A 72,089-nucleotide genomic window follows, 5' to 3' on the forward strand; every position below is an offset into this window, starting at 1 on the left:
CAAGGGGTATTTATAGGTAGTAAATGAATCAGAACAATAAAGGCATAGAATCCTACAATTAATATACAGATATATTAGACGATACTAATTGATCTAAATTGATTCTAATAATTCTCTAACAATCTTTACTGCCTCCACAATAGCTTCCCCTCCACCTTATAACAAAATCAGGGTTCCCGCCTGTAAAGCACCCATGGTAATTGGTATTGTATTTGTATCAATACTCAACCCAATTAAGTCATTTGTGCCATTGTGGTGGTTTCATCCCTGCAAAATATCTCATTAACAAAAAATCTCAGTCACCTCCTTAGCCGAAAAAGGATGAGAAAAGATAAAAAAATGACTGTACTTTGTCATCGTCCTATCCATCACTACCAAAATAGAATCCTTCTCTCCCACCTTTGGCATCCCTCTAATTTTGGGCGAAGTACTTCTCAGCGAAATTTGATACTACATCTTGATAATCTTAATCATAATAATATGTTTGAAATAATATTTAATAGGATTGAGATTTTGCAAAATCAATTTATGTATTTGGCTTTCTCTTTTGAGATCCAAATACATCATAACAAAACAATTATATTTTCTTTTCTTGATCATTATGAATTTGTTATGTTCTTTTATAATGTTTTTAATAACTAAAATAAAAATAATTAAATATAATTAAAATTGTCTATAAATTATTTTACATGACACTTACAGATACAACCAAATATAATTTAAACTATGACTAATTATTAGGATTTTTTATTTTTATAAATTAAATAAATATAATAATTACTAAAATAAATAATTTTAAAAATATTTACTGAAATACTTATCTCTTATCTCGTTTACAGTGTATGTATTTTACATATATCTCGTTTACACTTATATGTATTTTTTTAAAAAAATTTAAAAATAATAAAAAATATTAATAATATCAATAATCCAAACTTTTGGTATGCAATTAGTACATAAAAAGGTTGGTAAAAGAGATTAAAATAGATATGTTTGATCAATTTTAGTCTATTTTAAATGATAGGGATTAACACGTTTACTTAAAAACCATTAAACTACTTACTATTAACACGGTTACCTCTTTTCTAATTATCCACTATTTAAAAATTTAAAATATAATTTAAATACATGTAATTTATTTAATGACCCAATTAATACATGTCACTACTCTATTGATATATAATATGAAATCTTTTTTACTTAAATTATATTTCAAATCTATGCAACAAATATAATTTATATATACTCCCCTGCAAGAAAACAAAAGGAGTGAGTGAATATGGAAAAAAATAAATGTGGATAATAAATATTTTAATATTTTAATTTGTAAATTAGATATTGTATAGACTAATCATATTATATGTACATAGTAAATAAGCACCGGTATACATATTGAACAAAAAATACACAATAAAAATAAATTAAACAATACATATATTTATATACAAATATATAATAATTAATAAATATTTTGATAGCTAATTTTTATATACACATAATATTTTTATTATAAAAATTATTATTATATTATATATATTTTACTCCCATTATCAATATTTTTTTATCTTACTGAACGTCAGTTTCTTTTTCACTTTTTCAGTTTTACTCTCACTTCACCTTCAGAGAACATACATTGCTCTCTCTAAAGAAAGAAAAGAAACCGTAGCCTCCACTGTGCAATCGATCGCCTTCAACCCCTTTGTACATTGGCGAATTGCAAGCTTCGCACGTCATGGGTCGTCGTGCTTGTCGCTTGCTCCCTCTCCATCATATTCTGCTCATTACGTACCTACTTCTCAGAGTCTTATACTGAAAGTAATGGTTGTTTTCTTATTTTTTGTTCATTTGTTGTCAAATTCAGAGACGTCCCTCCCCTCCTTTACTTTGTATGATTTATTTTATAAATAATACTATACATCTAAGTCTTTTTATGAGTTCAATCAAATTAAACAGTAAAACTTGTAATAATGTTATTTATAACTGATTTTGTTATGTTAGACAAAATTAGTTGAATTTAGTTAACAAAAAGACTTAGATGTGTAGTATTATTCTTATTTTATTCATTTCAAGATCTTGCATGTAACACTTAGTTTGTTTTGTGTGCATAATCACTTAGTTGGGTATTTGGTTAAATTGAGAATAATTGTGCAAAACAATGACTAGGTGGAGGTTTTAGTTCTTGTTTTAATTGGTTGTTGTTTTAATTAATAAATTGCAGTACTTATTTTGTTGTTGGATTGTTGTATTAACTTGTTTTGTTATGTTCTTGATCTTATTAACTTGTTACTTTGATAAATTGTTGTTCTGGATAATATTCTTGACTTTGTAAATTGTGATGGTTATTTTAGTGTACTATGCTTGACATTTTGATAACTTGTTAATCTGATCAATTGTTTTTGTTGTAGTTTGTTGTTTTTTATTTTGATTTTATTATTGTTGTTTTTATCTTAGTTTATGTTGTTGATTTTAATTTATTGTTTTTATCATTTGATTGTTGTTAATTATGGTTCAAAAAACTAAATTGAACCAATTGGTTGAATCGGTCTAACCGAAAACTAACAACACAAACAGTTCGGTCCTCCACTTAAAATTGCTCCTCAACGTAGGGGTGGGAAAGCGGGCCGGCCCGTTCCAACCTGCCCCGCCCCGCCAATTAAAATGGGTTTAAAATGCTAGCTCGCCCTTCTTTATGGCGGATTGACGGGTTAGCCCGCTTGACTTTTTTTTTTAAAATAAAATTCATTAAAATTAACTAAAAAATAATAATTAAAAAATCAAATACAAATAAAAAATAGTCAAATTATAATATAATTTTTTTACTTTTTTTTTATTTTTAACTTCAATAAAATTGTTCAAAATAATATTTGTCAATAGAATCATTTTTATTTTAAAAAATAAGTCACATAATTTGAGTATATATACGAATTGTAAAATAAAATAAATAAAGTTAATAACTAAAAGAAGAATAGAAACAAAAAATGAAAAAAGTGTTTAAAAATTCTATAATTATTAATTTTATAATAGAAATCACTCTTTTATTTAATAAAAAAATAAAAATCTTCGCCCCAGCGGACCGGCCCGCCCCGCCCCGCCAATTTTGGCGGTGCGGGTTTTAATTCGATGGGCTCCGAAATCCAAATCCTAGCCCGACCGACCCGCCTTTTTAGCGGATCGGCCCGACGGACTCGACCCGTTTTGCCACCCCTAAACGAACCGAAAAAAATTGCTTAACCGGCCAAAAATCGACTTTTTGGACCGGACCAAAAATCGGTCGGTTTTCTTGATATGAAGCCAATTTGGTTAAATTAAAAAAAAAAAAGAAAAACCCCTAAACGGTCTGTGACAATTATCTCGAAAGACAACGAGACCCTCAACAAAAAAAATACCCTTTTCGATTTCTGATATTTATTTTTATGAGACTGATTAACTCATCTGTCAATATTTTCAATCGGTATTAATGGAATAAGCCTACATGACATGTTAAACGGTTTATTTATCTATTAAAAATCAACTAGAATTAACAAATTTTTTTTTATTAAGAATTTCGTTGTCTTTTAACTTTTAAGAAAAATTACTAAGACTGTTTAATTTTTATTTTTATTTTTCTATTATTTTTTTAAATACATTAACTAAATTTATTGTGTAAAATTTAAAAATATTAGTAATTTTTAAATTACTTTTATTTATAAAAATTAAATAAAAATATATTAGTAATTAAAGTATAAATATATTTTAAAGGTAACCAACCTCACCAAATTAAATATTAAAAGCCAGAGAAAATATTTTGTCTATTTGAAACCTGATAGTCCTTAAAAAAAAGAATAAGGCCAAGTTGGGTATTCACTCACCCACAAAAAACGCGTTGCTATCTGTGCTTCCTCCCCCTCTTTCGTTCCTCTCATTCATTCGTTGCATTCTTCAAAGAAAGAGAGAAAGAGTGAGCCACTGAAAACCCTAGCTAGCCTCCACCACCGCCGGACGGAGTGAGCCACTGCCGCCTTCCGTAGTTGTCCGAGGCTTCTCGCTTCTCAATTAGTCCCTGTTCGCTATCTTCTTTCTCGCTCAGCGTCCATCCTCCGTCGTCTTCGTCCTGCTCGCCGTCGCCTTGTTGCCGTCGTTTCGTCGCCGCCGTTTTATCGCGCTCAACCGATCTCCATCGTCCTGCTGTCCGTCGCGCGCAACCCCTCTTGAAGGTCAGTGACAGTGATCATATTCTTGGTTTTTCTTTTTATTCTCTGTTCTTTAATCATTTCAGGTAAGCATGGCAATTTCCTCCGACGGGGTGGGTATCCGCTGGAAATTACCCGTCGGGGGCGGATTTGGGGAGCAAAATCTCCCCGCTGAGGACCGGGACGGAGACCCGTATAACAAACGGACGGGGCGGGGGCGGGGGCGGGGGCGGGGGCGGGATCCGTATAATCCCGTTATAGGAAAAGACAAAAATGCCCTTCATATATATATATATATATATATATATATTAGTTTCTGAATCTCAGTAACCCTTGCCTCCTCCATTCTGCCTTTCTTTTCTTCACATGAAAGGGATGAAACCCTAACCTCTCTACTCTCCAGAAGTCCACCTCTCTTCTTCCAAATCTCACCGCCGGCCACCGCCCCCCAAAACCCCTTCACCGTCGCACTCTCCCGAAACCCCCTCAGCATTGTTGCTGTCTTCACGCATTAGAGACGTTGCAGCAGGTTTCGCGCCATCACCGTCTTCGTCGCAGTAGTCGCGTCACGTCGTCGCCGTTCTGTGAGCAGTAAGAGCGTCGCGCCGTCGCCGTTCAGTGAGTGTCATGCCGTCGCCGTTCAGTGAGCATCACCGCCTGTGTCATTCTTCTTCTTTGACGTTCAGTGAGCGGTGTTCTTCTTCGTCCCCTATGATTTCCATTTAACTTAAAAATTTGTTAATTTCTGTGATTTCTGTAAGATCTGTGATTCATGTGATTTTCTGTAATTTCTATGATTTCTATAAGATCTGTGATTCATGTGATTTTTTGTGATTTTCTGTAATTTCTGTGATTTATTTTGTAGCATTTGTTAATTTGATTTCTGTCATATCTGTGATTTTTTGCAATTTCTGTGATTATATCTTTGTTGCAAAATCAGAAGGTGCAATTTATTTGGATTTCTTTGCCAATTTCCTTAGCATCTTCATCTTTGTACTGGTGATAGCTTACCATTTTGTTATGGCTGATCCTAGGTTACTCTGTGGTTGTGATTTTCATGTTGTAAATTTAGCTATTTTTTTAATGGAAGTTAAGTTGATATAGAAAGGAATTTCATTTTGAGATGTGATGTGAGTTTACTGCTATATCTTATCAAAGACTTCATTGACACTAATGAATTTGCTAGATGAATATTTTGCTTAGAAACCCATTTTGAATGATTATTGATTACTGTGCTTGTTCCATTCTTAGCTGCTCACTGCTAGTACTCTGAATTCCGCTATATTGTTGTGCTTTTTGTGAACTTTGTTATTCAGTGAATGAATAGATGTCAATTAACTAGATGAATAGATGATCGATGATTATTTGTTATTGGTTTGGTTAATTCAATAATTTTTCTTTTCTTTTGTTACTATCTTAATGAGTTCAATAGTGATATAATGACTAATGAATGATAAATTAATATTTGATGAAATTAAAGATTATATTAGATTTTGGCTGATGTAGTGTTTTAATTTCGGAAGATATTTAAAGTTTATATTATATTATAATTATGTTTTAAGGTATTTATTTATAATTTATTTATTATATCATTACAACATAGTTTTTCTAGTTAGACCACGGGTGAACCAGTTGGACCAATGAACTAATAATTGATATTATCATTTGCTGTTAACTGAACTTTGTTATTGGCTAGATGATAGTATCAATCAATTTAATTCATTGTTCTTAAGTTGTGTGTGTCATTTGTGTAAGTGTGGATTAAATGATATTGAAATATGATTTGAGGTCTTATATGATATTTTTTTTTCTTTTTCTGTCTTTTGGTTCTTTCACTAATGACATAGGATTTTTTTAGTTTCATGTCCCTTTGGAGGAGTGTTCATCTGTGTTGGGAATGTGCGAATTTGACCCCTACTGAACCTTTTTTTTCTTAAGTGTCATGCACGCACTACTTGCTGCTGGGAAGTAAGAGTGTTGGAAAGATTCAAATGAGGACTTCTAAAATATATTTTCTGTAATCAAGCTGATTTACAATTAAAGTAGATTTTTAGCTAGAGATTCAGATAGAGTTGTTTATAAGTTATTGTTATCCAAAGAATGGAAGTAAGTTTACGAGATATTAGAGTTTTAATTTTTATATTTTTTAATATATTTTATTTTAAAGTAATATCTTTTACCATTTGTTTTTATTTATTTTCAGATTAATATTTGTCTGATATTTGTTATTGTATAACTCACGGTCTATTAATAATAGAGAACAATTGTTATGGGAAACGTGTTAATACATATGGAGAGTTGGTCTAGTATCTGGGTTGTTCAGATTTTAAAGACTTTGATAATTTTAATCATTAGAATATGGTATACTCGAGTGAAGGACAACTTGATGAGGATTCAAGCTACTATGCTGTATTGATCACCTGGTATGATAGAGAATAAAAAACGTTTAATTATTTGAATAGTTGGGGTGGGAGTTCGGTATAGATGATATTGCGACAATAGTATTTGGTGCAGTTGTTCACATATATGCACTATTATTTGAGTGGGTGTTGCCCTTAGTAAATTTCTATTTGGATCCCATCACCTGGATCTCCATATCTCCCAAATTGAAATTAAGTACACCTCTCACTTAAATAATAGTGCATATACATGAGCAACTGCACCAAATACTATCGTTGCAATTTCATTTTTGCCGAAGCTCCTACCCCATCTATTCAAATAATTAAACATTTCTTTTTTTATCGTACCCGGTGATCAATACAACATGGTAGGTTGGATTCTCGTCAGGTTGTGCTTCACCCGAGTATATACCAGATTCTCATGATCAAAATTATCAAAGTCTTTAAAATTCTAAGTAATCCAAATACTAGGCCAACTTTCCATATATATTGACACGTTCTCCATAACAATTGTTTTTTGTAATTAATGAACTGCGAGTCATATAGTAACAAATCTAATAGGCAAATATTAGACTAAAAATAAATAAAAGCAAATAGTAAAATATATTACTTTAAAATAAAATATATTAAAAAATATAAAAATTGGAATTGTAATACCTTGCAAATTTTTTTTGTTCTTTGAATGACAATAGTTTTATAGGCAACTCCTATCTGAATTTCTAGCTAAAAACCTACTACAACTATAAACAAGATTGATTACAGAAGAAGTATATTTTGGAAGCCCTTGTTTGAATCTTTCCATGTTTACTTACTTCAGCAGCAGGTGCGTGCTGCATGCATGTCACTAAAGATAAGAAATGATGCTACCAAAGATAAGAAGGGCCGTTAGAGTCATCATTGATTGGAACCCTTGCCGTCGCTGCCAAGACCATTACCGTCGCAGCAGAGGAGAGAGAAAAAAGAAAGAAGAATGAGTGAACGGTATGTGTACTAAAACAGCTAATTTCTTCTTTCCTTTCATTATTTGCCTTAGTTGATAGAATAAGCATTTCATCAGACCAAAAGTCACATCTTATTTCCATATGGAGAAGAAAAATAGAGAAGTTATGCAACGATAAAATATGCACCTATAATGTGGATCAGCATCACCAAGACTTGCATCTACTACCAAGACCGACCACAAAAGCCCCAGATGGAAAGCAACCACATAATGAACTAACATCCGATTACAACAACTGATGGTTAAACAAAATAACACAAGGTTTTGAACAAATGGACCAACCATTGAACCATTCAAACTACCATGTCAAAGATTCAGACGACTAACAGATTCATCCAAAGTTCTACCTAAATAACAGAATTGTAATAAAAAAAGAAAAATACAAACTCATCTAACTAAACCAAAATTTCAAATAACTAATCTCAAGCAATAGATCCAAAATCAAATAACAAAGCTATGACTAAGTTTATTATCAATATTATCAATAACATATAACATAAGCATAGATTAAGAAAAAATTAAAAAATGAACCTAATTTGATCAAGAATTTAATCAGCCATTTCATCAACAATGGGCAACTATAATACATTGATAGCCGAATTCACTTATAGGAGCAGCAACATTATCACTAATCAACAATAACACATTGATCAATGATAAAAATCAAAACATAAATAACGAAAAAAATGGGGAAATTGAAAACTGAAAATCAACAATGCTAAATTGATGACAGATTGTATCAAGAACAAATAAGAGCAGTGGGAGGGAGCTCGTGCAACGCTGCGATGAAGGGAGCAGAGGCAACGAGAGCGGTGGCGGAGGGAGCTCGGGCAACGGAAGCGATGATGGAGAGAACTCGTGCGACGCAGCGGCAGAGGAAGCCACAGAAAGAGGAGTGTGTTTTATTTGTGTGCAAGTTAATCGAGAGATCGTGAATGGAGCTCGAGATTGTGTCTAAGTTATGTTATTCAAATTTCAGACAGATTTACTAATTAGCGATGGATTTTTTGTCGGTAAAAAATCCAAAATCAAAATTTGAATTACTGACAGATCTTATAATTTGTCGGTAAATTTTTGGAAAAAGTTTTAATTTTTTACCGACAGAAAATCTATCGGAAATCCATCGGTATTTTCGACAGTAAAATTCCATCAGAAAAATGTGACAAATCGGTTGTTTTCTAGTAGTGAATTTGTGCCTTCATTTTGTTCCCCACGTATAACAATTTTTCAGTTCTTTTTATCGGTTGGATCAGAAGGAATCCCTACATAATGTGATACATGAGTAGTTACTCTAGAATCTAACCACCAGGTATTATTTGGTATTTCAACAAGATTTGGTATTTCAACAAGATTTGATTCGAAACTTATTGAAACATAATAAATACCTTTCTTTTCGAATTATTTCTTTCTTTTTGGACAATCTTTCTTTATATGTCCAATCTTGTTACAAAAAAAAAACATATCAACGCCTTCTTCTTTTGGACATTGCCGTCACGAACCTTTAGTGAAGCATGGTCCTTCATATCCTTTTTATCTGCCTTATCCTTACTGTAGATCCAGCTTGAAATGTGAAATGAAGAGTGATATTTCATTTTTTTTAATCTCCCTTCCTCTTGATTCAACATGACCTTAATCTCTTGAAAATTCTATTTTTTTAAGAGTGTTATAGTTCACTTGAAATTGGCCAAAATTCAGGAAGAAGCGAGTTCATGATAAACCAAACTAGAAAAGACGCGCTCACATCCATACCAATAGATTTCAACTTTGGTGGCAGATTAGACATTTGAATCACATGATCATGAATGGGTTGTGACTATTCAAATTTCTTAGTTGTCAATTCCGTCATAAGGTTGCTCGCAATGGACTTGTCAGGTATGTCCTATTGAGAATATTTCTTGACTTTAGCCATGAAATTCTTGGCATTATCTATCTTAGGCATGGATGGCTTAACATTTTCAGCCATTGTCATTCTCATCAAGTTCAAACACAGCCTATTTGACCGTTTCCAAGTCTCATAAAGAGACTTGTGTTCTTTGGAACTAGTCTTAGTAATCTCAGTAGGCTTCTAATCTATAACTAATACGAGGTCTAAATCCATAACACCCAATTGAAATTGAATTTGCTCAAAATCAATCAGCATAGTTATGTCCATTAAACTTGACAATTTCATTATCTGAGTCAAACAAATTCATAGAAGCTACAAATATAATACAGACTCGCACATCAACGCTTTGAATAATTAATATATCATTTAGATTAAACATTTAAAGTATAACAATGTTTTCCTTTGGGTGATACATTAATATACGAAGACACAATAATTAATTAAATTAATTCAATTTAATTTGCTTATCTTATATGCACTAACTAAAAATGTTTAATATCTTTAGATATTTAAATATTTTTAATATTGTATATACATATAAAATTATCAACAATCTTGCCAATTTACTGTAAGAACAATTAATTAATCTTTGGTTCTGATCTTTAAATGTGTTATAGCAACAAACCCAAAATATAATCATACATTATTAGATTTGAGTATTTGACCACTTTGGTGTTACATTTATTAGATTTATGCAAATTTTGAGCAAATTAATTTATGAATAATCATAAATTTCATAATCTTGTTCTGATACTACATGTTAAAATTTGTTTCTACAATCAATTCAGAAACTATTTCTACCAGTAATACAAGATCTTGAAATTTATAATTATTACATTATAAGAGCATAACTCAAAACATACTAGGATCCATATCAGAGTTTTCAGATGTTCTTCTCGACTTATGGTTGTTTTTCTATGTCAGAGTGGTTCTGATTCAGGAACTTGTGGGTTATGGACACACCATACTTCTACTGCTCCTAGTGATTTTTGTTACGGGCAAACCACGTTCTAATCAATTAAGCTATTTTGCAATTCCAATAAGTTCCTGATCCTGAGTGTTTTTTCCTTCTCTTCCTTCTACCTTTTCACTTCTTCATTAATGGCACAAAAAAAGATAACTGTTGTTGAGCAGAAATGTTTTTACTTCTCTTGTCACATATTTTTATAAACCGTAATTTCTATTTTTCTGTTTTGAAGAGAGAGGAGAGATATCTTTTATTTTATTATTTAAAAAATTTCACTAATTCTATTCTTTTACTGAGTAACAACCATTGTATTTATCTCACTATAATCAAAATTATTTTTGTTAATTGGATGGACTAATTATTATTTTAATAAAATAACTTACAAATTTTTCATCTTTTTCTGTTTTTCCTTGATGTTATGGAAAACATAATGTAGCTGGATTAACGTTAAGGAATTGTTTTTTTTTTTTTAATCTATGTTGTTTTCAGTTATCAAGTTTTGCTTTATGAACTGTGCCTCAAATTTTAATTAAAACATCTATTGTTTGGTTCTTTGGTATTATATACTAATCATCACTGGTTAAATCAATATTTGTGTCAATCCTTGGACATCATTTCATTGATATTTTGCAACCATTCTTTTCCTTATTAGTTATGATCATAATAGTTGAAATCGATTTGGTTAAATTTATTGTTAAGGTACGATATGTTGTCAATAAAGCACATGGCTTTTCTCATTCAACATAGATGGAAATTCTCATAAAAAGATAAATTTCCGATACAATATAAGAGCGTCCAATGAAAATGAAAATGAAAATTTTGATTCTTCTTATACATTTAAAACTTAAAATGTTTACATCTAAGTTTACAATGTATATAGTGCATTTTAATTGAGAATTTATCTTTATCATCCAACAGATACTAAAAGATGGCAGAAGGTGAGGATATTCAGCCTCTTGTGTGTGACAATGGAACTGGAATGGTTAAGGTACTCAATGGCACATGTTTCTTTCTTTTCTTGTTTTCATAGAATGACGCCCCGCGAGCTGTTTCTCCCAGCATTGTAGACTGCCCTCGTCACACTGGTGTGATGGTAGGAATGGACCAAAAAGATGCATATGTTGGAGATGAGGCACAATCTAAGAGAGGTATCTTGGCTCTCAAGTATCCAATTGAGCACGATATTGTAAGCAATTGGGATGCTATGGAGAAGATTTGGCATCACAAATTCTATAATGAGCTTCGAGTTGCCCCTGAAGAGCATCCAGTTTTGCTGACTAAGGCTCCTCTTAACCCGAAAGCTAATCGCGAGAAGATGACTCAAATCATGTTCGAGACCTTCAATGCCCCTGCCATCTATGTAGCCATTCAGGCTCAACCGGTAAGAAATTCACACAATTCTTTAAGGTAGTGTTAAAAACTGTGTCGAATAAATGCCATGTTTCTTGTTTTTTACAGGTATTGTGTCTGAGCCACACTGTCCCAATCTAGGAGGGTTATTCTCTACCACATGCCATCCTTAGGCTTGATCTCGCCGGTCGTAACTGAACGTGGTTACTCGTTTACCACCTCAGCAGAGCGAGAAATCGTGAGGGATGTGAAAGAGAAGCTGTCCTACATTGCCCTTGACTATGAGTAAGAGCTTCAGACGGCCAAGACCAGCTCCTCTGCGAAGAGCTATGAATTACCAGATGGACAGGTGATTACCATTGGCGACGAGTGTTTCAGATGTCCTGAGGTGCTTTTCCAACCATCCATGATAGGAATGGAAGCTGCAGGTATCCACGAGCCGACATACAACTCAATCATGAAGTGCGATGTTGATATTAGGAAAGACTTGTATGGAAACATTGTTCTATCAGGAGGAACAACTATGAGCAAGGAAATCTCTGCATTGGCTCCCAGCAGCATGAAGATCAAGCTGGTGGCTCCCTCTAAGAGAAAATATAGTGTCTGGATTGGTGGTTCTATCTTGGCATCCCTCAGCACTTTCCAGCAGGTTTGGTTTCATATTCTGTTACCTTATCAAATATTATAAAATTGCCTTAATACTAATAATACTAGTTTCTAATGCTGCAAAATTTGATGTTGTGTGCAGATGTGGATTGCAAAGGTGGTGGTTATGCTCATGTTGGGAGTCATGAGGCCAGGAGTTGTATTTTTCTTAACCAGAAATATTATCCAGTTATTATTTTCAGTATATGTTTTCTTAATTTTTATTTTTTGACTGGTCATTTTTAATTGAATTAGCTGGCATTGTTAAAAGTTAAAACTATGTCGTTGGTATGCAATGTTTATCATCTATTCTAAGATTGCTTACAAATAATCTATCAATGGCATTAGACCAAAAAAAGAGAGAAAAAAAGCATTACTGAATTCGACGGCAATAGTGTACAAGTAAAGCTTCACTTAAAATTCAGTATCACAATCAAGTACCTTAGCATATTTATAGAAAAATTCCTTTTTAAAACCAAAACTACTTATAAGTTATAATCACATCAAAGGCTACAAAGTCATATTAGAACTAGTATTATATTATCTTCTTCTCCAAGTTTTGGATTATTTTGTGGGAGCTTTGTTTCCTTGTTTTCATGAACTTGGTTGTCTCTTTCGTTTCCATCCAAAGCATTCGGTTTCTTTCCAAAGCTTGCAAAACCATATTCTTCATGTTGGTGATGATCATAGTTAGAATTACACCTCCCATAATAAATCTTTGAATTCAAGTCATTCATCTCTTCATCATTCACAGAGCTTCGTCTGTTAAGGTGGCGCGCTCTTGCTCTTTCTTCTTTGTAGAATTCCTTGCTTCTTAACATAACAAATAAGATAAGCAAGCCTCTGTAAGAAGCTAATGTAGCTATTGCATCTAGGAAAGTACAATCACATAACATCAAAATAATTTGGAAGCAGAGAAGATGAGAGAAAAGCAGTGAAAGCAAAGAGTTTCTACTTTCTACAATGTCTTCAAGAGATAACGAGTTTACAGCCATTGTTGAGCACAACATGTTGGAGGCTGTCTCTCAATTTAGAATGTGGTTGAATAACATGGACTTTTTGTAAAGTAACCAAGGACCATAGTTCTTGAGGAAGCTGCTTCAAATAGCAGTCTATGATCAAATGTTGTAGAAGCTTTTCTCCAAGGCTGGAATCGCTTTTCCCTTGATGGTAGTTGGAAGCTTTGCGAGGAATTTGGTGTTGCGTCTTTGGATTCGCCTGCTTGGTCGAATGTGATTAGGGATGAGAAGTGTGGAAAGGTTATAGGAGACGTTACACAAGTGTTTGTGAGCACCGCGGTTGCAATTTTTTTTCAATAGAACAATGGATGTTAAAACATCCATGAGATATTTGCTGGAATGACCAATCCAAAACACCAGGAACAAGATGCGACATGCGAGTGCCACTGCAGCCTTCTCCAGCGACAACAATAAAGGCAGCAATGGCAGAGCAGGTTGGCAAGCACTCTCTGAACTCTCTCTCCCTAATTGATGATTTTTTTTTTTTTCAAAAGAAAATCCGAATGTTTTTTATTGTTATTGTGGTTGAATTTTGAAGAATTTAATGTTGGATTTAAAAGAAAAAAAAAAAAGGGACATTTCAAAGGTGGTGGTGACCATGCAAAAGAAGCCAATAACGTGAAAATATTTCTATCATTCCAAAAGAGATTAGAACAGATTTTGATTTTAAGACTAAACCATAAAAACCAAAATCACACTTACTCCTTGTTTTAAATTAGACGAATAAGAAGTTTGTTTTACTTTAAGCAGTGTCTATTAGAAAGGAAAATTTGTATGGATTACTTCTTTATTGTGTAACAAGAAACAACAAACTTCACATTTTGACTCATTTATTATATCTAAAAAACAATATACTTTTATCCATGCCCCTCAAATAGATATATCCCATCTCGATCGAACTTACACAATCCTACTAGTTTCTTTAAAAAAGAGAAAATAGAAACATGAAGAATACATGTAGGAAAAAAAGACCAGAAACCAGAGAAGCCATCACCAAAATCCAAAGCCTCACAATTTCAAACAACCAACACAAGCATAATCCTGCATAAAATACTTAATACAAAGTATTTTTCAGATTGTTACCACCAAACATATGATTCCTAAACTTGAAAGAAAAACATCACATTAAGTATTCTCCAAAGTCATTATCCTAATATATCTTTCAGACTTTTCTAGGGACTAGGCATCCTGAGTATCTCCCCCTGTACATCCAATTCATTGTCCTAATTCATCCTACAATTTCAAGAATAAAAATTAGGCAACGAAATAAAAATCATAACAAGAGACACATAATTTACTAAATTTATGTGACATACATAACAATTGGCCCAGATAAGGTTAGAAAGAGCTTCTTAGTAACATTTTAGTGTCATTTTTGGAGAGTTCCAAAGAGATTGAGAAACAATAAATATAAAATTTAAAAGAACAGAAAAAGACAAACAATAAAAAGTAGTTGTTGCTTACCTTTGGTTGTCTCCATGGGGAGATTGATACATGCCACTAAAATGAATTGGATGAAGAAGATATCCATCATTATGAATAGCCTTTACTCTCTCTGCTTCTTTGTCCTTTAATTCTTTTTCTTTCTTCCAGAATTCATCAGAATTCTTCAGACCACAAATCTCACAGCTCTCTAACAAAAATCAAGTAAAAATTATTTAAATAATTTAAACAAAAGACAACCTCTCTCTTTCTCTCTCTCTCTCTCTCTCTCTCTATATATATATATATATATATATACATTCACATGAGAATACCTGAGTCATCAACAGAATCATTATAAAAGCCACAAAAAGGTACATGAATGCCTCCCTTCTGAAACATTTCATGAACCCGGGCATAGAAAACTTTGGGCTCAACTGACGGAGTGTTTTTAGGCACCGTCTCCCAAAAGAGGTGACGAAGAAAACCAAGGTGCATACCAAAGCACATTGTTCTGGTTTTACCCATACTAACCAAACTTGAAATCTTATACTCCTCTTCCTGAAAAAGCAAATATCAACAGAAATTTGTTTTTCAAATAAAAATAAATATACTTTGAGAAAATAAATAAGTTACTTAACCTCATTATCTATGCTTTTGTTGTAATGATCCATTGCTAATACATGATAAGGATGCGTCTGTTTTAACTCTAATTGAATCTCGGCTCTATAGTACAAAACAATTGCAGGAAAAGAAAGTATAAGAAAACAAATTGACTAATTAATATTAATGTATTTAAATAAAATAACTTGTCATGATGCACTCACTCCGTTGGCACACGTAAATTAGTAGGAGCTTTCAGCCTACGCGAGTAAAGGGGGGCATCTTTGTCATATAGTGAATTATTGATAACGGGGAGCTTCATAAGTTCCTCCATATTAATCCAACCATCAAAAGTCTTTCTGCTTTAAACAAAAGAGTATGAGATGTTCCCAACTAAACATAAAAACAAAAGTCCAAATTAAAAAGGGCTTACTCTGGTTTTGGATCCATGATAAAATTTTATGACTTGGAACCTGAAAACAATTACTACTTTAGAAAGTCTGAAAATATACAACAACCTTGCAATAAGATATACATTCATAATAACAAATTAAAACTTGAGAACTGATATTAATAAAAGCTTCAAACATTGCAATGAATCTAATGTAAACAAATAATTCAGGAATACATGGTTAATAGGTCAAAATAAACTCAAACTATATTTCTTTAAATATTCATCGAAAGATTTATAATACAACACATTTTTTTTTGTCTAGTACCAAAACCAAAGAAAGAAAATATAAATAATGTGATGTTTTCAAAAAAATTAACACCAAACCTTTAATTCTTTGGTAAACACAGATGCACAGGATCAATATATTTTATTATTGTTGTTGAAAAGCAAAATGACTAGGTCAACATAAATGGAACAAATCATAAACATAAAATAGTGCATCATATGTTCCAGTGTAAAAACATACTCTGTACCAGAGTGCCAACAGAATCCCCTTCTCCATGCTACATACTGAATTATCATAGAATTTCTAAATAGCAAATATCCCTTGCAAATAAAATACTACAACCTCTTCCAAACTTTTTCCATCCCATAGGATTAAGTGACTATTCCCAAACCCGCTCCCCATTATCTTGATCAATGTAGCATGAAAATAACATTCAGAATCACATGGATCAATTCATTTGATATATATCGATAAATTCATTTGCACAAACCACTAACTCCAACTATAACAAGGCGTTCTTTTTCCTCCCCTATCATTCGTGGATAGATTTTGCCAATAAATAGGCAACACAATTTGAGTATTTGACAACTACATCTTAGCAACACACCACAAGTATCATGAACCAAACCCTAGAAATGAAGTAACACAATAAAATCACAAAATAAAAAATTAGAATATACAGAATAACAATCTATAAAAATATACAGAACAATTAAAATACACAGATAACAATCAATCAAAATAATAATTAGGGTTTGAATAGAACAATAATTAATTTGAAATCAAATTGCAATCAATTAAAATAGCAATCTAATTAGGGTATAAACAGAACAATAATTAGGTTTAAATTTTAATTACTTCGAGGCGCAGCGACGATGGCGAGACGGAATCTGCTGGAGGCGACTATGGGAGAAGAGCGAGTCGAAAGCTTGGTTTGGTAAAATTTTTTAAAGAGATATTTGTGTTATTTAAAAGTTTAATTTTTTATTTTTGGTAAATAAAAAAGATCATAGTCTTATATTTGTAGTTTTTAAAAAATTTGGTACTTTTAAAAGTATCTGAGAATCTGAGATAGAATTTTTTAAAATTGATTTGTACTTTTTAAAATTTAAAAGTCTAATATAAATTCATGTTAACTAATTTTTAAATTTAATGCTTATATTTATATCTATTATAATATTTTTAAATTTTAAAAGCTATTCTACTAAATGTAATTGTTGTTACTTGTGTTTATTGAAAACTATTTTTAATTTAAATTATCAAACATAAATGCTACAATTTTTAAAAAGTTATCTTTTAAAAATTAGTTTTTATAAACTACTTTTGAAAAGTAAAAACTTTACTAAAGTAAGCCAAAGTAGAGACTGTGAGAAATGTGGAACGGGTGCTATTTAATTTAAGAGTACCTAGATCAGTTTTCAAATATTTTAAAAGCGGATATTTTAGTATTCAACAAAAATTAATACACAAATTAATTTTAAAATTTTATTCTGACAAATCAATTCTTAATTTATTTTTCAGTAAAATAATTACTCAAATTAGCCTCCAAAATTTTTTTTGTATAAATTTAACCATTATGTGTTTTAAAAATATTGGTTAAGTATATCATAAAAAAAGTTTTTAAACTTTTAATATATTCAATGCATTAAATTATATCAAAAACATTAAAATATTTTTTTTTATGATATACTTAACCAATACCCTTATAGCATAGCAAAACCTTTTTTTTTAGATTTTATTATTTTGTTTATTCTTATAATTTTATCGAATTTCAATTAAATCTCAATTTTTTTTTCAGTTAAATTTTTATATTAGATTAAATTTTATAATTAAATCCTTATTAAAAGTAAATATTAAAAAAATTTATAAAATTTAAATTTACTCGTACTCTCTGTCTAGGGGTAGATGTGAGTCAAGCCAGCTCATGAGTAGAACTCGACTTTTTAATAGCTCGATAAGCTAAACTCGTGAGCTGGTGAGCCGAGCTTGAGCTTGGAATTGAGCTCATAAATTAAATGAGCCGAACTCAGTTCGTTAACTCGTGAGCTGACTTGATTATATATATAATATTAAAAATATAGATTAAATGCATATAAGATATGCGTATTAATAATTATATATATATATATATATATATATATAATTTTACATATATATTAATATTAATGCTCTTAATTATTTAAAATTTTATAGTTATTTTTTATATATAATTTTAATATAAGACATAAATAAAAAATTTATAACTGATAGATAGACAATATATAAAATTTATCTTTTTTTTAATTTTTTAATATATATAAGTTATAATTTATTGATATAAAATTATAGATTATGTTCCTATTATTTGAGTCAACTCGTGAGCTTTCGTTGAGCTAAGCTTGAACTTATGAAATAGGCACGATTATTAATGAGTCGAGCCGTAAACCAAGCTTAATTTTCGTGAATCGAGTTTGAACTTGGTCTAACTCGACTCAACTCAACTCACTTTCAACCCTAACTCTGTCTCTAAAAAAGCAGAGAAACCATAGTAGTTTCTTTCTACTTCAAACAAATAGAAACTACACGTTACTCCCTATTTCTCTATTTTCTATGAACCTCAAACACCAATCTCCAAAACCACTTTCCTCTGTTCAATTTATTGTTCTGTTCTTGTATGATATATGCCTTTATCTTGGCTTGTGGATCAATGTCATTGTCGGTGAGATGATTGTTGTCATCATAATCGTTACAAGAACCATAATTGAAAGTACTTCATCTCCCAACACCTACACACATCATGAATTAAATCAATAATAATAATTAAGTTAAGAGAAAATTTGGTAAATTAACCGCTTCTTAAATACAGTGTCGACAACCTTTTCTCTCATAGCGACGGCCTTCTCTCTCATGCAGACCACTGCTTCGCTGCCGCTGCAATGCGCCACCATTCCTGCCGAACAGACTTTCGCATCGCTGCCTCCATGGTGCGCCATCGTTCTCTCTGAATTTCTTGCGCGAGTTGTGCGTGTGGTTCGTAAGCAGTGCACCACCGTTCTTGTCGTACAGACTGCCGTCTTGCCACTACCACATTGCATTGCGTAAAACACCATTCGCATCGCTGATGCAAGGACAAGAAACATCCATTCTATAATGAAAGAAACGTCTAATCTCATATGAAGCCGTCTACTAATTTTTTGAACCCCGAAACAGAGATGAAACATCCAGTAAATTGAAGAAGAAACATCCACTAACCTTTGGAGGATGGGACGTGGCTCAATGGCACGATGGAAGAGGAGGCGGAGGCAAGGCACGATGGAGGAGGAGGAAGAGATGCAGCGCCATGGCTTCATGGCGGAGACGGTCGAGACGCAATGCGACAGAAGAGGCAGACGGCGCGGCACGATGACGTGGTGGCAACGGAATGGAAGGTTGTGCAACGCGGCAGAGGAGGCATACGACTCGGTGTGATTTCTTGACCGTGGTGGACGGCATCCTCGCAGCGGAAGCAACATGACGCGATGGGCTAGTACATGGCAGCACTGGAGGAGGCGACGGCGGCACGAACATGGTCTGTGACAAAGGTTGATGGCGTGGATGATGGCATGCAGAGTAAGAGATTGAGGTGGCTGTATGTTGTTTTTGAAACTACGGTTAAAAGGAGTATAAATGGAAGCTTTTTTTTTTTTTTTTGCTTTGGGTCCAGTCTAACAGGAATTGGCAGGAGTTGGTTGTTAATTACCTAGCGGAATTAGTAAGTTAATAACATGCATCGTATAAATATACTTTTTTGTTCCCAGCCAACATTGAGCACAATAATTTCAATGAAGCCTTCAGTATTCCTAAGCAGACAAAAAATGACACCTTCCCTGACAGGTATTTGAAATAGGAGGGAAACAACAAGAGTGCCAAAGACCTTGCCAATACAAGTAAAGTGAATCATCGAGATCACAAATTTCCATCTAGCCGCTCCCTTGATCAAGGTGAGATTAGTCTTGAGGACCCTGATTGCAAAGAAGAGGTAGCAGAAAAACAGAAACAAAGTCCTCAAGCTTCTCAATGATAGCAGCAGCAAGTAGTCCATTTGAAATAAGCAAACCATAGACAAATGCACTAAACACAATATGTGTCCCAAGTGCATAAGTGATAAAAGCTGGGATCATGACACTAGTAAGTACAATGCATCTTTGTGTTTCGTTGAAGGGTTGTCTCTATGTGATTTTGTGTATCACCCTCCACCACCTCGCTCTTTCGCGACCTCCACCCCTTTCTTTCTCCCTGCAATGTAATCTCTCTTTCACAATCTTTCTCTCGTTCTATCCTTTTTTCTTCTATCGTTTTAGGTCTCCTATATCCGTGGCAGTAGTGGTGACAGAAAACAATCGGAGCTATAAAGACTTTGCACCTACCACTAGCAAGTCCATCCACGCTGCGCTCAAGAGTTTCTTCATCAGCATCATCGCCCTTCCTCTCTTTTTACTTCTCCCCTACATGGTACCGTCTTATTTTCTTTTTTCTTTCTTCTTCCTTCTCTTCTCATTCCTTCCGTGAATGTGAGAGAATATTTGTGTTCTTTTTTAATTTAGGAAAGAGTTATGATAGGTAACTAATGGCTTTTTTGAATAACATGAACAACAGGCTCTAAAATTTGTCTAATTCAAGTAAAATACACTATATTCATTTATTCACCTAAATCTTAATATTTGAATAACCATCCGCACATTTAATGAATTGAACATCCAATATATTTATTGTTTATATTGTTTAATATTTTCATTGTCTACCTATACTTTTTCAAAAAAAAATAAGAGGTGTTGTTCTTTAGATTTTTCTATTATATATATATTATATTCATTTTATTTAATAAAATATTTTGTTCACACTAATATTTTTGTTATAAATTTATAATAAAAATTTAATTATAAAATCTAATATTATATAAAAATTTAATTTAAAAAATATAAAAATTTAATTAAAAATTCAATAAAATTATAAAAACAATAACAGATAGAATAATTAAATATTTTTTTATTACTTAATTACAGTAGTCGATAAGGTAGGAGCAGGGACAACCACTTTAATTCTTTAAAGACTCAAACGTTGTCGTTTTCCATTGGCTCATTCTGAAATCTGAATCGGCGAAGCGTCCTATTCCTTATTGTTAATTTTCTTACTACTTACTATACTTGTTTTTGTCCATTTATAATCAATCTTCTACGCGCTTCTCTCCTCACGCTCTCTCCAAGCGCGTCCCCTTCACTCTTCTTCTGTATTCAATAATTAACACCATTCTTTAAGTACTTCCATAGTTCGATTCAGTATTTTCCTTTTCAAATTAACGTGTAGTTTTTCTATTTTATTCAATTTTATTTAAGAATCTTGCTAAAATGTGTTTTAAGTACCGATTTTAAGAATATTATTAAAAATTATTGATAAGATATTATTTTTTATATTTTCTAATATATTAAATATATACAAATTAGTTTTTATTATTATACTTGTTAGAAACAAGAGACTAAACTAGAAAAAGGATTTGTATATTATTGAGTGTGTTCAAGTTATTTATTCAAGTTGTCTAGAATAATATAATATAAAAGGGTATTTATAGGTACTAAGAGAATCGTAATAATAAAGACGTAATCTCCTATAATAAATATTCAGATATACTAAATAATACTAATTGATCCTATTCGGTAGGTCGGTTACCGGACGTTTCGGGTTGAAATCCTCGGAGATGGTAGGGGCTCGTCAGGTCGTGGACTACCGGCCAAGGGTGTGCGAGGTCCCGAGTACTTCGTGAAAAAAGGGGGTGCCACCTGCAAAGACACTCCGACGCTCTTGTAGTAATGTGCAGGCGAAAAGGAGCGATGTGATATGTTACGTACCTTGGGGGAAGAGTAAATCTTCCCCTTATATACTGTCAGTGGTGGGCCCAATGAGGGTGGGCCCACGTTATTGGGGACGTTATCTCACAGCCATGCGTGAACTGTCCGGGACACGTGTCCGGGTTGGTCGCGGGGCGCGTGTCCGGGTTGGATGGCGCTCGGGTCGGGCCGAACCGTAGGGGGTTTGGGCCAGGCCGTAACAGTGCCCCCACGCGCCAATGATAGTCGTGGGAGCTATCAGCAGCGTGTTGCTTCTCGCTTCGTTCATACTCGTTAGGTCGGCCGCTCGTGGAAGGGACATGCCTCTGCGCGCATGTCTCTTGGTTGCTGAAGTAACCGTTCAACGCTTCGTTCTTTGCGCTGAGCATTAAATGCTCATAATGGGGTGCAAAAACCCTGCGTGTAAGTACTATTTTGCCCCTAAGTCTTTCGCGCTTCCTGGGTGGCAGTTTTAAATAGTTTACCTTCCACTTTTTCCTCATTTTGCGCTCTTGTTTCTTCCATTTCCTTGCTATCTCCTTCCTCTTCCCTTGGGAATTCTAGAGTGTTGTTGCGATTTTCTTCGAACATCTTTCTCTCGTTCTTCCAGCTTCAACGAATTCAGGTAATCCTCTGCCTCCTCTCTTTTCTGCTCTGTTTATTGTGTGTTTGTTGTATCTGCTTAGTGTCCTTGCTGTTTTGTTTGGAATTTGTTGTTATGTGGCCTTTCGATGCTAGGTAGATATGTTAGGGGAGGGGTACCATTCCAGGGTAGGTTTTTAGGTGACTTGTGGGATAGATGTAGCTTTGGCCATGCTTGATCTTAACTGTTGAGTAGGGTAAACATGGTTTCTGGGTTTTATCCGGGCTCCCGACCTCATAGACTAATGGAGCGGTACCCCCACTATAGGTATGCCTCGCGTCGTCGCCTGGACTTCTACCTCTGGCGCAAACTACGACCCTACGCATGGGTGACCTCAGACGTAAAGGACTCGCCTAACCAGATGGATCTGGAAGAGTTGACGGAGTTCCGGCAAGCCGAGTACTTATGTGGGGGGACAAACGAGGAGACCAACTACGAGACCTTCGTTCTTGCCCCCGACGAGCGGTTGTACGAGATCAACCTCCGTTCTCCCCGGGTCGCTGACTGGATCTGGTTTTACAAGGCCATGTTCACCCAGGTCGGCGTTCGCCTACCCTTCTCTGACTTTCAGATGTCGCTCCTCAACCGGATATCCGTGTCGCCGTCGCAGCTCCATCCGAACAGCTGGGCTTCTATCCGCTGTTTTGAGCTGGTTTGTGAATATCTCAAGCTGCCGGCGTCAGTGGATGTCTTCCTCTTTTTCTTCAATCTCACCAACCCCTCCAAACAAGGGAAGGCGAGAAAAGGTTTCCTTTCTTTCCGGTCTGCCCAAGGTCGGAGGATATTTGGTCTGTTTGAGGACTCTTACCATGGGTTCAAAGATAAATTCTTCAAAGTTCGCCCTGCTAAAGGTCGCCATCCCTTTTGGTTATCGTTAGAGGGGGAGCGCCTCATCCCAACTTATTGGAGTTTTGGGGCGGGGTCTAATTCTTTTATTAAGGTGACGTATAAAGGGATGTCCCCTGTAGATAAGAAAATAGCGGATGTGTTGTTTGCCCTTTTTGGAAAGAACTCCGTGAACCCTCATCTCCTCATGGGTGAACGGGAGGCCGCCAGGAGCTATATCCGTGAGTCGTTTTGTTTTGTGCTTGTACTGTTTGTCATTGCTTGTTTTACTTGATCTGACGACTGATGTGTTTGTCTATTTGCTGCAGTGGAGATGTCTGCCTCAGTAACGTGGCTTGAAATTTTGATGAAGACCTTCTTCGAGGACAGTAACGAAGAGAAGGCCGAAGAGGAGGATGCCGGGAAGTTGGGGGGCCCTTCCGAGGAGAAGGAGCATCAGGCTATGCCCTCTCCCCAGGATACCGGTATGTCGGAGAAGAACTCGGCAGGGGCGCAGGCTTCCCCCATTCCCGATGAGGTGGTCGTTGGTGGGCATTCGTCCTCTACCCATCAGGAAGATGATGACGTGGAACTTATCCACACCCCTAAGAAGCGGAGGGCGTCTGCCAGCCCGGAAGGGACTCTCACCATTATGGAAAGAAATTTTGATGCTACAAAGTTTATTGACTCCCAGCTGACCCCTGGGACGGAGGAGCATTTTCACGGAACCGACCTGGCTGGACAGGCGAGATGGATGTACCGGACTTTGCTCCGGGGGGCCGTGATAGCTCGAAAGGCTGAGTTCGAGTTGTCGGGAATGCAGGCTCTTCGGAGGAAACTCGAATCCTCAGGCAAGGCAAACAATGACTTCAAGGTGCAAGTCGAGCTGCTCCAGAGTCAGTTGTCCGAGATGGGGGAGAAGCTCAAAGCTTCTGAGGAGAAGGCATCATCTGCCGTGGAGAAATTGAAGGCTTCCGACGAGACGGTGGCCCGCTTAGCCGAGCGGGAGATGACCCTGGAGAGCCAGCTGAATGCCGCTCAGGGTCGGGTGGCGGTCTTGGAGAAGGAGCATGACCAAGCCGTTTCGTTGGCTAAAGCCGCTAAAGCCGAGGTCGATGAGCTCAGGAAGAAGCTTAAAGCGACCAAGGAGCAAGGGAAGAATGTGATCTCCATGACTGAGGACGCTCTGAAGGCCCAGGTGAAGATCATGGCTCCCGACTTCGACACATCGGCTATTGGGGTCTTCAAAATGATCCAGGACGGCAAGATTGTTGACATGCCTAGAAAGTGATCTCTTGTAACTTTGGTTTGGTGTGGATTTGTTGAACATTTCGTTGTGAGTTTATTACTTTTATGCTTAACTGGTCGCTTGGTCGACTTACCATTATTATTGTTTATCTTGCTTGGCGTTTAATTTTCGTTACCGTCTTTTCGGGGCGGGCTTATTGTTTGTGCCCGTTTTGCCATTTGCGTTGGTAATCCGATTAGAACTGTTGTGGTTTTATTTATGAAGCCGCTCGATATGGCTGTGGTTCCGTTGGCTTTCCGGGGTGATCAGTCCTGGGTTGCCGTTTACGAATACGATCTCGTGAGGTACACGTTGGAAGATAATAGATGGAAGAATTTGGACAAGTAAGAATTAGTCGTTAGCTAGACAAGTTTATGAACACAATAGGCATTTGATAAAAGTGAATAATTAGGAATTAACATTTGATCAAGGCGAAACTCTACCCAGCTTAATAGGCCGCTTGGTCGGTGAGCCCAAGTTACGAATAGAATCTCCTCAGGTTACCTGCATTCCATGTTCTCGGGATCTCCCTGCCGTCGAGTCTCTCCAGCTTGTAGGCGCCTTTACCGAGCACTTCTTTGATTCTGTAGGGACCTTCCCAATTTGTCGCCAGTTTTCCTTCTCCTGGGGTCGGTAAACCGACGTCGTTGCGTCATAGGACGAGGTCTCTTTCCCCAAAATCCCTCCTGAGGACTTTAGTGTTGTAGCGCAGAGCTATTCTTTGTTTTAATGCTGTTTCTGACAAGTGGGTCATCTCTCTGGTCTCTTCCACCAGGTCCTTTTCCATCGCTTCGTCTACTCCTGCGAGAAGTAACCGTGGACTCGGTTCTCCAATTTCCACGGGTATCACTGCGTCGACCCCATACGTTAGGCAGAAGGGGGTTTCCCCGGTGGAGCTTTGCTCGGTTGTCCGGTAGGACCAGAGGACCGAAGCGAGCTCGTCGGCCCATGCGCCTTTCTTGTTCTCTAAGCGTTTCTTGAGGCCTAGTAGGATGACTTTGTTTGCGGACTCCACTTGTCCGTTTGTCTGGGGATGTTCTACTGAGGAAAACTTTTGTTTTATGCCCAGGCCGGTGAGAAATTCCGTGAACTTCTTATCAGTGAACTGCGTCCCATTGTCCGAAATGACGACCTCCGGGATACCGAAATGGGTTATTACTTGTCTCCACATGAACTTCTTGCAATTGGATGAGGATAAGCTGGCTAGTGGTTCCGCCTCTATCCATTTGGTGTAGTAGTTGATGGCGACTATGAGATATTTAACTTGTCCTGGGCCAACTGGGAAAGGTCCTAGGAGGTCGACTCCCCATTGAGCGAAAGGTCGTGTAGACGTCAATAAACTCAGCTCGGAAGCCGGCGCTTTGTGGAAGTTGGCGTTTTCTTGACACTTTACGCATTTCTTGACAAATTCTTTGGAGTCTCTCATTATCGATGGCCAGTAATATCCAGCTCGGATGAGCTTCCTTGCTAGGGCTTTGCCCCCGATGTGGTGGCCGCAGCATCCCTCGTGGACTTCTCTAAGTACATAGTCCGTCTGGTCGGGATGTAAGCACTTCAATAGGGGTTGGCTGAGCCCCTTTCTGAACAGTTGCCCTTGTATGATTGCGTATATGGCTGCCTCCCTTCTCAACGTTTTGGTTGCTTTCTCATCGTCAGGTAACTTGCCGTGTTCCAGGAAGTTTGTGATGGGGTCCAACCAGGAGGGGCTTGACTCCGTCAAATGGAGGGCAACCGTTGGTTCCTTCACCATACCCTGGATGAGAGACCGGTTTCCCGTTCCTGGCTTCGTGCTCGCTAATTTGGACAGGAGGTCTGCCCGTGTGTTCCTTTCTCTTGGGACGTGTTGGACCGTGACCTCTTGGAACTGCCTTGTCAATTCTCTAACCTTTTCCAAATATTTTTGTAGGAGGGGGTCCCTGGCTTGATAGCTTCCGTTTACTTGCGAGGTGACGACTTGTGAGTCGCTGCATACTTCCAGACTTGTTGCCCCGACTTCCCGAGCTAGTGTTAGTCCACCTAAGAGGGCTTCATATTCCGCTTGATTGTTCGACACGGGGAATTCGAACTTGGTCGATTGCTCGTAAATGACTCCCGCCGGACTCTCTAAGATGACCCCGGCCCCCCCGGACGTTTGGTTGGAGGCACCGTCTATGTGGAGCCTCCACCGTGTGCCCGTTTCCTCGGGGGGATTACCCGTTACCTCCACCAAGAAATCTGCCATCGCCTGCTCCTTGATCGCATGTCGGGGCTCATATTGCAGGTCATATTGGGAGAGCTCGATGACCCAAGTCATCATCCTCCCAGCCAAATCAGGTTTTTGGAGTACTTGGCGAATTGCCTGGTCCGTCCTCACGACTACACGGTGTCCCTGGAAGTATTGCCTCAACCTTCGGGAGGAGGTCAGGAGTGTGAGCACCAGTTTTTCCAATTTGCTGTACCTCATCTCTGCTCCTTGTAGAGCCCTGCTCACGAAGTAAATCGGTTGCTGAGATTTCCCTTCTTCTCGTACGAGCACTGCTGCAAGCGCTTCCTCTGTTACTGCTAAGTAGAGGTAGAGTGGTTCTCCAGCCTTGGGTTTCCCGAGTACCAGGGGTGTCGCCAGGATTGCCTTGAAGTGGTTGAATGCTTCCTCACACGTTGGGGTCCATTCAAATGCTATCCCCTTTTTCATCAGGCTAAAGAAGGGTAAGGCTTTTGCTGTCGATGCGCCGAGGAAGCGGGATAATGTCGTCAGCCTTCCCGCCAAACGTTGGACGTCTTTGATACAACTTGGGCTCTTCATCTGAAGAATCGCTTGACACTTCTCTGGGTTGGCTTCTACTCCCCTTTGGGTGATCATGAATCCCAAGAACTTCCCGACCTCCATGGCAAAGGTGCATTTGAGCGGGTTGAGCCTCATGCCGTGTTGTCGGAGGGTCGCGAACACGCCCCCCAGGTCGCCTAGGAGATCGTCGGGCCGTGTGGTTTTCGCAAGGATGTCGTCCACGTAGACTTTTACTGTCTTGCCTATGAGCTCACTGAATATCTTGTTCATCAGTCTCTGGTATGTGGCGCCGGCATTTTTCAAACCAAATGGCATCACCTTGTAGCAATAGATCCCTCCTGTCGTTATGAACGCTGTTTTGTTCTCGTCGGGTCGGTGCATCGGTATCTGATTGTACCCGGAGTAGGCGTCCATGAAGCTCAGATAATGGTACCCCGCCGCCGCATCGACGAGTGCGTCAATGTTGGGGAGGGGGTAGCAGTCTTTAGGACATGCCTTGTTGGGTCGGAATAGTCTACACACATTCTCTACTTCCCGTTGTGCTTTTTTACCAAGACCACGTTCGACAGCCACATCGAGTAATCCAGCTCTCGGATGAACCCTGCTTCAAGGAGGCTAGCCGTCTGCCTGGCCACCTCTTCTGCCCTTTCCTGTGACATCTTCCTCCTCCTCTGGGCCACTGGTTTAGCTTCCGGCTTGACGGCCAGATGATGTGACATGAGTTGGGGATCTATCCCTGGCATGTCGGCTGGCGTCCACGCGAAGAGGTCGGCATTGGCTCTGATCATTTCTATCAAAGGTTCCTTTAATTCATGGGGGAGGTTTCTGTTTATGAACGTGAACCTCTCCTCCCCGTCACCGACCCTAAATTTTTCCAAGTCCCCCTCTGGCTCAGGCCTGGGCTTGTCATCTATTCTGGCATCCAGGTCGGCAAGGAAGACCCTGGATGCTTCTTTGGACTTTTTCCTGAGAGAAAGGCTGGCGTGGTCGCAAACGACCGCCGTTTCCAAGTCTCCTCTGATGGATCCTACGGATCCGTCATCAGTAACAAACTTCATTACGAGCAGCCTCGTACTAATCGCTGCCCCAAGGTCGTTGATAGTTTTTCTCCCCAGGATGATATTGTAAGCTGTGGAATCTCGTAAGACAACAAAATCGGCCATTACCGTCCTTCGCCTCTGTCCTTGTCCCAGGGAGGTCGGGAGTGAGATGATCCCATCTGGCTTGATGAAGTGGTCACCCAACCCTACCACACCGTGCTGGTGGGTCGCGAGATCGGCATCGCGCAGCCCCAAGGCATCAAAAACGTTGCGAAACATGATGTTCGAGTCCGCCCCTGTGTCTACCAGGATCCTTTTGACGAGGCCGGTTCCGACTCTGGCCATGATAACCATGGGGGACTCTCCGGTACCTCGTCGAACCATTGGTCCTCAGGGCCGAAGGAGATGGATGGGAGTCCCCGGGAACTTCTAGCGGACGAGGAGGAGACCGCCAGGATCTTGGCGTCTTTCTTCTGTGCCGATTTTGACCTCGGGGCGGAATTCCTTGCTGTTACTACATTCACCACCGTGAGACCGTGGTCGTCCCCCTCTGGTTCTTGACGTCGTCTTGTCGCCCGGGACCTGTCCTCGCCTTCGTGATCCCGATTCCGTCTCCTCGGCTCCCTTATGAGGTGGGAGAAGTCGGCAAGCTTTCCGTCCCTGATTGCTTGCTCCAGGGCGTCTTTCAGGTCGAAGCAGTCTTGGGTCTTGTGCCCGTATCCCTTGTGATATTCGCAGTAAAGGCTTTTGTTTCCCCCCGTCCTGTCCTTCAGATGACTAAACTAAAGAAAGGATTTGTATATTATTGAGTGTGTTCAAGTTGTCTATTCAAGTTGTCTAGAATGATACAATATGAAAGGGTATTTATAGGTACTAAGAGAATCGTAATAATAAAGACGTAATCTCCTATAATAAATATTCAGATATACTAAATAATACTAATTGATCCTAATTATATTCTAACAATACTGTTAAAATATAATTTTAAAATTTAAAATAATTAAATTCTTTATTTAATCATCTACGTATATACTAAAAATTAACAGTTTAACACCAAATCAGTGGCCTCTCACTTCCGCTTCTATGGTCTTGATCTGTCCTAAAACAACCTTTCCGACGGACTTCCGGCGACAGTCAACCAATTTCACCTTTTCACTTTCTATCTCGAGGAGAACCGTTTCTCTGGCTACATTCTTGGCGTCAACCTCCCAAACCTGCAAGACTTCAACCGTTCAACGTCTCCAGGAATCTGCTCTCCTGCGAGATACCGAAGTCGCTCTCGGCTTTCTCCCTGTATCCTTGTTCGGGTAAAACCCTTCTTTCTAGGGAGGCCCGATTCAAAACTGCACCTAACACTTTGTTTGAATGTTGCAAAAAAAAAAAAAATGAAAGAAAAAAAAATAAGAGGAAAGAAAATGGAAGAAAAAGTTGAGTTATTTGTATGTTATTTGGATGAATAGAAAATAGATGGAAAGAAAATAGAGAGAAAATTTTCTTTGTTTGGATGAAAAGAAAAGTGAGAAGAAAGAAAATCATAATAGTATAAAATTACGTTAATACCCTTATTATCAAATAAAGTATAAATATTTTTATTTATTCATGTTTTATTATATTTCATAAATATTATAAAATATTATAATTTTATATATTTAATTTAAATTATTTATCTAATATATATAATGTTTAAATATAAATTTTTATTATAATAATATATTAAAACTAAATTTATATTAACATTTATCAATAATAATTTAACTAAGGGTAGTATTGGAAATACAAAATTATAACACTTTTCTTCTTGTTTTCATGCTTGTGATGGGAAGAAATTTTTTTTAGTGGACCCACACAAAAATTTTCTTTCCTTCTTATTTTCTTTGATAACCAAACAAAGAAAAATATCATTTTCCATCCATTTTCTTTCCATTCATTTTCTTTCCGTTTATTTTCCATCAAACCAAACATAGTGTAAGTATTGGATGACCCTACAAAACCCGATCCGAGGGCGCCATTGCATCCCCAGTGGTGCCACGTGGCGGCGCCACAACAACAATGTCATCTTCTCCGAGTTCAATGCCAGCAAACAACGGTCAAGTGTTCATTTTTCCATTTTTCTCCTCTTTTAATTCCAGAAAAAATCTTTATTTTCGCCAAGGAGATGACAATCCATGTCTTCCTCTCTTTCTCCGCCGAAATTTGTGGCTTCCAAGATTCAACGTTTAATTCTACTACCAATTTCACGCTTCTTTTGCTCTTCAAGCTGCGACCATCATGAACTCTACTTCTGCGTTGCGTTTTTGCTTGTGGAATCATCATAAGGGAAAATTCACGAAACTGCAACCTGTACAAAAGATTGATGACTTAATTTGATGTGATTTTATTTGTTTTTGTTGTGTTGATGAATTTTCATTCTTAATACATTTGATTAGATTTTTTGAAATAGTTTTGGGATTTTTTATTTGATGCGGAAGAACAGATAGTATGAAGAAAAATTAATGACAAATGCAGCTTTGGGTAAATATGTAAATTCATATTTCATTAACGTTTTTTTTCTACTTAACGTTAATAGAGATTTAACTAGAAAAAATTAGATGGTACAAGGACTTAATTAAAAAAAAATAAAAATTTAATTAAAAATTTGATATAATTATAGAGATCGACAGAATAATTAAATCTATATTTTATTTAAAAAGATATTGATAGAGACATACGGAATATTTTTCTTTTTATAATTTAAAGATTCCTCATGTTCTTTTACCCCTTGGCATGGCACTTTTTGCTATAGATTTCTTGGTAAAAGTAACTTTCGAGTTAATAGAAAAGAAACAATATGAGTAAAAGCCTTGAGCTAATGGAGTTTATAATTAGTGATTTATGATTAGCTAATGAAATAAGTTAATGATCAAATTAGTCTTTAAAATTATTCTTATAGTTTAAATCAGTTTTTAAAGTTTTAATTTATTCAATTTAATTTTAAAATTAATATTCACCAATCATGTTAATCCTTCAACTATTTTATTAGGAATTAAGGCCGTGAAAGCAGCGCAAAAACCTAACAAAATGGATACAAAAATTTTTTTTACGTAGTTTAGCTTAAAATTTAATAGTCGATGTCACAGATAAAACAACAATCAAATATTTCACTATAAAATATAACAAAGATACATAATTGGTGATAATTCTACCTATTTCAAATATTTTTAATATCTCAAAATACTTATTAATATTAAAAATTTGAGATTATATTACACATTCAAATATTTTTTTCATCCAAATTTTATTTAAATAAGTCTAATATCAACAAAAATCACTCTCATTAAGTGATTTATCTTCTTCTCCTCTCTGCGCTTCTTTTTCTTTTTTTTTTTTCCTTTCAAATATATGCATACGTCATTTTCTTCTTCTTTCAAATTCATGTATACCTCATCCTCCTCCTCATTCTTTTTCGCGCATGCAAATTCTTCTTCTGTTACTCATTCTCTTCTTCTTCTCCTCTTTCGTTATCGTCATCACTAACAACACCAACATTTTGTTAAGGATTGTTTTTTCAATTGAATTGAATTGAATGGACGCAGGTATTATGAATCTGAATTGAATTGATAATCTCTAGATTGTAGATAGAGGTGTTTCGAATTTGATTTTATATAATGGATATGTTTCGTTCATTCAGTACTATATAATTGTTTTATCATGAGTACGTATTCGGTTCATTATGCAAAAATTTTTTGAATTTGATTTTATATAATGGATTATGTTTCGTTCATTCAATACTATACAATTATTTCATCGTGAATATGTGTTCGGTTCATTATGCAGAAAGCTGTTTGAATTTGATTTTATATAATGGATTATGTTTCATTCATTTAGTACTATACAATTATTTCACAGTACGTGTTCGATTCATTATGCAAAAAACTGTTTGAATTTGAATTTATATAAGGTTTAATTACTCTGATCTGTTGGTTCCTATAGTTTCACCAAATTTTTAATTAGATTCTTATACTTTTTTACCTTTCAATTAGATCCCTACATTGCTTTAATTTTGTAATTAAGTCATTCTTAGTATAAAAAATAGAGGAATGCTAGGGGCTAGTAATTTTGGTGTTTTGTAACCATCAATTGACCATCAATAGTGTTTTTAATGGTGTGAGATTACATCTAATGGTAGAAGATCACTCACTTTTGTTTTGATGGTTAAGTGTTGGCCAAAAAACACAAAAGTTGCTGGCCCCTAGACTTTTCCTTAAAAAATATTAGAGTTAACTGAATATTTCTTCGCAAATTAAATGTATTTATAATTAAAAACTTAATTAAATCTTTGATCGCATATACTTTGGTAAAAATATTATGTTAATTTTAACATTTTTAATATGAAAAGAACATAATTGCAAAATTAAAAGCAGTGTAAGGATTTAATTGAAAGGAAAAAAAGTATAGGGACCTAATTAAAAATTTGGTGAAACTATAGCGACTAATAGAGTAATTAAACATTTATATAATGGATAATGTTCTATTCATTTAGTACTATACAATTGTTTTACCATAATAACATGTTCGGTTCATTTCTGTTTTGCACAATTCAAAACTCTTTCTCCTCACCTTCTACTGTTTTTTCACCAGAGAGGAGAAGGAAAAGACAAAAAAATACAGCAAAAACAACAAAAGAATAATGATAAGGAGAAAACACGTAAAGAAAAATGAATGCGAAAAAGAAAGAGGAGAATGAGGAGGAAGAAGAACGCGAAGAAGAAAACGAAGAAGAAGAAGCTCCGTACGTAAACGAGCATGAGAAGAAGAAGAAGTGCGGAAAAAGAAGAAATTTAGAGAGAAGAGAAGAAGCCTGAGAAAAGAAAAAAACAAAAAAAACGTGTGACCTAAAATTATTTGAATAAATTTGAATGAGAAAATTGGTTGAATATAAAAAATATCTCTTAAAATAATTAATATATATAAACTCTATCTTCACAAATAACATCGTGTATATATTTATATATATATGAGAGAGAGAGATTTCTAACACGAAGACACTCCTAGTCTTGTGTTTTCGATGCCCTAATTAGAGCTTTAAAATGCCCTATAAATAGTAGAAGTAAATGCATATCAGCCACATAATTATTTAACAATTGTGGCATGCATTATTAAAGAGCTCCATTAGCTATGATGTTTTCGGTGAAGATAAATTAACAAATAGATAATAAAACAAAGTCAACATAACAAGTCTTCACTTGGCTTTTTTTTTTCTTTTTTTAAATTAGAACAAAATAATAATACTAAAAGTGAAAAAATACAAAATAAATTTTTAAAGTAGTTTTTAAGATTCATAGTTTTTATTATTTTAGTTTCACAAATTTAAAATTTATTATATTAGTCTATAAAATCTAATTTTAAGTATTATATTAATTATTAGACTCTTTCTAATATTAAATCGGCGAACAAAGTATTAAACATATTTTAGTTTATTACATAGACACAGAATTAAACAGTATGGTTTCATTGGGTATTTAAACAAGACAAAAACAAAAGGATAAAAAAGAGTTTATATGATATACAAATTATTTTATCTTTTTTTATTTTTTAAAATGAACTCGTTTTTATCTTACTTAAATACAAAAAAAAAAAAAGATTATTTAATCATATATCTAACATAGCAAATTAAAATCAGCCGAACACTCTATTCGTTGACTTAGTTTTAGACACTATATTGATTTTTTGATTTTTTTCGACACTAAATCAGTAAATAAAGTGTTCAGCTGATTCTAATATATTTTGTTAGACTCCAAATTTTGAATAAAATGTCACCAAAACTAAGATATTGAAGATCAATATAATAAATTTTAAATTAAAAAAAATTAAAATAATAAAAATTGTAACTCTCAAAAATCACCGTAGAAATTTAGTCATAATATGAGGTGATAATAATACTATGTAACATAACACAATTTGTTCTAGTAGTGTAACATGAATTATCTAATATTAAGAACCAAATAGAAACCTAAAGGTCATCTCTTCTCCCTGATGACCAAGTTGAAGGGAAGAGACTCGGTGAGCCTTTTTTAGAGAAAAAAAAAATTCATCTATAATTTAATAGTTTGCTCATATTAAAAATAAAAAGTTACTACAAAAAGAAAAAACAAAAAAAAAAAATTTAGTTTATATGAACTAATACTTTTTCTCTAAATTTTGAAAAAAAAATCTCTAATTTTTTAATTCATAGATAAATAAATTCATGTTTAATTAAAAGTACAAAAATATTTTTTTATTTTATAAGATGCGAAATATTTAAATTTTTCTGTTTAAAATATATAAAGACAAATAAATTTTTTAAAAAAATTTAAATATCTTATATTTTAGAATATAAAAAATGTTTTTTGTATTTTTAATTAATTAATAACTTATTTATCTTAAAATTAAAAAATGAGAAATTTAGTTATCATTTCCTCCTAAATATTTTTATATTGTGGTTTGGTTATATTCTATTTCTACCACATTAATCACTAACTCGTTATAAGTAACTTTCTTGTTTATTATTTAATTTAAACAAGAATTTTGATATGAATATTTATTAAAAATTAATTTTAATAAACAGACAATATATAATTTACAAAATTATTTAATTATATCTATTGTTTATTATTAACCATTAACGTAATAAAATAATTATTTTTACTAGTATGTGAGTACATAATTAAATTAAATTACCAATATATCAAAAATTCAAAATCAAATTCATATTTAACCTAAGAATATAAATCTTTTGTTTATTATTATAATTAAAGACTTTAGATTTTTTTTTAATAAACACCCAATCCAGTTTTTATCTATTTTTTTTCGAAGGATATGACAATTTTTGTCTAAAATAAAAAGGTATTTTGACCTCTAACCAAATTATTTTGGAAAAATACAACATTTTTATTAAAAAATTCGTTAAATAATAATATAAATTAATTTTATGAGAGATTTTATTTGTAATTTGTAGAATTTTAAATTTTTCACAAACTATTAATGAATTTATCTTTAAAAAATTTTTTGACTAGTAATAATTAAATGGAGAAAAATATTGCCGAAAATGATGTCATACGAAAAAAAATGAATTACAATACGAAAATCTTTTTAAAAGAAAAAATAGTGTCCACAAAAAATGAGAGAAGAAAATAGTGACGTTGATGATTGTTAATGTTAACAATAGTAAAAAAAATAATGATGATATCAAGATATGATTGTATAATTAAAATAATAAAAATAGAATTATAATGATGATAATAAGAACAATTCAATTAGATATCTTTTAAATTAGTCCTTTATTCAATTTTTTTTATTACATTAATTTAAAAAAATTAAAACAAACACATCAAAATAGATTTATCATTTTTTTTAATTTAAATACAAATTTACAAAAACAGATTAACTAAAATTTAAATTCAAATTTTAAATAAGAAAGATGGTAATAGTGGTAACCATAATTAGTCTTATTTAAAAAAAAAAAACTTTTTAAAGGTTTAAAACCCACAAATCATAAATAAAAGCTTTACGATACTAATTTTTGTTATACAATTTTTTTTAATTAAAATACAATATTAATCTAAAATAATTTTATTAGAAGTCAAAATATCTCTTTATTTTAGATAAAAATTGGCTTGTTTTTTAAAAAAATGGCAATTGAATGTCATATATATATATATATATTTTTTTTGACTAATTCAAAATTTCATTATTTCAATTTTCAAATTTCAAACCGAATCTTCTACGATTAAAAGAGAATTATTACCGTACCTTGTATGCAAATGAAAGGATTCGATCGAATTACCAAATGAATGAACTACTTTAAATAGCAGCAGTAAGACGTAAACATTTCTCTCAAACGCGCCACCACTGCGCGTAGGGGAAAGAAAACCCAATGCAGCCTCCTTTTAATCGCTCTTTCTCTTTCTCTCTCTAGACCTCGTCGAAAGCACCACCATGACCACATCTCCCTGAAAACAAAGAACACAACTTCACACACAAAAACCAACGTCACAAAATCCATATATAAACAGAAAGAAAAGAAATAACAGATAAGCATTAATCTAAGCACCAGATTGAAACGACTCGGTCGTAGTAGTTGTGGTTATGGGAGAGTTGACTCAGGCGGCGGAAGTGTTCTCGGCGGCGCCTCAGCACCGGACTCAGCAAGTGTGGAGAGCGCTGCTGAGCTGGCTGGCCTTCTTCTTTCAGATCTTCTTTCAGATTATCAGAACCCTCGGTCACTACCCTCTCCTCTCTCTCTCTTCTTCCAACAATAACAACACCACTTCCTTTAAGCCTCTTCCTTCTGTTGAGCTTCATGACCATGACGAACAAGAACAGCAACTTGCCTCAGCCGCACTTGATATCACTGCCGCCTCCGTTGATTACTCCCCTTCCGATCGCCTCCAAAGATTCACGGTATCTTCATCGAACTTCGATTTTTATTTTTTGTTATTGTTCATTTTTTGAATTTTGACTTTGTTCGTTAGGTTTCAACTCAATGATACGATGTCTACTCGTTTGCTGCATAAATAAGTGGAAACCGGATTTTTGAAGGAGTTAATTTCTGTTATGTAGAATAAACTGCTCGAAATGCTTGTTTTCCTTTGAGAATTTTAGGTTATTTGTTTATTTCAAAGTTTTGTTTTAAAGTTTGAGTAGTTTGTGAGGGTCTGAATCGATGGAGAACAAGTTAAGGTGTGATGATCTGAGGATAAATTTGTCTCTGAGGGAATATGGTTGAGAAAAATGGAAAGAAAGATAGCTTGAGTTGCACTTTGGTTGGTGCTGTTGGAATTGCAAGGGTTATTGGAATACTTGCTGGATGCAGATGATGACTTCTTAGCTGTGTGTATATTACATGAGTGATTCTGTGGTCAAAGTGCAGCAGAAAGAATATTTGTGCGTTTCATATGAATATCATGTGCTTTGACTTTTTGGTTTGTTGTTCAAGCTTGATGTGCTTGACTCCTTGTGGAAGGAGAATCTGATACCACACGCAAGAAGAGCATCCATGTTTAATGATTTCCCATTTTTCTCGGTTGCTGCTAAGATTACTTGCATTCTTTGTGTTCTTTTGCCTGTTGTCTGGTCTTTGCACTGTTTTCTGTCCCCTGCTTTCTAGTTTAGTTTTGAAACAAATATCTGGAAGTTCTGGTTTCAATTTACCACAGATAAGGTGATTGGCATGGTTGTGTTGAGTGTTGATTGCTGCAACATGTGAAATTGTCAGTTTCTGTCATCTTACAAGGGTTTTGGAAGCATCTGAGATGAGAAAACAAAATATGGAAGCTGTTTTTAGATGCCCTTTCTTGTTTGATGGCATTTCAGGCATGACTAGAGGAGCTAATTGTTTATCACTGACTATATGGGAAGGAGGTCACTTGTCCTACTACCATGTTCCCATTCATGCCCCACCAATAAAAATTGGAGGTGTCTATTTAAATTTTTCATTTATTATTAATTTGGTGATTTTCTATGTTTCTTTTTAACTAGTGTCCAATTTTTATTGATGGGGACATGAATGGAAACATGGTAGGGGGCCGGATGTAAGGTGTGGATGTCCTGGCTTCTGTTGCTTTGTCTTAGATTGAGTGAATGTTGTCACAACATATGAATTTTGCCTTGAAGCTAAAATTCTATCATGCTATGTATTATAGCAGAGGCATGTTACCCTTTGCATGTACTTGCAAATACCAAAATACTGGTAGAGAGCACATATATAGGACACTAATATGTGGTTGAAGTCCTAGAAATAACTTTCGAGTATGAGGTGCAGAGTTTTTTATTTTCAACATCTAATGAATAAATTTTATGTTTTGAATTCGTTAATAGAAGTGGAAAACAGGCCAGAAGGAAAGGTGTTACATATATAGGACACTAATCTTTCTGCTGTTCTCTCTTACTACTTCCTCCCCGCCCCCAAATTCTAATGGTCCAATTTTATGATAAACATTCTGTTATTGCACGTGCAATTGTAGGTAGTGCTCGACTTGGATGAAACATTGGTATGTGCATATGAAACATCAAGTTTGCCAGCTGCACTGCGTTCTCAAGCAATCGATGCTGGTTTGAATTGGTTTGAGCTGGAATGTGTATCATCAGACAAGGTATGGTCATTTTAGAACTTGTATCCCAATTGTTAATCCACAGCAAGAAAATATTAAATACTTGCTTGGGCATGTTGGATTTCAAGGAGGGAGAAGGGAAACCAAAAATCAATTGCGTTACAGTCTTCGAACGCCCTGGGTTAAAAGAATTTTTATGTCAACTTAGTGAATTTGCTGACTTGGTGCTGTTTACTGCTGGTCTTGAAGGTTTGCCCCAAAATATTAAGCTGCGCTCATTTATCTTATCTTTTTGGGAATCATTTTTAACCTTCTCAGGTCTATATGCCTTTAAATTTCACAGGTTATGCTAGACCTCTTGTTGACAAAATAGACTTGGAAAATCGGTTTAGTTTACGACTTTATCGGCCTTCAACAATTAGCACGTAAGTGCTCTGTCTTGTATCCAGGCACCTATATTTGATTTGTTATTATAATCCATTTAATCTTAATTTATGATGCTATAGTGTCAATGTTTTTTTTCTGGTTTGATCCTATGTGTTCATGTTCCATTCTGTCTTCTTTATAAGTTGGAGTGGAGATCACCGACTCTTGGCAATACTGATAAAACATCCTCGTGGTCACTGATATTTGGTGCACTCATATAATACCTTTTTTTTTTTCAATTTGATGAGTATAACTACATATGTTCTGTATAGTTAAATGGATAATGCTTTGGTGCCATTTATAGAAAAGCTTTATATAAATTTTATTCTCTTTTATTCACACATTTACTAGTGAATTAATGTTTTTGAAATTACTTTGACATCTATACTCTTTGTGTTAATATTTATGATGTTTACTTTGTTGACCAAAATATTTTCAAGTCTTTAGGATTGGTGATTTGTTTGGTATGTGTAATGTTGCCTATACCTATTTTTCAAAGCTGTAATGGATAAATATTTTTTTGCTTGGATAAAAATATGTATTGGATAAAGTTGTAAGGGCTGGCTTTTGAAATTGTTATCATTTTTAGTTTAGTGGGATTGTTATTACCATGAACTTAAGAGCTCTATTCAGACCCCTAGCTGACCCAACCACTGAATTATGCTCAGGAGTCTTGTCAACTTCACTTGATTTTATGAATTGTGGCTAAGTAAAATTGACTAGTATTTCAAGCTCTGTTGTCTGAACCTGATACTAATGTAACTTTATGCACTCTTCACTTGCATTTTTGTCAAGTCTCAACTCGTTTTCATACAGCACGGTAACATTCATCGTTAAATTTACTTCAGGGAATACCGGGAACATGTCAAGGATCTTACGTGCATATCAAAGGATCTAAGCCAGATTGTTATTGTAGACAACAATCCCTTCAGCTTTTTATTGCAACCAGTGAATGGTATTCCATGCATTCCATTTTCTGCAGGACAACCACATGACACACAGGTGCAAAGATCTTTGCTATTTAACATTAAAATTTAAAATCCTCAAAGCCAAAATATAATAACTTAAAAAATCTCCCATATCAAATTGTTATGATTTACTCACTATCCCATCTGCATTTGGCATGTTTATCAGCTACTAGATGTCATTCTTCCACTTCTAAAGCAACTTTCTGAGCAGACAGATGTAAGACCTTTGCTCTATGAGAAGTTCCACATGACTGATTGGTTCCAGAAGCAGGGGATTCCAGCTACCTGTTGGACTTTGTAGGACTATATTATTTACCATCAAGCTACTTTTTTCTCCTTTTGCCTCTTTCTTTTTTAATGTGAAATGCTTAGTTATATTGCTGGAAAAGCAGCCAGTCATTGGAAGTAATAGTATTTTTGTATAGCATCAATTTGTTTCTGGTGCATCCAGAGGTTTCAAATGCTGCTTCTTGAAAGTACACCATTTATGTATGTAGTAGATTGCTAAAATTCTAATTATTGTTTATAGGCTTGCAATTTGTTGGAAAAGTATCTCCTTATTCTCTTGTAAAATTATCCTATCAATAATTATTAGCCGTTCCCACTGATTTTGTTTAGTCAGGATCAAATGCTTTATTGAGTTTGACAATAGGAAATGCAAATTACTTGTACAAGAAGACACAGCATGTTACTTGTTAGTATTGAACTTTCTAAACTAATGATCTTTGATCAATCAGCATAAATAATTAAATATGATCCCTGCAGGTAATTTTAGGTTGGTAATTATTTTATTTTATCTTATTTGTGATTAACTAGCTTTGTAATATTAAGCTGCTCAAAATACTATGGCATAAATGGGAGATTTTATTTTATTTAGGGTACATTTTTGGTTGGGGCCATAAAAGGTGAAATTTTCGTAAATGAACACCAAGCATATTTTTACACATGAAATTTATTTTTATCCCCTACCAAACATACCCTAATTATTCTGTTAGTTCCTTAAATGTTGAAAGGTATGTGGCCCTTAAATTTTGACTACTCTAATTTGATTTCACACCGTACTTAGTTATGTACAAAAATATACCTAATCTTTTGAATAGATGCAACCCCAGAAAGTTTTCAAACTAGGACATTAAATATCAGTCACGTCATCTTCTAAGAGTTAAATTGTTCATATTTGAACGGATGAAGATGGAGAGATTGATGTATTAAAAAAGCTAATGGCAGAGTCAACTAGATTTAAATGTAACCTTTATACACTTATGAAGATGGTATTTGATCAGTACCACTAGGGAACCTAAATCTCAAGTCTACAAAATTTAATGCAAACATGTATATGGGTAGCATAAAATGATAGTTTTTGTAAGTTCTTTAACGTATGGAATAGTACTACAGGATATATATTTGATGGTAGTTACATAATTATCATTCATAGTACATTAATTTCTTTGGAGATATGAGATGCCCTCAAGTTCATTCAACCACAAATAGTTGATTCTCTGGCCTAACCATCTACATTAGAAAAGGATCAATCTGTAAATCTGCAAGCTGGGAGCACTTCTATGGATTTAGGCATGTAGCACCACCCCAGTGAAGGATAGGAATACAATTCTTCTCACCCTTTTGCATAATCCTAAATTTAATGTGAATAAACAATAAGAAATAGGATAATATTATTCATACACCAAGAATATTTTATACCTATATAAAATTACGGGTATTAATTTATTATATATTTAAATGATTTTTTAATTAGCAAAATAAAAAAATACAATAGTTCTTAAGAAAATATTAATGTCAAAATAGTATCTATTACAAAGGACATAGACATAACGAAGTTATACAAAATATAATTACTTGAAGGTGGAGATGAATGATAGAAACTATTTAATTAGGAACAATTTAAGAAATCTTGATTAGAAAAATAGTATAAACAAATAAATTTATAACCACACAACAGTTTGGATAATTAGAAGGCCTAATTTATGCTTCTATTTCATATCAAATAAACTCCAACATTCGATGTTATGGAAAGCAACTGGCAGAGGATCCCAAATGACTTAAGAGAATGAGCATATGCTTCATGATGATAAAGAAATAAAACATTGATTAATAATTTGGTTAGAAAACCAACATCATGTATTCATGTTACGTGTTTAGCTTGTCAAGAACAAAATTATAAAAAAAAAAGTAAAACTTGTTTCAAACTAGTTGCCAGCTTGGCCTGTCCCTAATAAAGCTCTATTCAGATTCCACTATATATAATATAGGAAGCATTTCAAGTGCACCAGGGACTACTGGTGCACCACCAGTTATTTTAACCGTTGATTTCAATTAATATATATTATATATTTTTTTTATAATTCAGATCAACGGTTAAAATAATTGGTGCACCGGTACTCCCGGTGCACTTGAAATGCTTCCTATAATATATCCCTATTTACATTGACAAAAAGGAGCTGAAACTACATGAATCCCTTTTCATTTTCATGGTTACACTTTCTACATAGTTCTTCTTCTTCTGGCATAAATTTTAGTATACAGAATGTCTTGTCTCCTTTGGACTTTACAAGCAACTTTTCATGTTCCTTACCATATCTTTTGTGTTTGGTACTTGAATATGACGATAAATAAAAATCTAAAAATAAATGTTAATTGGACATCAAATATGATCCAATAAAAATAATGAATATTAAAGTTTGAGTGTTAAAATGAGGATAACACCAAAAATTAAAAATAATAATAATATGTGTATTAACATTTAACATAGTACGATAATTTAGATGTTTGAAAAAAAAAGATATCATATTATTATTTATAAAACCATTGATCCCGCGTGATCTGTGTTTGGATTACATAATAATAATGCAGACATGTTATTGGCGAGGTAATAAACAAATGAAAAATTTTGCACACTAATTAATTATATGACTTGTAGATTAATATAGGTAGATTGCACTGAATTTGGATTGTAAAGTGTATATATATGTCAAACATGTTTTGCCTTTTACATTATTTAATTATTTTTTGTTTTGTGAATAACATATTGTCATAATTAATTAATTAATTAATTAATTAATTAATTAATTAATTTGTATTTGTCATTGTAGTAAGCTTTTCAAGTAGCCATGATTGTTGCACTTACAGCACATATACAATGTTTCCAGCACTTGAGAATTAATAATTAATCCTTATATATGCTTTTTTGACTGGTTTTTATTTTTGACCATTGTATCTTTTTTTTTTTTAATTTATTATTCTTATTTTTGTCCTCCTATTTTTCTTCCTTGTATTACAAAATAAATTGGTGAAAATGTAATATATTTATTAGTTATTTTTCCTTTTACTTTTGATATGTGTAGTGTTTGAGAACAACACACTAATATTTTATTCACACATCTTTGTGGCTGCATAGAATATTTCTTTAAGGCTGCATTTGTTTTTTGGATTGGAATTGGGACTGAGTGCCTGTGATTGAATATTATATTTGATGATTAAAGATTAAAATTAAAATTTTATTTTTGGACATAAAATTTTAATTTTTTTAATACTTCTAAAAAATAAAGACACATGGATTGTAATTTTTAGAGATAAAGATTGAAATTTTTATAATATTTTTTTTAAAAATACTCTCATTTAATTTTTTAAATTCTAAATCCACCCTTCAATTTTCATATTTATCTTAAACCAAATATAATATTGAAACATAACTCACTTTAATATATTTTATACTAAATAAAATACAGAAATTTAATTCAGTTTTTATTTCTCATTCTTTGTTTCTTAATTTTAGCCTTCTAAATGTAGTTTAAAGCATTAGAAGTGTCTAATAACTTTTAAAAATTTATAAAAGGATTAGAAGTGTCTAATAAAATACTAATATATATATATATATATATATATATATATATATATTTTAAATTTTAAAAACAATTTTTCCAAACAATAATTATTTTAGTTTATACTTATTAAAAATCACTTTTATTTTGATTTACTAAATGTAGTGGTCATAACTTCTAATTTTTTTAAAAAGACAATTTTAATAAACTACTTTTTAAAATAATACAAAAAAAATTATTTTAATGACAATAGCATTATTACTACTATTTCTTTTGTTGATTTACTTTTCCTAACAGTTACATATTCGCCATTGTTATTCTACTTTATATGATAAGTTATAGAATTTTGTGACCATTAAAAAGCTCTTTATTAATGATTATTATAATTATTACTAAATTTTTTAACAGTAAAATATAACACAATTAATGTTTAACTATTGGTAAATATATTAATAATTATTTTTATTATTACTAAAAGCAAAATATATTACCATTATTTTTTTAATGAAAATGAAAGTGAAGTTTTATTAAACTAAACCTTGAGGTAGCGTTTATTTTAAGGTAGTGGGATGAAGACTGGAATTCAGTATTATGTTTTTTAGCCTAAAAACTGGTACTAAAATTTTAGTATCTTGAAAAATATTAAAAAAAAAAAGAGTAAGTTTTACAATTCAGTGACTAGACAATATATCCATAATTCACGTGAGACCATATAAACATTATTTTCAAAATAACTCTAATTAGAAAATAGTAATTGATACTAATAAGTGAATTAATAAGAGAGTTTTTAGTACAGAAATCAAATCAAATAGTCCACACTTGGGCAGTTTTATCTCTAAGAGTAGCCCTTTTTTCTTGCGTGTCTAAACAGAATAACAATCTAACGTGTGGCCTACACGTTAGGCTAGCAACACCCTTGCTAGTTGAGACCTGAGTTAGTTGCATCTAAGTTAATGTCATGACCGTCATTAACTACGATTTTCTGATACGAGCCTCCCAAACCAATTCAAAACATATAATTTCAAATATAACATATTCTTGAATCTTTCAATATATCAAGTATCAAATCAAATCAAATCATACTTTCTTATCAAAATCCTTTTCAATCATATTTTCTCAATCATAAAGAATTTCAAACATATTTTACAATTTCAGAATGTATAAATGAGTACTAACAAATACTTCAATATTTTCAAAAAACATATTTAAATCGAATCAAATAGTTTAAAATAATGCAAAACTTCATTAAACATATATATGGTCTCATGTGAAATTTTTAAAGTGTAAGATTTATATAAAGTAAATTATTTAACTCTAATAAATCCATTATTTCAATCAAAATGAAATTCTTCAATTATAATTTCATAAATATATTTAAAAGCTCATAATAACATAACCAAAAGTAATTATAAACGCAAAAAATACTTACAACATGGTCCCAAGAGATTGAAGACTAATATTAAAAGACCATCAAGTTAGAGATTAGGGGTTGGAATCCAAGTAAAAGCGCTAAAGACAAGGTAGAGTTGATGATGTTTTGAGTAGCTTTGATAGTGGCGTCGGAGAGATCCAACAGCGGCTACGACAGCAAGTCAGCAACGTCTTCCACCTCCGCCATGCCTCCTTCCTCGTCTTTCTTTCTTTGTTTTTCCGCCGGTCATGGGTCCTCTCTCCTGCTCAAGTTCACGATCAAGCATTATCCTTTTCTTCAAACCTGGTGTCAACCTCATCAACAATGGCGACAGTAGTGACAACGATGACTTCCCTCACCTCCGTCGCATCCTGCCTCTCCTTCATTGTCCTCCTTTCTCTGTGTCTCTCCATCGAGCTCACTTAGTCCTCCTATCTAGCTCAACAGTAGTGACAATGGATTCCTCCAACGGTGGTGTCATCCTTTACTTTCTTTTCTCTCCGGCGAACACTCTCTCTGTCATATCTTCTTCGTCGCTATTAATATCGCCAACAAACTCCTTCTTCTCCTCGCCTAGGGATGGCAAAAGCCCCGACAAGGTGGGTATCTGCAGGGATTTACCTGTTGGAGGCAGATACGGTGACAATTTTGTATCTGCGGGGACGGGGTCCCGTATAATAAATAGAGTGGAAGCGGGGTGGGGGTAGAGGTTTCCACCCTATGGAGACCCGTTTAAACCCCATATAATTAAAAGACTAAAATACCCCTATATATATATATATGAGATTGTGAGAAATTCCTAGCCGTCACTCTCAAAATTCAAAATTCAGTCATTCAAACCCTCTCCTCTCAGCTTCTCACAAACGCACGGCCCAACACTCTCACCATTCACCACCACCGATCGCCACTACCACCTTCCACCCCCTCAGTCCCTCACCGCCACCTCCCACCTCCTCACTGCCACCTCTCACAGACTCTCAAGGCCACCGTCACGGCATCACCGCTCACTGCAGCAGGGAGTGCATCATCTTCAAATGTTTGCCGTCTTCGCGTTGGAGTGTGGAACGTCTTCTCGTCGTCACGTCTTCGCAGGTCTTTGTGTCTTCGCTAGTCTTCGCCTCCACGAGCCGTTGGGTAAGTCAATTCTATGAACTCTAAATTTTTTTTATTTACTTTGATTTTGAAGCATTTGTTATAATTTCTGTGAGTTAGGTTAATTATAATTTATATTTTTTATTTTGATTTCTATGATTTATGTGATTTTCTATGAATTCTGTGATTTATGTAATTTATGTGTTTATTTTATAATTTTTTATTCTGATTATAATTATGATTTATATTTGTTAATTTATATTTCTTTGTGATTTTTGTAATTTATTTGTTTTTGTGATGTCTGTGATTTAAATTTTTTATTTTCTGTGAATTATTCTGTGTATTGTTTTCTGTAATTTGATTTATGTAATTTATTGTGGATTGTTGTGTGTATGAGATTATAGTTTTATTGTTCTGTAATTTTATAGAATGTCTTCTTCTGATACATTGAGTAATACTCTTAAGAAAAGTACTCCATCGAAAGAACCTATAGCCACTAATATTCAAACTACTCAAGAGACTCCTCAATCTCAACCTCAAGAACCCCCAACCGATACGACAACTACCAATGAAGAAACAACAAACTCTATAAAATGGTGTTCGAAAGAGGAAGTTAACGTATGAAGTGTGAAATCACTTCAAGATTGTGAAAATTAAGGAAAAAATTAAAGACTGAATGCAATTATTGCAAATCAAAGCTACTTGGTGACCCAAAACAAGAAACTTCGCACTTGCGTGATTACTTCAAAATGTGCATGTTTTTCAACACTAGAGATATAAGACAATATATGATGAAGATAACTCCAACAACTAGTGGAGAAACATTTGTATGTGGTTGGTGCATATACATTTGACTAAGAAAATGCAAAGAAAGAGTTATCTATTATGGTTTGTCTTCACGAGTATCCGCTATCTATTGTGGACCACATTGGCTTTAGACGATTTTGCAATATTTTACAACCTCTCTTTAAGGTGACTACTTGCAATACTTTAAAAAGTGACATCTTAAAACTCTACAATGATGAGAGATTGGAGACAATGAATGTTCTTGAGAGGAATAAAAGTCGAATTACAATTACGATTGATATGTGGATAGCAAGCAACCAATACAAAGGTTATATGGCTATCATGGCCCATTATATTGATGATTCTTGAAAATTACAAAGCCGTCTTGTGAGATAATAATATTAAATATTTAATTTTGTTATTGCGATTTGTGAAATGTTTATAATTGGAATACTTCTAATATTCTTTTTATACTGAATTGTCATTGTAGGTTTATATATGTGTTGGCTCTCCATACGGTTAAGGTACTTTCAGAGATCTTCGTGAATTGTTTGATGAATTGAAATCTTGATAGAAAGGTATCCATTTTGACTGTTGATAATTGCAGTACTAATGATGTTGTGATTGAGAACATTTTGACTAAAATGTCACATAGAAACTTTATTTTGGGTGATAGATTGTTTCACATGCGATGTTGTGCGCATATATTAGATTTGATTGTCAAGGATGGGTTACAACTTAGTTCACATGCTAGAGAAAGGGTGAGGGATAGTATTCATTATTGGACTGTAACACCTAAGAAAGAAGAAAAATTTAAGGAAACATGTGTTCAACTTAAAATATCCTACACAAAAAATCTTTGTCTTGATTGCAAAATTAGGTAGAATTCAACTCTTTTTATGTTTGAAATTGTAATTATGTGTAGAGATGCATTTAAAAGATTGTCATTGCGTGAGTGTCAATATAAATTTTTGCCTAGTGATAAGAATTGGAATATGGCGTATGAAATTTTTTAAAGATTGAGGATATTTTTTTATGTGACTGAATTATTTTCTGAAATAACTTATCTTACATCAAATCTTTATTTTCTTAAAGTTTATCTGATTAAGTTGGCTTTGATGGAGTAGCAAAATTGTGGAAATGAGTAATTAAAATGATGGCTACTAGCATGATAGCTAAGTTTAAAAAGTATTGGGATGTGATTAACACAGTTATGGCTATTGAAACTCTTTTGGATCCTACATACAAGATGTATTTATTGAATTTTTTTCCGTAAAATATATGGTGAGACAGAGGTATGTGTTGTAATTGGTCAAGTGAAAAGGGTAGTGCAAGATTTAGTTTTATAGTATGCAACAAAGGGAAGAGAGAGAGAGACCAAGCTGCTCAATTAGAAATGCCGCCACCACCATCGATTTCTTCAACTTCAAAGGGGAGGAAGTTTAGTCATGAATCTTGGCAAGCTAACTTTGTTGTGCATGTAAGTGAGGAATCCGCATTTATTGATATAAAGAGCGAGTTGGATTATTATCTTAAAAAGAGACCACATCCACAAATTGAACATGATATTGATATCTTAAATTGGTTGAAATCAAATGGAGCGAAAATTTCTACTTTGCAAGCTATTGCTAGGAATTTTTTGGCAATTCCTATCTCTACAGTTGCCTCTGAGTCTTCATTTAGTATGGGTAGTCGATTTGTTACACCACATCATAGTAGGTTGCGCCCAAATACATTAGAGACTTTAATGCGTAATTAAGATTGGCTTTGGAATGAACTTGATACCAGAACTCACATAGGATTTGAGTGCTACACAATTCATAATATTAAAATAGATATTGATGTAAGTAAACTACTAAGTTATATACAATACACTGTTTTTTTTTTATATTATTGACTTATTGTTGAGTTATTATATGATTTTAATTTTAAATTATTTTTTTTCGATGTAGGATTCAAGTAAATTGAAGTCTACCATCACTACCATTATAAGATGAAAGAAGGATTGAGAATTATGTTTTTACAATGTGATGAACTATGTTTGATCGTTTATGGATATGTTTGGTTGTTTATGAATATGTTTGGAATCGAATGTTTGTTGGTTATTGCTATTTAAGTCGTTGAACACTATAAAAGTTATGTTTGTAATGACAATTAAAAATTATCTTTATTTTTTTAATTTTTTCGTTTTTTTTTTTATTTTTTACAAAAATCCACAGATATCTGTGTAAACCCAAATTCTCGACGAATACGAGATCTCTGTTATTCGACACGAAAACAAGACGCAAATGGAGACCAATTATAAAGACAGAGAATGTTTCCACCCCACGAAGATTTCTTCCCATTCCTATCCTCACCAGTGACTTCTCTCTCTCCTCTAGCTTCTCTCTTCTTTGCTTAGTCTCTTTTTTCTCACTCTCACCATTTTCATTTTATTTCCTGCTCCACAAGCGCGCTCTCTCTCACTCTCTTTCTTGAGGTGTGGCTGCTTGTGTGTGTGTGTTTTTAAGTAGGTAAGAGTATGTGGTTAAGATTAAGAGAAGATAGAAATATCAAAGAGTAAGTCCTACCATCTTATTTATTTATTTATTATTATTATTATTATTATTATTATTATTATTATTATTATTATTATTATTATTATTATTATTATTATTATTATTATTCGGTTATACAATACTTGTAAGTTTTGTGCTGGAAATTCAGTTTGTTCTAGTGTTCTCTTTATGGTATAGGGTTTAATTAAACCTCAAAGCATAGCAATATATAGGGAGAGATTATTACACTAATAATTGGGGGTAGTTTAGTGTTGAAATTTAGGAGGTTAGTTCAATCAAAATTATTAGGCTAAGACTTTGTCGGAAGACACCAATTATTATTGAAGAGTTAGGATATGATAACCCAACCTAAGAAACTAATTAAAAAATGAAACTCTTTTCAACTTTAAAAATATTTAATTAAGGATTTTACTAACTTATGTCTTAAGTATATGGATTAAATATATCATAAAAAATATTTTTATATTTTTAATATATTAAATACATAAAAATATTTTAAAAAATTATTATTATATTTTTTAAAATATATTCTTAGAACATAAGTTGGTTAAATCTTTTAATTAATACATTGAGGAAAAACATTGTATGACAAAAATAGATAATTTCATATGATAGCCCTGTCTGGGTCAATTGCCATGTCATCAAGTGGAAGCTTGTTATCAAATAATCGTAATTAATTTACTTCCCAAATTACTTTATCAATTTAATTATGTAATTCCAATGACTTCGAGGTCCAAAAATAATCAGCATTCATTTGGATCAGCATCAAAATTTCAAAAGAATATATACCCATTGCAATTATTACATTTAAATATAGTACTATAAACACACATAAATTAGAATTAAAAAAAAATGTAGGATGCCAAAATTTTTGTTTGGTCACAGAAATAGTACAAAAGTTTCAACTTCAAAAATCTAAAACTTAATTAAGTTAATGGTCAGAAGAACTATTTATTGCATGGCGATGACTTATTGGATCCAAATTTATCAAAGCTAATTAAAATGAAGTGTGGTAAGTTAAATCAACGGAAATATATATATATATAATTAGTGGTCAATGATACCCACTAACAAGAGACTACTTTTGGGGGAAGAATATGAATATATAATACATCCTTCTTCAAACTCATAAGCCTTCTAATACTTATATGATTTAGTTAATATATGTTTTTAGAATATATTTTAAATTATTATTCGTATAAATTCTTAAAATTTTATTTATTTATATATATATACATATATATAATTTAAGATTCGTATTTTGTTTTGTAAAAACTTTTTTAATTATTATAATATATATAGACACACACAGATGAAAAATATAAATGCTCACATAAAATAGAAAATAACAATTAAAGGTACCATGTAAGTATAAGTGCATGCGTAGTATATATTATGGAAAAGTCTAGGGGCCAGCAATTTTGTTAAATTCTGGCCAGCATATAACCAACAAAAAAAAATGAGTCATTGGATGAAATCTCACATCAATCTCACACCATTAAAACTATCATTGATGGCTATTTGAAGGCTACAAATCACAAAAACTGCTTCCCCCTAACATTCCTCATATATTATTATTGTGGAGTAATAAAGTAGAAAACTTTTAATAAATATTACATTGAGAAATAAAAAGAACAAATATATGAAATTTATAAAATATTTCTGAAACGACAATAATTATGAAGCAAAGTATAAAAATGACACCTATTTATCTTTCTTCTTATTTTACGATTAGAAAAAATATAAATGATAGACTATTATTGATTATTCATCTGTTCCTATCTTATGATAATAATATAAAAAAATCTTTAATCATAAATTTATGAGAATCTTTTATTAAACAAGGAAGCCAAATTAAACTCATTTCTGATTAAAGGGATTTTTTTCTTAAAATAGTTTCTAACAAATGATGATCTTTTGAACACCCCCAACATTTTCTCCTTTTTTAAAGATCTAGTGGAATTAGTTTTAAAGTTAAAATATATTTCAATTAAGGAATTATATTTTTAGGAATACTATTGACTATCATAAAAAACTTATTTGTTTCATGCTACAAAAATTAGAAATTATCTTAATATTTTTCATAATATAAATTACAAATATATTTGTTTTATAATGACAAGTATGTATGTTAAACGTTCAGCTAATGTTGTTGTTTGTTTGCCGCTTTTGCCTTAAATATTATATTTTTCAAAGGTAATGCTATATTATTAGTAAATATTATTATTTTTATTAATATTTAATCAATAATAATTTATATTTATATTTATAAAAATTTTATATACAAGAAATATATAATTTATATTTATATTTATTTAAATTTTATATATATAAATTAATAAAATTTATTTATTAAAAATAATTTAATATTTATACCGATCAAAACGAAAAATATTAAAAATGGTTGAGCAAGATTTTTTCGTTTTCCAATATTTCAAACCTGTGTTCTTCACAAGAGAGTTTATTGAGAGTTTAAAACTATTATATTCCAACATAGATATAAAACGAGTCACTGTAAAAACCTTTCAATTATGTAGTTCTAAAACTATTATCCAAAACCTATCACGGGTGCTAGCGTTGGCAAGGTATAAAATAACCCAAAAGGCTATTGTTTTGAAGAATATTAATTGAGTTTCAAACTAACACCATAAATAATTACTAAGTGATATTCTTCTTTGATTTATTTTATTATTTGGTTCTCTCCTTTCCTCATGTATGTACCAATAAAATAAAATATTATGTGATTAAAGATGAGCCACCTGCAGTGCAAATTTTATGTTAAGCAGTCTCATTCCTTAGGAATAAATTCAAACATAATACTTCTACTTCTTAATTAGTTTTTATATTAGTTTTTATGTTGGTATAATTTTATAGTTTTTTGAGACTCTTTTTTATTTTAAATAAAAAAATCTGTCATAAGAGATTATGAATTTGAGAATGAATTAGAATGAATTTAAAACTTTTAGTAGAGACGAAATTTTTTAAAGAGGTGTTTCCAAGACTTAGTTCATCTGACTTAACCACTATTGGTGGTAACATTCCCTTACAAGAGGTTAAAGAGTTTTTATTTAGTATAGACAGTCTGAAAGCGTCTGGAAGAGATAGTATCCAAGCTATCTTCTACCAGAACAAATGGAACATGGTTGATGATGACTTGTGTAGATTAGTTAATGATATATTTGCCAATTCCAATTAGGTTGAAGAGATTAATGAGACTCTGATTATCCTAAATCCAAAAGTGGAATCTGTCACTACTCTCAAACAAATGAAATCTATCAGCTTGTACAATGTATCTTATAAAATAGTCAATAAGATCTTTACTAAAAGGTTGAGGAGAGTTATGGAAAAGCTAGTTAAGCCTACTCAATATAGCTTTTTGCCTAGTAGACACAGTTCTAACAACATTATTAGCACTTAAGAAGTGGTTCACTCTATGAATAACAAAAAAGGTGCGAGAGGATGAATGGCTATAAAAATTGACTTAGAAAAAACTATGACAAATTGAAATGGAGCTTCATTGAGGATACTCAGAGTGATATTGGGCTACCCTTCGATTTCATCAATCTTGTTAGTCATTGTATCTCCACTTCAAATATGAGGGTTTTGTGGAATGGAGAAGCTTTGTCTAAGTTTGTACCGTCTCATAGAATTCGATAGAGCGGCCCTATATCTCCATACATCTTTGTTCTATGTATGGAGAGACTCTCCCAACTTATTAATGCTACGGTTGTTAATAGGTTTTGGAAGCCTATTAGGCTCAAGAATAATACACTGGAGCTTTCTCATCTTTACTTTGCTGACGACCTAATCTTTTTTGCTGAGGCTACCATGGAGCAAGTAGATATTATTAATAAGATTCTGGATGCTTTTTGTACGAACTTTAGTTAGAAGGTTAGTAATGAAAAAACTCACATATTTTTCTCTAAGAATGTGGGACATAATATGAAATGCGAAATCAGCAATTCCTTGTAATCCATTAGAACTAATGATCTTGGGAAGTATCTTGGAGTCTCTCTCTTGCATTCTAGAATGACTAGTGAGACTTATAGTAGCATTATCAGCAAGATGAATGCCAAACTCAAACAATTGGAAAGCATCATTCTTATCTCTAGTTGAGAAAACTACCCTGGTGAAATCTGTCATATCTTATATCCCTAGTTATTCTATGAAAACTATTTTACTACCTGTTACTACTAGTAATAAGATTGATCTTAAATGCAAAAAAATTTCTTTGGGATAACACCGATATGCTAAGGAAGTCAACCATGCTTTCATGATGAAAGTAGGTTAGGGTCTTGTAGAGAAGAAATACTCTTTTTGAACTAGAATTCTCCGCTCTAAATACAATTGCAGGAGTGATATCATCCCCAAAGTGGCTAGGAAGGAGAGTAATTAGAATCTCTAGAGAGGAATTTGCTCAACCTAGAAGAATGTAAAGGATAATATCATTTGACGCATTGGCAATGGGAATCATATCAAATTTTGGAAGCACAATTGGGTGTCGAGCTTTGGCATACTTGCTGATCACGCTCAATGGGTATTGTCTGATTTTGATACATATTCGAATTTTACAGACTTCCTTAATATATTTCAGGTGATTGGGATGCAGATAGGTGCAACTCACTACTTTCAGTCACTGCTACCAAGAGAATTCATGCTATAACAACCTCATCGCCATAGAGAGGATGTGATCAAGTTGCTTGGAGTCGAATTCAAGACGGAACATTCAGTCTCAAGATAGCCTACCAATCCTTGGTTGGCAACAACGATCCCTTTGATTGGGTCTTCAAGTTGGCTTGGCAATGAAGAGGCCCGAAAAAGATCTATTTGGTTAGTAGCCAATGAGACTATTCTTACTAATCAGGAAAGGAGAAGAAGACACTTTGTTGTTTCTGCTGTTTGTCCGAGATGCAATAATCATGAGGAATAAACTCTATATGTCCTTTGAGATTGTTCTTTTGTGAGATGAGTCTGGCACTGTGCTCGACCTCAAGCCATGGTTTGAGACTTCTTTAGAGTTAACTTTCGTGATTAGTTGATCAAAAATTTGGTTGGGAATTATAATTGGGCTATGTTGTTTGGAGTAATGATATCCTTCCTTTGGTATTACTGGAATTGCTCCATTTTTGACAGGAAAAATATTCATCCAACTGTTGTGTACACTTCAATGAGAACACGTAGCATAGAGATTTTGAATGCTCTGAATTGCAATATTCTGCCTATTAGAGTTTTGATAGACTCAACTTGACTAATCAAATAGGATCCCCCTCCGAAAAGCATGATAAAGTTGAATGTTAACGGGTCACTTTTCATCCAAGTTAATAGTGCGGCTTGTAGTGGAGTTTTTTGAAACCATTTAAAAAGATACATGATTAATTTTTCTTGTAATATAGAGAGTCTATTGTTCACGCAAAGCTTTTGGAAAGGCCTCTAAATTGCTATGGCCAATAATTTCCAACACCTTATGGTAGAGTCTGATTCTTGGTTAGCTATTCATTTCATCCAAAATGGTTATCTAACTAATCACTCATGCAAGCCGCTTTTGAACGAAGTTGAAAATTTGGTAACAAGGCTATAGAAAGTGATGTCATGTCTTGAGAGAAGCTAATAATATTTGTTTTCTTGTTTCAGGGTTCTTGATCCCCTATTTTTACTAAAATAAAATAAAATAAATAAATATAAATATAGAATAAATTTTAAAAATCTTGTTTTCGTAGTTTTTTTCATACTTTTTTTACAATATTTTATATAATATTATTTATACAATATAATACTTTGATGTTAGTAAACAAAATATGAGATTAACCATCTTTTTTTCCTGAAGTGTAATATGCACATAAATCATACTCTTTTTTAGTGAATATTTTTTATGATATTTTTGAAATTTTATTTACAATATCTTACTTTATGAAGGAGACATCAAACAAGCAAATACAAACATAGTCTTTAAATATAAAAAGTATTGAAAAAAAGTGTCAGTTTATAAAAGGCATTACAAATCTTAAGTAACTATGGACTATGGCATGGGAATTAAGATTGTGGCCATTTAATTAAAATTAGAATTCAATGTGTTTGAATGCTCATTCTTTACAAATAACAACAAAATTCCGTTATCTAAAATAAGGTTACAAATGCATACCAGAAAATAAAGGTATCAATCAATAGTGCCTCATTTTATTGTATTTTTTGACCGGTTCAATAGTGCCTTAATCCTCAAGCGTCTTTCAATAAATTTCATATACATGAGGAGATAAAGTTCAATTATGCCATAAGTACAAATTCATGTGAATTTGTTTAGATCGAATTCACATGCTCCTTAGCAAAAGCATATAATTAATTTTTCAAAAAATTTGTAATATGTTCATGACGAGGGATTTTTATTTATAAATAAAATAAGGATTTTGTTATTATGTACTTTAAAGATATAGGTTAAATATATCATAAAAAATATTTTAATATTATTTATTATAATTTTTTTTACATTTTTAATGTATACAAATAATAAATAAGATTAAAATATATTTTTATAGTATATTTAACCTATATCCTTAGAATATAAGATAGCAAAATTTATAAAATAAATTTTTTATTTATTAATATATGTATTACTGAATACGTTTATGTTTTAACACTGTCATTATAAATCTCGAATACACAAATAGAAAATAATTAAACACAGAATTTAGATATTATATATCCAAAATGTGTTACAAATTAAAAAAAATATATTTTGAGTGCACTCCAAATATATTATATCTACGTAAATATTTATTTATACATATCTAGAATATACCGTATTTAAATTTTATGTGTAATTATTTTTTTCTATATATCTGAGATGTGAAATATAAATGTAAAATCGTAAATCTTCTATTTATTATACATTTCAATAAATAACATATTTAAATAAAAAAATTCTCAAGATAAGTGATGATTCTAAAAAGAGAAATAGAAAATAAATTTAGTCCATATTGTTGCATTCTAATGAAAAAAAAATTATCTGGCGTGTGTATATTATTAGATAATTAAGGTTTTAGGTGAAATTTAGGTGAAAAAAAAACATTTTTTTAATAGTCATGAAAATATATTAGTTTTTTTTAATTACTTATAACAAAAAAAATTAATTATTTAAATAATAATTTTATTTTTGTAATAGCAATTTAATTTTCTGCATGAAACTAAATTTAATTGACATTTGTCTTATTTTTTTTTAATACTCGTTTGTCTTATTTTTAAAAAGATATAAAAGACACAATTTAGCTAGCTAGTTTTATATTTTTATGAATAAAATTATGCATTTTTTTTCTTTCTTTTTTTATTACTACTATTTCAAACAGCCCTTAATAATTTTGAAGAAGAAGATACTACAAAAGATCAACCGCATTTGAAGAACATCAACCAACTGCGTTTTAAGCTTTCAGCATAAATACAGTGTACTCGTGTCTTGGATTTTTTGTGGTTCTTCCAATATCTAATTTTTTTAACAAGATAGTTTAATATAAAAAGTAGAAAAAAATAACAATAAGTAAACAGAAAAGTAAAAAAACAACAAACAAAAAAAAGTAAAAAAAAATGACAAAGCAATTCATTAACTATTTTTTGTGTTCTTACTCCTTATAGTGTACTCTTGAAAAAAAATTATCTCAAGTGTATACATTATTAGATGATTAAGATTTTAGGTGAAATTTAGATAAAAAAAAAAATAACACCTCCTTAAGTCATGAAAATATATATTAGTTTCTTTAATTACTTATAACCAAAAGAAAATTAATTATTTTAAATAATAATTTTATTTCTATAATAACAATTTAATTTTTCTTAATAATAATCATAACACTAAATCTAATTTATTTCTTTTCTCTGATATTCGCTTGTCTTATTTTTAAAAAGATATAAAACACACGATTTAGTTAGTTAATTTTAAGAATAAAATTATGCATTTTTTTATTATTACTATCCCAAACAGATCTTAATAATTTTGAAGAAGAGGATATTATAAAAATCACCGAACCGACCACCGAAGAATCGCATTTCAAGCTCGCCATATAAATATAGCATGTTAGTGCCTTTGGCTTCTTGCACGTGCCTCCAAGTTTCAATATCTATTTTTTTAACAAGATAGTTCAACATAAAAAGGGAAGCAAAAATTTTATGCTAATATCAATTTTGCAGTAAAAATTTTATTTTCATGGACAATTACAAATTTCACAACAAAGTTCTGATACCACATGTAAAAAAAAAAAGACTTCATAGATAAAAAGAAAGGACTAAATTCTGATTTTTTTTCGTAAGAAACAACTTCCATCAAGTTAGTTATGTTTTAAAATAATCATGTAACTTCTTTTATTTTATTATTTTAATTAAATATTTATTAAACCAATAAAATAAGACACACCACGCACATCAGACATTACATAATAATATGATTTCTTACAAGAATAACAACAAGCAAAAAGAAAAGTAAAAAACGAACAACAAAAAAAGTAAAAGAAAAAATCGCAAAGTAGCTCATCAAATATTTTTTACGCTCTTCCTTCCTATAGTGTAGCTCATCAAATATTTTATTAGATAATTAAGGTTTTAGGTGAAATTTAGGTGAAAAAAAACACTTTTTTAATAGTCATGAAAATATATTAGTTTTTTTTTAATTACTTATAACAAAAAAAATTAATTATTTAAATAATAATTTTATTTTTGTAATAGCAATTTAATTTTCTGTATGACACTAAATTTAATTGACATTTGTCTTATTTTTTTTAATACTGGTTTGTCTTATTTCTAAAAAGATATAAAAGACACAATTTAGCTAGTTAGTTTTATACTTTTATGAATAAAATTATGCATTTTTTTTTTATTACTACTATTTCAAACAGCTCTTAATAATTTTGAAGAAGAAGATACTACAAAAGATCAACCGCGTTTGAAGAATATCGACCAACTGCGTTTCAAGCTTTCAGCATAAATACAGTGTACTCGTGTCTTGAATTTTTTGTGGTTCTTCCAATATCTATTTTTTTTAACAAGAGAGTTTAACATAAAAAGTAGAAAAAAATAACAATAAGTAAACAGAAAAGTAAAAAAACAAAAAACAAAAAAAAAGTAAAAAAAAAATGACAAAGCAATTCATTAACTATTTTTTTGTGTTCTTACTCCTTATAGTGTACTCTTGAAAAAAAATTATCTCAAGTGTATACATTATTAGATGATTAAGATTTTAGGTGAAATTTAGGTAAAAAAAAAAATAACACCTCCTTAAGTCATGAAAATATATATTAGTTTCTTTAATTACTTATAACCAAAAGAAAATTAATTATTTTAAATAATAATTTTATTTCTATAATAACAATTTAATTTTTCTTAATAATAATCATAACACTAAATCTAATTTATTTCTTTTCTCTGATATTAGCTTTTCTTATTTTTAAAAAGATATAAAACACACGATTTAGTTAGTTAATTTTAAGAATAAAATTATGCATTTTTTTATTATTACTATCCCAAACAGATCTTAATAATTTTGAGGAAGAGGATATTATAAAAATCACCGAACACCGACCACCGAAGAATCGCATTTCAAGCTCGCCATATAAATATAGCATGTTAGTGCCTTTGGCTTCTTGCACGTGCCTCCAAGTTTCAATATCTATTTTTTTAACAAGATAGTTCAACATAAAAAGGGAAGCAAAAATTTTATGCTAATATCAATTTTGCAGTAAAAATTTTATTTTCATGGACAATTACAAATTTCACAACAAAGTTCTGATACCACATGTAAAAAAAAAAAGACTTCATAGATAAGAAGAAAGGACTAAATTCTGATTTTTTTTCGTAAGAAACAACTTCCATCAAGTTAGTTATGTTTTAAATAATCATGTAACTTCTTTTATTTTATTATTTTAATTAAATATTTATTAAACCAATAAAATAAGACACACCACGCACATCAGACATCACATAATAATATGATTTCTTACAAGAATAACAACAAGCAAAAAGAAAAGTAAAAAACGAACAACAAAAAAAGCAAAAGAAAAAATCGCAAAGTAGCTCATCAAATATTTTTTACGCTCTTCCTTCCTATAGTGTAGCTCATCAAATATTTTATTAGATAATTAAGGTTTTAGGTGAAATTTAGGTGAAAAAAAACACTTTTTTAATAGTCACGAAAATATATTAGTTTTTTTTTTAATTACTTATAACAAAAAAAATTAATTATTTAAATAATAATTTTATTTTTGTAATAGCAATTTAATTTTCTGTATGACACTAAATTTAATTGACATTTGTTTTATTTTTTTTAATACTGGTTTGTCTTATTTCTAAAAAGATATAAAAGACACAATTTAGCTAGTTAGTTTTATACTTTTATGAATAAAATTATGCATTTTTTTTTATTACTACTATTTCAAACAGCTCTTAATAATTTTGAAGAAGAAGATACTACAAAAGATCAACCGCGTTTGAAGAACATCGACCAACTGCGTTTCAAGCTTTCAGCATAAATACAGTCGTGTCTTGAATTTTTTGTGGTTCTTCCAATATCTATTTTTTTTAACAAGAGAGTTTAACATAAAAAGTAGAAAAAAATAACAATAAGTAAACAGAAAAGTAAAAAAACAAAAAACAAAAAAAAAGTAAAAAAAAAATGACAAAGCAATTCATTAACTATTTTTTTGTGTTCTTACTCCTTATAGTGTACTCTTGAAAAAAAATTATCTCAAGTGTATACATTATTAGATGATTAAGATTTTAGGTAAAATTTAGGTAAAAAAAAAATAACACCTCCTTAAGTCATGAAAATATATATTAGTTTCTTTAATTACTTATAACCAAAAGAAAATTAATTATTTTAAATAATAATTTTATTTCTATAATAACAATTTAATTTTTCTTAATAATAATCATAACACTAAATCTAATTTATTTCTTTTCTCTTAAAAAGATATAAAACACACGATTTAGCTAGTTAGTTTTAAGAATAAAATTATGCATTTTTTTATTACTACTATCCCAAACAGATCTTAATAATTTTGAGAAAGAGGATATTATAAAGATCACCGAACACCGATCATCCAAGAATCGCATTTCAAGCTTTCCATATAAATATAGCGTGTTAGTGCCTTTGGCTTCTTGCACGTGCCTCCAAGTTTCAATATCTATTTTTTTTAACAAGAGAGTTCAACATAAAAAGGGGAGCAAAAATTTTATGCTAATATCAATTTTGCAATAAAAATTTTATTTTCATGGACAATTACAAATTTCACAACAAAGTTCTGATACCACATGTAAAAAAAAAAGACTTCATAGATAAGAAGAAAGGACTAAATTCTGATTTTTTTTCGTAAGAAACAACTTCCATCAAGTTAGTTATGTTTTAAAATAATCATGTAACTTCTTTTATTTTATTATTTTAATTAAATATTTATTAAACCAATAAAATAAGACACACCACGCACATCAGACATCACATAATAATATGATTTCTTACAAGAATAACAACAAGCAAAAAGAAAAGTAAAAAACGAACAACAAAAAAAGCAAAAGAAAAAATCGCAAAGTAGCTCATCAAATATTTTTTACGCTCTTCCTTTCTATAGCGTTCTGTACTCCTAATTTTGTACTCATGAAAATATCTCTAGCCACTCCAAGCTTATTAAAATTCTGTCAATTCGACTGCAAACCTCTAAACCATGTAAGCTTTCGATCGCTAAGAGAAAGTCCACCAATTACATATTTTCTTGTGTCTAATTCTTAGAATCGTTCGCAGTCGCGGTTAATCTGACAGCATCCTTTCTCCCTTCCACTTGCACAATCTCATTGAATTTTTTCATAAAGATTGACATAATCTTGTAATATAACTTATTCCTTTCATACAGCAAATTTCTCTTCTCTTACATGAGCCTCGTAAAAAAAACACAATTAAAACTATTTAGATTTTGACCACAAAAATAAATTAGTGTAGTTTGACTTACGTAATCATTTATTTTGTTTATTTAGTTGGAAAAGTTTTCTCTACTAATATGAATTTCATATTTTATATATAATGAAAAAATATATCTCCGTTTTGATGGATTATATATATATATATATTATATATATATATATATTTTGAAAGAAGGAGTTCAACACTCAAGTGGAGCTATAAAAGACAAAAAAGGAAAATAAAATAAAATAAAAACAAGAACTCCTACATCATCTCCGACATAGCCATCGACAACATGAGTTATTTGTCACACCACTCCGTAGCACATGAAAATGTTTGAGCCACACAATCCACCACCCCTGTTGTCTTGCTCTTAAAAATGACATCATTCTGGCATAACCAAATATTCCAAATTGTTGAGAAGAATCCAACTAGCCAACACTTGTGCAACTCTTTTCTCATCGGCATGGATCTCCAACTCTTAAGGTGTTCTTTCAAAGTACCAGGTGCAGTCCACGTCTATCTGAACTCTAAGATTCAAACACACCACACCTGCCAAGAGTACTCACAAGTAATAAATTATCGTTCTGTGATAGAATTCCCAGCCTACTTAATCAATCCTTTGTATTGATCTAGCCAACTAATACAAATCAAGTGAACAGCTCTACTCGAGGTGGAACTAGGCCTTTCCAAATTTCTTTTGTAAATCTGTACCTCAGAAGCTCCTCGTCCAACGTCTCTTCCTGCAAAATCTGCACAAATGAGTTAGTAGAATAAACGCCTTCTTTATTAAATTTCCACACCACTCTATCTTGCACGTCTGCTAACAATCTAACAGATTGCAATACATGGAGCATCTGGTCTAATGTATCTGTTTTCCATTGGCGTAGTTTCCTCCTCCATTGGAAGTGTCAGACCCACTCTATCCCATCCCAGAACCCACAGTCCCTAATTACTGTTTCTATCCATCTCATTGGTATACCGAGATCTAGATATTTGCTTTCAGTGCAGATCCTGTCTCACATAGCACTTTTCACAGCACCTTACTAGCGCCCTCCTCCTTGGCTCCACTGTACCATCATACTGTCTACTACTAACCATATCATCTACCTTCTTTATTTCTTCCTCAAGCCTCTTTATTGTCTCTGTTATATCCCCAAAATGCTGCTTATGCCATCTACGCAATAGTGTTGCCAATGCTTTCATCTTCTCTAAGTGTCCATCACCTAATTCCCTCCATTCTTCCTTTACCATTCTCAAAAATCCTTCATGCGTGAACCAGGAGTCTAAACTACGAAAAGGTCTTAGAACATCGAATCTTCTACTATCTTCCATGATCAAGGGGCAATGATCCGATAAACCTCTTGGACTTCCCCTAAGACGCAATTCCGGGTACACATCACGCCACCCCCAAATTAACTAGGCACCTATCAATACGACTGCATGACTGTCCCCTAAACCATGTATACTTGTGATCATTTAGCGCCAAGTCAATCAATTCCATATCATTTGTCCATTCTCTAAAATCTTCCGCAGACGCTGATAATCTAGTCGCTCCTTTTCTTTTTACCAAATGCAAAACTTCATTAAAATCCCTCAAACAACAGAATGGTACCCGACACAGCCCTGCAATATAACTCAATTCTTCCCAAAGGGAGCCTTCTCAACTCTCTCATGCGGTCCATACACCAAACAAATAGCACAATGAAAATTATCTCTTACCACAACCCTTTCTACACACAGCCATCTATCCCTTTTATAGCAGTTAGACAATTTAAAGACTGCCTCATCTCAAATTAGCAATAACCCTCCAGAAGCCCCAATTGAACTTACAAACTCCCAACAAGCTCTGTCCCTTTCCTAGATACGAGCTACATCAAATTTAGTCACAAGCTCTTTCTTTGTTTCTCCTAAGCCCAACATTTCCAGCTTAAACTTACTTATAAAGTTCTTTAGCATACTAAATTTTCTAGTACCTCCCAACCCCTAACCTTCCAGGAACTAAAAATCATTTCACAAAATTATTACACACCTGTTTTCGAGTTTTTGGACGACTTCTTCGAGCTTTTTCTTTTTGCTTTGCCTGTCGTCGCTTCAAAACGTTCACTTCATTATGCTCCTGCAAAATAGCCATAATATCCTCCTCATCGCTGCACTGAGCACCTGACTCTACAGCTAATTTCCAAGCTTCTTGATTCTTAGCCATTTTCTCTTTCCAACTCGGCCCTTGTTCTTCACTGTAAGGGCAGTACCACCATCCAAGATAGCCCCTGTCTCTGATCCAGATTGTGTACATATATCATGTTCTTCCTCTTGTACATTGCCATTATCCTTCCCCAAGCTCTCCATCACGATTTCTCCCTCCTCCAATCCCACTTTTGTATCACCTTGTATGTGCTAGTCCTCCTCTGGTACATTCCGGCTTGTAATAATGCCAATGGCATTGCCTTGGCTTGCATCTCCACTTGCCCGCAAGCTCTCTTTCGAGTTACTGGAGTCCCATAGTACTTGGCCTGAATCTGCGTTCATGTTCCTTTCCTGCCTCCATAGCCGTCTTTCCCTTTCATCGTTCCTGGCTTCCCCAGCAATAAACTCTTCTCCCGCAAGCCTCCCCACCGTTGCCTCTTGTGAGACCTCCTCTGGCGCTAGCTGTTGGCCACAACCCTCCTCCGTTCCATGGTGCAGCCCATCCCCTGCTCCCCTCACACGTTCAGACTCCTCCCTCGCCATATCAAGGATCAGTATTTGCTTACCTTGTCGGGTTAACAAGGCGGCCACTTCCCCGTCGTCGACGCAAGCTACTCGTAGCCATCCTCCCATCTCCCCCGCGTCCTAGGCTCTCCTGCACACAAACATGGATGCGCCGTGATTGAAGAGTCATCCATCAGGCGTTGCTTCTCATTCCGGGTCAGGGTGAAATCCGGGTCAGACCCTACCCGGTTGAGAACCCCGTTGGAAGCCCTAGTCCGAACGGCCCACTCCTCCCCCTAGCGCCATTTTCCTTACTCACGTTAATGGACCCAGTACCTCCCAACCCATAACCATTTCTTGTGACATCACAAATTTGGTAGCCATTGCCTCCATAATAATTATGGGATATTGTTCCTTTCGAATCCACCTTGTCATTAATATGAACTGATTCCTGAGAATCCTCCTTCTCCTTTATTGTCGCGCAATTATTGTTCTCATAATTAGGATTTGAATTCTGATGATCCCATTCATTCAAAATTGCACATGAATTTACCAATCTGTCCTTGTCTTGTTCATCATTCCTATTGTCCACCATTGCCAACACTGCCGCCTGGTCCCAATCAACCTCATGCCGTTCGTCGGGCTTGTTCAATACACGACCATATTCTTCGTGTTGCATCTCTCCTCCATCTACCATATACCTGTCTCCTGCTTACTTTTCTGAAAGCATTCCTCCCGATATACCTCTCCCCCGACTTCTCTTACAAGGACGTCAAATCCACTTGCACCTATTGTAACGTGTATCCACTCGTTAATCATATCAAAGACACATGTATCAATCAGCACTTGGCCCACACTGAATGAATTACAAGATTCTGTCAGTTTATCGCACTCCACCACCTTGCCCCATTGCTCCCCAATTCTGCGAAAAGTGTCTCCTGACCATGCATGTAATGGAACTCCATAACAATCCAGCCAAACTCTTCTAGACTCGCTTCACTCCGTCTCGTCCCATCTTCATACCATATAAAACGTCTTCAATAACTCGTTCATTCTAAAAGTGTACACTTCTTCAGTGCTAAGCACAGAGTCTAACGTTATCATTGCTTTATATGCTCCTAGCTCCCTTACATGTGTTACTCCTGGCCATTCCTTGTGAATCTTTTGCTGTAAAGCATGAAAATCGATCGCCGACTTCATGCCTCCTACGATACTTCTTTGTAGCCACGCAACATTCTCATTGACTATCGGTACTTCTACCTTCTTTGTCCAACCATTATTATTTGAATCTTTGATGGGGGCTTCATTCGGCTGCCTTACCACTTTCTCTTCCGCTACTTTCACGCTCCTTGACTGTAGACTCTTTCCTCTAGCATCCTTCCTGGTGATAAACTTCTTTTCTCTGCCCCTTATTCTGGATCACAGCTCCCCTTCTATATTTCGCTTCTCCGACAAACAGTCTTTTTCCTCTCAATACTATATTGTTCATATCTGCAACAACTTTCAAAGCTCCTCTTTTCGTAGTATACTGCACAAATGCAAACAGGTAGATATGTCCATTTTTATTCTTCCGTCCCAGATATATGTCGATGATTCTGCCTGTCCATTTAAACATATTAAAGAGTTCTCTTTTTTATATATCGTCCGACAAATTGTCGACGAAGACAGAGAAAGAATCAAGCTCCAATCGTTGATACTCTTCTTTATTCCAAATTCTAGGATCTTTATCATGTTTACTCTCTCTTTCTCTCATTGTCTAAGTTTATAAGGTACAACTTTATTTATACAAATATTTTTTTTAATTTTTAACTAATATTTAATCAAATTTATTCTTATTTCTTTCCTTCTCTGTTTTTCTTCCTTTACTATTGTTTTGGAAAAAAATATTTATTTTTTTTATTTAATTAGTGATTATCTAAAAAAAATCCCTAAATCCCTAATTAGACTTATAATTAAAGAGTATCCCTTTTTAGAATGGTTGCAAATCTAGAATTCATTGTGGTAATATGATATCATTCTCATCCCTTATTTTGTTTTTTTATTTCAATATATCAATACGTCACTTTTAAAAAAAGAGATAGCTTGAATTATGTGATCTAAGAAATTGAAATGTGAGATTCAGAAGTAGATGAATCAGATATTCAAATGGAATGACATGGATTCTTCAATGTTTGGTTTCGATGCAAAAGAAGAAAAGGTGAGAAAGAGACAGAAAATGAAATATGGTGCTTTTGCAAGTTGGCACTTTGCTGGGAAATTGCAACACCGTTTCAGCAATTTCAGGAGGACCATATAGCAAGATATATATCATATATGCATACGTTATATTATGAAAGGGAAAATGTCATAAAAAATATTATAAAAAAAAGATTTTAAAATCAAGGAGGGGAACTTGTAAGAAAATGAAAGGAAAAATATTTTTTTTCATATATGAGCTCACAGTTCATTATTTATGTATTTTATCATTAAAAAAGTATAATACTATGAATAACAGCTAACACTATAGTAGATTATTGTCAAATAAATTTAATATAAAATTCACTAAAAATAAATTTTTGTTGAGTTTAAATTTAAAATTTTTAATTAAATTTTTGATATTCTAATTTTTAACAATTTTAGATGTTTCTTTTCTTATGAACGTTGAGGATAATATTAGCTATGCAATATTAATTTTTAAGACTTTCTCTTAAAACAAATATATCTAACATGCCAAGTTATAAAATATTACCAAAGTGTCGCAAATTCTTTATTTTCTGGTATATATATATATATTTAAAAATAAAATTCTAAGAATTTATACGAATAATAATTTAAAAATATATTCTAAAAACATATATTAACTAAATCATTGGAAAACCATATATATATATATATATATATATATATATATATATATATATATATATTTTATATTTATGGGTTTTCAATGATTTTGGACTAATGAGTAATTCAACAAATCTTTTGCAATTAACTCATTTTGGAATGCTTTTAAAATTTATGATTCTCAAAGGATATACTAGAAAATAAAAAACTTGAGTCAGATTTGTAATATTTTGTGATTGGACATGTCATAAATGGTTCACGTAGAAAGGGTATTCTGAAACCTCTCATTTACTGGGTTGGGTATCAAAATCACCAACTTGAAAATGGTAAATATTGTAACTCTTTTGGTTTTTAATATTTTTTACTTATTAAATATTATTTCTTTAATAGTTTAATGTCGTAAATTTTTTTATTCGATTTTGTTGATTGAACATCAAATGAAAATATTAAAAATGAAAAGTTAGAAATGATTTTAATGGTGTGTATAGAATACTAGAATAGTCTACCACTACTTAGGTATAACATTATTATATTTGTAAATAAAACTATTTTGCTGAGCAAAATAATACTGAATTCAATGCAAATGAAATTTAAGTTAAATGTGACGATGTTTGTGATTTTCCCCATTTGTGATATTTCTGTTTCTTGAAACTTGATTAAAATTACATACGTCAAAACCTTTGGATTTTGGGATAGAACCAAACATTGAGCTTAACTATTTGGATGATTTTTGTTCTTCAAACATAATTAAAATTATTCTATACGCTAAGGATAAACATGGACAAATAAAATATTTTGGGATAATTTAGTCCCAGTGTTTGGAATGTAATGTATGATTAATATTCCTTAACTCTTTTTACATCGGCTTTAGTTTAGGTCACGCTCTACCAATATTGAATTGCAACCACCAAATATTAAGCTGTTATTGCTACATAGAATGATAAAAATCTATTTGAGTATCTAAATTTTTTCTTTATAACAAACAAGTTCAACGCAATGAAATAGAACCATAATAGAACAAAGTCACAAAATCAATATATAAAGTAAAAATTAAAAATTATTTCTAATGTTATTTTTGATATTGTCATTAATAACATAAAAAATTCATACAACTCCACGTTCTATATCTAAATAATTTGTGAAAAAAAATTTCAATACCTACTTTTTTCTTAAAAAAGATTCGTCTATTCTTTTCTAGTTAGACGTTCCAAATAACTATAAAAAAGCATATGAGCTACTTGTTACGCTTCTCTTTTCTATTAACGACACCTGTCCAATTTTTAAAATATTGTTCCAGTAAGTCCGGAACAGACCATAACCTCTTAAAATCAGATAGTCATGCACATCATGTTTCATTTGTTCTGGTAAAAGATAGCTTGGATACTATCTCTTCCAGACGCTTTCAGATTGTCTATACTAAATAAGGACTCTTTAACCTCTTGTAAGGAAATGTTACCTCCAATAGTGGTTAAGTCAGATGAACTAAGCCTTAGAAACACCTCTTTGAGAGCAAACGGCACCTCTGAAGATCATTATGATAAAGCTTTGTAAAAAAATTGATACCCATAGCCTCTAAAATCTCAGCATTCGAGACCCAGTTTCCTTCTTCGTCTTGTAAGGAGACCACCTTATTCCTCTTTCTTCTTGTCATGGTGGTGCCATGCAAGTACTTTGTATTTCGATCACCATACTCTATCTAATGACACTTAGATTTTTGGAGTCACAACATCTCTTTCTGAGACAACAATTCTTCACATTCTTTTCACAAATTTTTTTGGAATTCTTCCAAAAAAAATTACCGTTCATACTTAAGTTATTAGAAATGCCTTAAAGCTTTCTCAAAATTTTACTTTTTCTTTTGAAGATATTCCCAAACACATTAGCATTCCAAGCTTTAAGAGAGTTTTAAAAATCAGCTATACATTGAGACCAAGAATCAGACATCCTCCAATTATTAGTAACCACATTATGAAAATCAGGATAGAAAAGCCAAGAGGCTAATAACCTGAATAATCTTCTTCCCTTATTCAGAGGAGGTATAGTGGAGAGTTGAAGACAAAGAGGAGAATGATCATATTTTAGCATGGGTGAGTTTTTAATCATGACATTTGAAAATCTTATCTTCTAATCAATATTGTATAAGTCCCTGTCAAGCCGTTCCACTAAATTTCCTCTACGCCAAGTAAATGGCCACCCAACATAGCCTAAATTTATAAGCCCGCAGTCCAACACACAATCTAAAAATTCAGAGCATGCACCTTGACTTCTAAGACTCAAACTACCAATTCTTTCAAAATCATGTACGAGAGCATTAAAATTTTCTATTACACACTAAAGAACATATTCACTTTTTTCAAGAGCATTTACCGTGAGGTTCCACAAAGCAACAGTTTTAAGAGACTCAATACCTGGGACCCAATGATCCTCCCAAAAAAGGACTGTTTCACCATCTCTTAACCTCCAAACAATGCTAGTCTTGAACTGGTTCCACACCTTAGCTATTCCCTTCCAGGCGTTAGAGCAATTAGGCTTTAGGTGAATTTTAGGCATAGTATCACCACTGCATCCATATTTGGATCTCATCACCTTAACCCATAAGGAGTTTGTATTTGTAATTAAGTTCCATGCTAACTTCATGAGGAAAAGGCGGTTCGAATTTTGAGCTTTACGAAGGCCTAGACCTCCTCTATGCTTGGGTTTGCACATAACATCCCAATTAATAAGATGAATTTTTTTCACCCTCACTAGCCCCCCAAAGGAAATTCCTGCAAATTCTATCAATCTGATTGCACACTTCTTTAGGGATCTTCATGGTTTGTATTACATATGTCGGAATGGTAGAGAGAACGGATTGAACAAGGGTACATCTTCCTGCAAAGGAAAGAGTCTTCATGTTCCAAGAGTTTAGCTTATTACGCATCTTGTCGAGGATAAATTGGAAATACTGCTTAGTATACCTTTCATGAATGAGCGGCACCCCTAGGTATTTTTCCAAATTGTTAGTAAGGTTAATACCTAGGTGTGAGCTTAGTTCGTGCTTGATAGTGTGGCTTACGTTCTTGTAGAAGAAAACACATGATTTCTGAAAATTGACTTTTTGTCCCGACCTCTTACAAAAAATCTTGAGAGTTTTCTTGATGACACGGACTTGCTCGTTGTTGGCTTGAGTAAAAAGGACCAAATCATCTACAAAACACAGGTGAGAGATCTTAGGTCCATCTCTAGATAGGATAATAGGCTTCCATTCCTTATTATTGATAAGAGAAGTAATAAGATGGGATAATCTTTCAATACATAAAACAAAAAGGTAAAGAGAAAAGGGATCTCCCTGTCTGATGCCTCTGGTAGGATAAAACTCTTCTAAAAGGGAGCCATTCTAAAGAATATTCATAGATGGAGTGGAGATGCAATGAGAGATTATCTTGATCAGGTTCTCAGGAATTTTACAATCCTTAAGCGTTTCCATGACAAAGTTCCAATTCAATCTATCATAGGCTTTTTCAAGGTCTATTTTTATAGCCATCAGACCTAAGCCTGAATTTCTAGTCCGCATTGTGTGTATAACCTCTTGGGCAACAAGGATGTTATCCACACTCACCCTTCCTGGAACATAACTTGCTTGAGTATCAGTAATAAGAGAAGACGTGTGCGGTTTCAATCTTTCGGCAATAATCTTAGTGATAATCTTATAGCAGACGTTACAAAGACTAATAGGTCTAAACTGTGCAAAGTTTTCAGGGGCTTGAACTTTAGGGATAAGCGAAATTAGAGTTTGGTTAACATCCCTAACATGTTCAGGTTCTCTGAAAATTTTTTGAACCCATGTAAACAGAGATTCTTTAACAGTATCCCAAGAAATTTGGTAGAACTTAGCTGGGATGCCATCTTTTCCTGGCGCTTTTCAACCACCCATATTAAATACAACATTTTTAACCTCTTCAAGGATGACATTCTTGTTAAGCATGGTGGCTCCCTATTCTGAAATGTTTGGAAAACAACCTGTAATAAAAAATGTAGAGTGGTTAATGTCATTTGTATATAAATTTTTAAAATAGGACACTCGCATCTCTTTAAGAACAGCAGGATTATCCACCCAATCTCCCTCGCTGGTTTTAAGTCCTGTGATTTTGTTTTTTCTTCTTCGACCAGTAATCTTCTCGTGAAAATACTTTGTATTTTTGTCACCAAAACTAATCACATTGCACCTTGACATTTGTTGTCAATAAGCTTTTTCTTGATTGATAATTTATTCATGTTCTTTCCAGAGGTCTCTTTGGAGTTTATCCAAGAAGGGGTTGTGGCCAAAAGAATTTCTACGGTTGATCCCCTCTATATGCAGCATAATACGGTTCTTTTTTTTAGAATATGGCCAAAAACTTCCTTATTCCACACCTTAGCTTTCTCAACAAATAAAGATATGTTAATAAGAAGGTCCCCGTTCTTATTCTAGTTGTTATTCACGAGGTTGTTATAGTCTGTGTGCAATAACCACGCCACTAGAAGCTTGAAAGGTCTTTCCTCTCTACCGAACTAGACAAGTTAAAATCTATAAGGATAGGCAAATGATCCGACTTGAGTTTAGGCAAATGTTTCACACCAACATTAGAAAACACATTTGTGAACTCTAAATTGCATAAAAACCTGTCAAGTCTCCTTTTAGTGTTACCCCTTTGCCAAGTGAAAGGTGGTCCAGTAAAACCCAAATCATTTATTGCACAATTTATTTATGCAAGAATAAAATCTATCATGGTCTTGAGAGAGGTTTGTGCTCCCTCTAGTATCATCTAGGGATAGGATAGAGTTAAAATCTCCTCCAATGCACCAAGGCTCCCGGATGTTTAAGGCCAACTCCTCCAAGCGGCTCCAAAGCCTTCTTCTGTTAGCTAAGTGAGGACTACTGTATACCGCTGTGAACCACCAAATATTATTGGCAGAATCTCTAATTTTCATGTGTATAAGTTGGTCT

General features: G+C 33.0%; 4 protein-coding genes across 5 annotated transcripts; 3 read left to right on the forward strand and 1 right to left on the reverse strand.

Annotated features, from left to right (window-relative positions):
- The first annotated feature begins 3,811 nt into the window (after positions 1 to 3,811).
- On the forward strand, positions 3,812 to 12,064 carry LOC148550316 (actin-1-like). The gene is made up of 5 exons (XM_088494254.1): positions 3,812 to 7,549; positions 8,302 to 9,440; positions 11,339 to 11,408; positions 11,480 to 11,801; positions 11,879 to 12,064. Exons 2-5 carry the CDS (start codon positions 9,371 to 9,373, stop codon positions 11,909 to 11,911), a joined length of 495 nt encoding a protein of 164 aa, XP_088350380.1. The 5' UTR covers positions 3,812 to 7,549; positions 8,302 to 9,370; the 3' UTR covers positions 11,912 to 12,064.
- On the forward strand, positions 12,051 to 12,746 carry LOC107607994 (actin-like). The gene is made up of 2 exons (XM_088494255.1): positions 12,051 to 12,419; positions 12,519 to 12,746. The coding sequence occupies exons 1-2, from the start codon at positions 12,177 to 12,179 to the stop codon at positions 12,645 to 12,647; spliced, it is 372 nt and encodes a 123-aa protein (XP_088350381.1). The 5' UTR covers positions 12,051 to 12,176; the 3' UTR covers positions 12,648 to 12,746.
- Positions 12,747 to 14,080: 1,334 nt separating this feature from the next.
- Positions 14,081 to 17,138, reverse strand: LOC107608018 (uncharacterized). Of its 2 annotated transcripts, XR_015892369.1 has the most exons (8): positions 16,998 to 17,138; positions 15,893 to 15,932; positions 15,684 to 15,818; positions 15,498 to 15,582; positions 15,192 to 15,417; positions 14,899 to 15,067; positions 14,447 to 14,667; positions 14,081 to 14,187 (listed from the first exon to the last, which is right to left on the reverse strand). XR_015892369.1 is itself a non-coding variant. In XM_016309911.3 (7 exons), exons 2-7 carry the CDS (start codon positions 15,907 to 15,909, stop codon positions 14,658 to 14,660), a joined length of 642 nt encoding a protein of 213 aa, XP_016165397.1. In that variant the 5' UTR covers positions 15,910 to 15,932; positions 16,998 to 17,138; the 3' UTR covers positions 14,081 to 14,657. The 2 variants fall into 2 exon arrangements, 1 of the variants encoding a protein (XP_016165397.1); XM_016309911.3 differs by having other exon boundaries at positions 14,081 to 14,667.
- Positions 17,139 to 36,319: 19,181 nt separating this feature from the next.
- Positions 36,320 to 40,608, forward strand: LOC107609219 (Haloacid dehalogenase-like hydrolase (HAD) superfamily protein). Its single transcript, XM_016311092.3, has 6 exons — positions 36,320 to 36,957; positions 38,520 to 38,648; positions 38,735 to 38,855; positions 38,950 to 39,031; positions 39,881 to 40,034; positions 40,167 to 40,608. Exons 1-6 carry the CDS (start codon positions 36,643 to 36,645, stop codon positions 40,299 to 40,301), a joined length of 936 nt encoding a protein of 311 aa, XP_016166578.1. The 5' UTR covers positions 36,320 to 36,642; the 3' UTR covers positions 40,302 to 40,608.
- Positions 40,609 to 72,089: the final 31,481 nt, after the last annotated feature.

This window comes from Arachis ipaensis, chromosome B7 (assembly GCF_059453495.1).
Source record: "Arachis ipaensis isolate K30076 ecotype BB chromosome B7, ASM5945349v1, whole genome shotgun sequence".
Classification (NCBI taxonomy): Eukaryota; Viridiplantae; Streptophyta; class Magnoliopsida; order Fabales; family Fabaceae; genus Arachis; species Arachis ipaensis.

Bases quoted from the DNA above. Each gene is read 5' to 3' on its own strand.
- LOC148550316 (XM_088494254.1), top strand. From the start codon at position 9,371: ATGGGTTGTGACTATTCAAATTTCTTAGTTGTCAATTCCGTCATAAGG. The intron at 9,441-11,338 runs GTATGTCCTATT...ATCATCCAACAG, and splicing joins GCTCGCAATGGACTTGTCAG to ATACTAAAAGATGGCAGAAG. The intron at 11,409-11,479 runs GTACTCAATGGC...TGTTTCTCCCAG, and splicing joins ATGGAACTGGAATGGTTAAG to CATTGTAGACTGCCCTCGTC.
- LOC107607994 (XM_088494255.1), top strand. From the start codon at position 12,177: ATGATAGGAATGGAAGCTGCAGGTATCCACGAGCCGACATACAACTCA. The intron at 12,420-12,518 runs GTTTGGTTTCAT...TGTTGTGTGCAG, and splicing joins CCCTCAGCACTTTCCAGCAG to ATGTGGATTGCAAAGGTGGT.
- LOC107608018 (XM_016309911.3), bottom strand. The intron at 15,583-15,683 runs GTGAGTGCATCA...TTTGTACTATAG, and splicing joins AATTTACGTGTGCCAACGGA to AGCCGAGATTCAATTAGAGT. The intron at 15,068-15,191 runs GTATTCTCATGT...GATTTTTGTTAG, and splicing joins TGATTCTGTTGATGACTCAG to AGAGCTGTGAGATTTGTGGT.
- LOC107609219 (XM_016311092.3), top strand. From the start codon at position 36,643: ATGGGAGAGTTGACTCAGGCGGCGGAAGTGTTCTCGGCGGCGCCTCAG. The intron at 38,856-38,949 runs GTTTGCCCCAAA...TAAATTTCACAG, and splicing joins GTTTACTGCTGGTCTTGAAG to GTTATGCTAGACCTCTTGTT. The intron at 40,035-40,166 runs GTGCAAAGATCT...CATGTTTATCAG, and splicing joins GACAACCACATGACACACAG to CTACTAGATGTCATTCTTCC.